This window comes from Lepidothrix coronata, unplaced genomic scaffold, assembly GCF_001604755.1.
Source record: "Lepidothrix coronata isolate B3197 unplaced genomic scaffold, Lepidothrix_coronata-1.0 Scaffold62, whole genome shotgun sequence".
Lineage (NCBI taxonomy): Eukaryota > Metazoa > Chordata > Aves > Passeriformes > Pipridae > Lepidothrix > Lepidothrix coronata.
In genome coordinates this window covers 4,695,740-4,767,828 of record NW_016690242.1, presented here as the reverse complement: position 1 = coordinate 4,767,828, position 72,089 = coordinate 4,695,740, and the positions used below count along the sequence as shown (strand labels likewise).

Below are 72,089 nucleotides of genomic sequence, written 5' to 3'. Positions count from 1 at the left end.
AACTGCCGCAGTGACAGAGAATCCAGGTGGCATTTGCAGGTGCACAGCTGCAGTAAATGATGAAGCTGGCATCTTTGGCAGTTCTACTCAGTACTGATGGCAGTGCACGTTGGGTTCTTTTATCCAGTTTGTAATCTCCATTCCTCTTTTGTAAACACAGAAACACCCACACATTCAGTTTGTCTTCACATCTTTTCATTACATACATACTATTTATTGCAGTCATTACACAAAATATTATTCTATTTTCCCTAATTCTGGTTTTACAAAGCACCACTTTACACATGGACACACATTCACAGACTTCAGTTTAGTTTAGTTTCAAATTTTTCATTGTGGGTGCCTGTACATACCAATTTTTATTAGTATGAAGTTGCTAAAATATTGTAAGACAGAAGCCCTCAAAGCAACAAAATACTGTTGATAATTCTGAGTTTCAGACTGGAAGCCAGGAAATATTAATGACTTTTTTCTGATCTTGTCTCACTCAGCTGCAATAGATGTCATTATGGCACATAACAACAAAATATAAATTACCTTAAAAATGTAATAACAAATACTTTAGAAGCAATAAAAATAGCCCCCTCAAAACACACATGCACTCAAAGATGAGAAATTGGAATTTTAATAGATGTTTAAGTAGAACCCTCACTCACTTTTTTCTGAACATGAAAATACAACAGAGCTTTGCAAAAATATTTCAAAATTGGAAACTCTAAATTCCAAAACAGTGATGCTTAGCAGTAAACAAAATATGTCTAAATGGATTTTTAAAAATATTATGATATCCATTTTAAAAAAAAATATGACTTGTTAGTAGAGCCTTGATTAAGATGCCTTGTCATAGGAAATGTTTCTCACTTGTTCACTTGTAAACATTTCTCAGAAAAACAGACATTTTGGTAGATCTTTGATATAGTAAAATATGTTTGAAATACTTTGCATCATATTGAAATCTAGTTTTGCACTGCGGATCAGATAATTGGTATAAAGCACAATTTGTCTTTTAAATACTTTGTTAGGACATTGATAGACAATTGCCCTCCTGCTTCTCCCAAAACCTACCTGTCTGGCACAATATTCCACTGGCCACAGAACTTTTCAGTCATGAAGAAAGATCCTGTTAAGCTGAACTCATGCTTGCTTCCTTTGGTTTACAGGCATTTCTATTTCATACCTGATCTCCAGCAGTGCTTTTAGAAGGGCCTCTTCCATGTGACAGTGTGAATATGAGAACTGGCAAAATGAATTTTATGAATAGCTCAGCACGTGTTTTTGGAGGAATTTTTTTGCTCCCTAGTTGGAACTGTCTCTAGGGACAGTCTTTCTTCTACAGAAGACTGAATTTTCCACTGCAAGCCCACTGACCTGGATCTGAGCACCAAGGATTAACAAAAAGGAACTGTGCACCATGTGTAAAGGAGTTTTCTTCATTACTTTTTCACCCAAGACTAGTAAAGTAAAGGAAAGGAGCAAATAGTGATTCTCTGTATGATCTTACTAGTACTAAAGATAAAGCAATTAAAACTACTACACACGTGGTCTTTTCATCTCATAGAGCTCTCTTTGGTATTCTGCAGAAAGACCAACCAAATCACTGTCTCTTTACAAAAACTGTTCCATATCAAAACCACTGTAATTGCAAAATTAATTTTAAATCTACTTTGTTTTCAAAATTCTTTTCAGTGAAACCAGTTGTTTAAATTACCTAGCTACTTGAACAACCTGCAATTAACTTCATGTGTCATGTCAAATTATGAAATATTATAAGAACCTGCTAAGAGATTAAACATTTAGAGGAGGAAAGGTAAAGAACTCATAACAGTCTGAAGGAAGGAAATGAGTTTTCTCTCAGGTATCATTGAAATACAGCTTCCAAAGCTGTCGGAATTGGTCAGGGCATAGTCACACATATCCGGCAACCCAGCACGGAATTTCCTGCCATTCCTTGCAGCAAAGTGAGTAACACAGAAAATTTGCAAGTCTGTATGTACACATGTATGAAACTTGAGAAAAAAGGTATGAAAAAGAGAAACGGTAAATCTGATTAAATATTTCTTTGATTTATCCCAGTGGCAAATTCTGCTGCTTCTGGATATTGGACACATAAAGAAAAGACAGGAGACAGATTTTTCATAGTGTGATCTGTAATGCATATATCATAAGGCAAGACAAAAGAAAATACCAAGTCAAAGCAATTTCCAAATTGTTGTCTTCAAGATTTTATTTACAGCTGTGTATTATTTTCTAAGAGCTATTTTCTTCTTAAGTTTCTTGTAGCATTTAAAGTATGAGACAAGTAATATGATGATACTGTATTTTTCTGTGCTCTCATTTTGCAATGAACTATATTAACTGAAATACCCAGGAGAAAGAGAAAACTTCAAAGCACGGCCCCAAATAACATAGAGAATAGGTACGGTCTCCATACCAACTGAGCCCAAGCTTTAAGTTCAAACAACCTTTTAAGACACTTCCCAAGAAATAACTTTTTTAATGAATTGAGGTCATCTCAGGGGTAACAGTGATGTAAAAGTAGGTTCCAAATCTGACTAGTTCTCTTCTCCTGCACATGTCTTTTATATCCTGCATAGCGGCTTGGGCACTAGGGATGACTCAGAAGCACCCTCGCTACCCTACCACTTCCTGCAGTGAATAACTTGCAAAGCTAACATCAAAAACAGAACTTTCAAAACCTTTTAATTAGGAGTTTATTGTTCAGTTTAATCAGCCGGGAAAATAACACAGATATTAAGAAATGCTCTCCATATGTGAAATAGAGAGGAAGTTCCCCAGTCAGAAACAAGCAGCTGACCTTCATAACAATGTTTATTTTCAAAATGTCATGAGACTAGATAATGAGAGTGAGTTGCCATAGAGTACTTCTGCATCATCAGAATTATAGATAGAGATGAAAGCCTTTCTTAAAATGAGAATGTCCCATTCATCATCACCAATTTTCATGTTTATTCACCCAAGAAAGAATGCCTAGATAGCATAATTTCCCCCTTTATTGAGAAAATTTTCATCTTAAAGTGGGATAGCTGAAGCATCTCAAAATTCTGTACAAGATGTATACACAAATTATACCTTTTGGGTAGCCTATCCATAGAAAAGGATGCTAAGAGAAACTCAGTGATAGTTGACTGTGGTATGAATAGAATGCACAGAACTTCAAGTGTCACACTCCTGGCTTAATCCATGAGGAAGATGACTGTAGTTTTTCATAGTAATAATTTCAGGGGTTCTACTTCTTTATCCATTGGGATGCCAATTCTTGAATGGATATGTCATAGTGTTCAAAAGCAGACGTCTCCCAGAAGGAGGATTCTCTAAACAGAGTCTCTTAGTCATAGCATATGAAAGAGTTCCCCAAAATAGTCAAATTTATCATAAAGTCCTCCCACTAAAATTTGGCATGTGATCTCTGAGAGGGATAGATGTGGATGTGAACATAACAATGCACTTTTTTCCTGTCCTTAAATGGCCACCAGCAGTCAGTCTGTCTGCAGCCTTATTTAACTAATAGCTTTCATAGAATATTTCCCTTAAACCCTTCAGCTCTCCTCACCAGAAGAGAGGTAACCATGTCATTCTTTAACACTTTTGACAAGTGACTCATCAGACCATCTAGGGCTTTCAAGTGTACAGGTCCATTTCTGCCATGAGTTCTTACCACTTCTGCTCATCTGGTCTTGAAGAGCTGGATCCACAAGGATCGTTCCAGCATGTGCCAGCTAGAAATAGTTCACACAATTATGTACTCTTGTCCTTCCTTCTCTCCACCCTCACCACTTTCTTCTGAGTTGAGTGACACAAGGGGAAGTCACTGCTGTATCCAAACTGACTTGAACCACCTAATCTTCATGGTGATTCCTCTCCCTAATGCCTAACAAGTTGGTTAGTTAGCTTAACTAACTGGAGAGAAATATTTGTGCACAGCCTTTTCACAGGACAAATGTTAGGTTCACTGGCAGCGAAAAATGTTATGAAGGTGCAAAATGGTACAGTTATTCATCTGGCATGTGAATGCCACTTTTCCCCCTTCAAAATCTGGCATATCTAAGCCTTCAGTCATTTCTAAAATAGATGTCCGTCCAAAATCAGGTGGACAGCTTCTGCAGTTTTAACTTGGATGTTTAAACTTTTCAGAAGGATCATTTTCAGAATCTTTCTAAAACTGTGTAATGCCACATATAACTCAGTTTGAACAAGCTGAATTTCTTTTGTTTTAAATTTCAGGTGTCCTTCAGCTTCTTCACACTTTGCACTCCATACTTCAAGGATTTTCTTTATTGTGACTATTAGCTGGTCTAATTCTTGTAAAGGACATGCAAATTCTTTTGATATTTTCCTTGTGTAACAACTGTCATTTATTGCATGTAGGTTGTTATCTCAGACTTTATGTTAGTCTTAAAAATGAGAAAATATATGAAATATAAAATTAGACTGAGTAGATGAAAAAAATGTTTTGTGAGTCATTTTTAAACCATATTATTTTCAAGAACCTACTGAATATTTAAATCCAAAGTGTTTATTTTTATTGTGGAGGTTTTTTGGTGTTTTCTTGGTTTTGATTTGGGTTTTTTTTTGTGGTTCTTTTTTTTTTCTACTTTTTAATGTATCAATAGCTCACTAATTCCATTTTCCATTACCGTTAACGATTTTCATGTTGAAACCTTTCCCAGTGAAAATTCTGTGTGGTTTTTTGCAACATGCAACAGAGGTTATGAAGCACAATAGTAGTTTTAAGTTGTCCAGTCTAAGGAATACTGAGAACACGTGACTCATTATACTTGAGGAACTGAAATCATTAGGTGGTAACAGCTTGTTGTCATACTAACTACCAACGCGGTCTGAATTAAAGGAGGTACCCTGCTGAGATCTTTACCAGGACTCATTCATTAATTCCATCTCCTTGTTCTCATCTGTTTTGCAGCTGTAGCCAGGTGAGAATTAACGGGGCAGTTTACATGAGGCAGATGGTAGGTTCCCCAGGACAACTCTATTTAAAGAATAAGGAGGAGGAATCAGTAACTGGATAATAAGCATGGGACAAATACAGGATGTAAAGATTTAAGGTATTTTCTTGTATGCTTTTGACTCACAGTTGCTCCTGGTTGGAAAAAAAGAAAATAAAAGAAAAAAAAAATAGACTGACTTCTTGTAGTATAGAACCTTCCTGGTCAGTTTAATTTCCCTACATGTGTTACAGCTGACAATAGCTCTTGAAGTAACATATCTACTCTGATAACACAGAATTCTTTTAAGTAAAAGGGAAGTGCTCATGAAAGGCAGAATTAGTTCATGTCTGTTACTGAGCACATTGAAGGTAATTTCTATATTAGAAGTGAAATTAAGAAAGCAGACAAATGTTTTCTGAAGTAGTAGGATCAGAGGTAACCAGAATTGTCTACCATACAACATAGGTACTTTTAAAAGTGCCCTTGCAGTCATTCCCCTGCTTCCTGGAAAATTATAGCCTATTTTAGAGACAATCCTGAATAAAGAAGTCCTGAGACAGACTCTGAAGTACAATTGCTCCCCAACTGCTTGCTGTTTGTCCAACATGAAGTGACTTTCAGCTGCACATATCTTGCGTTTGCTTTTCCGTTTTAGGGTAAAGTCACAGACAGCGAAATAACGGATCACTCGGGTCTCCACAGTCCCTGCACCTTTGAGCCACACCAGCTCCTTCCCACGTTCTATAGGCAACCCATGGGGATAATTGTCTCCTATTTTATTATTTACCATGGAAGGGCAGATCTAACCTATTCTCTATATGTGACTGCCCAATCAGTTCCTAAGAGTACTTACTACCTTATATAGACCACACAACCTCCCTGAACAGTTTTCCTCTTGTGCTTCCTGCCCTTTTTTACTCCCCCCATGCTTTGTAAGAGCTCCACATCCTTTGATATGTCTTGCTTTTTCATAAGTTCTAGTGTTTTCACTCAAATGTGTTTGTATACCAGAACACATGGGGTGTAGAACCTTTCATAATTCCTGAGCACTGCATTTTTCTTGGTAATGGATTTCATCTTCTACCTGAAAGTCTATGCTTGAAACTTATAAACATAAAATTAAACTTCCAAACAAATTTTTAAAACAATTCTTTGAATTAGCACACTGCACAGTAACTCAGAAAGCTTTAGTAAGCATTGTCTCCCCCACACAGCTTCCCAGACACTGGACTAAGATGATGTTCATCACTCTTATCCTGCACACCCTCTTCTTACTGATTCTCTAGGCTCTTTACCACAAAGTTATAAAAATTCAGAAGGGCACAAGGGAAATTATTTTTAAAATTGCTCCAGTTCTTTTAGGGAGAAAATATCAACGACACTGTGGGGGTTTTCTTTTCCCTGATATGGTCAGAAAAGTTTTGCAAAGACGTTGGCAAGTACCCATGAGACAAGTACAGTATTTTTATTTCCATTAAGCTGATATGATTTTGACATTATTCAGTTTGGTATTCCCTCAAGATACATATTTCTTGAAACAAAGTAGCTGCCATGTTTCTCATGTTGACATTAGCCAGATTTTACCTTCTCTCAGTTTTCTGGTACCTTATTTCTCAAGTAATAATATTCAACATATAAATATTATGTTCTCAGAAAGGGCTTCTTATTAGTGAAGTTATTTCTAGAACTAATGTTTGGCTTTTCAAAAGTACTTGCATGAAATTGCAGTTTCAAAGAATTGATCATAAACTATGACAAACTTTAGGAGATTTAGGAGTACACATTCTGCATTTTAATATCTATTATAGATTTTTATTGGACTTGGTTTACACATTTTGATTTCCGGGGGGGGTGGAATTAAAAAGGAAAAGTTATATCAGTTATTTAATAGTTATTCTGTCCACATGCATTTCATGAGGATGCCTATTTTCTACCATAGTCTTTTCCCTGCAATTAATTTCCCTAGTATTCCCAGGTACTCTAAAGTTACATTATAACTTAACTTTTCCTCTAAACTTACCCTTTCATACTCTGTTTATGAGATGCTTAAGTGACAACATGATCCCACAGATCAAATCCTGTCTCCTTGAAGCAAGTGAGAAATGGAAACCTGCTAGTTCGCGTGTTTGCAACTTGGTGTTCTACAGCAGCTAAAGGTTAAACGAGTTATGTGGTTTTTCTTCTTGTTTTTCTTCTATGATTTCTACAAATAACAGTCTAAGTAAAATGCTTTTCTTCTTTTGCACATTGTTCATTTACATGTTTTGTTTCACTGGATTAAAGCTGATATCACAAAGGTTATATTAATAACTGGTGTTCTTCAGCTACTTAACTAAAAGTAATAATCAAAACCTTCACTTTAGATTTAATGAAGGTGAAATTTAATTGGTGTTCTTTACCGAAATACTCAGCTTCTTCACCCAGAATATTTGATTAAATAAAATTCCTTTCAGTACAAAGAAATTGCATAAACAGTAAAAAAGTACTGAATGGATGCAACACTACAATGATGTCCTGGTGGTATTACAGAACTCATGAAGTAAGACAAGCTTCTCTTCTCTTTTAATTGGAAACTCCATCAGAACCTAAAACACCCCTGCTACCAGTACAGTAATCCCTGGTGAGATGCAGGATAACCCAAAAAAATCTGAATGCAAACATTATACTTAGGAAAGATAAATTTTGATCCAGATCTTCAACATAAAACTCTGTATCTAAACACCGTTAACAATACTAATGTATGTTTGGAGGAACAGGTTTTGATAGTTTGGTAGCATAGGATATAACTTATACTGGTTTTTTTTTGGTTTTGTTAGTGTGGGGTTTTTGTTTGTTTTGTTGGGGTTTTTTTGTTTTTTTTTAGGAAATACATAGATCTCTTTTCTAAATAAAGACTATTTGATTGAAAAACTATTCTTGACTTCTCTCTTGTTTGAAAATGGCACATCCTCTTTGGCTACCATGACATCTTTCTAATATCATAAAACTTCAATGTTTTGAAAGTAAAGGTCATCCTAGAAATTTAATATCTGACTAGAAAAGATCTCTTCATCACTTTTTTCTCCTTTGATCACTTAATTGTCTGCATTCTCATAAATATGCCTAAAGAAGAACAGGATAGATCAGTCAAGTTCAATTTAGGTCTTACGCCAAGATCTGAGTAATTAAAAAGATCTGTACTATTTATAACAACTTCTGATACTAACATTTGACAGCTTAGAATGTCTGTATCTTTTCACTTCAACTAATGAAAAAGCTCCTGTGCAGTTCTGTGTATCTGCTTGAATTAGAGGACTTCATTATTTCTACCTGCATATGCATTTATTATTGGGCTATTATACACACTGGAAGAATCACAGAATAAAGTCTGATCTAAGGAAATTAGCTAAGGAAACTGTAGCTAAGGAAATTAGGCATATGTACTCCTGTATTAAGAGAAATCTGCTTAAACACCTCTCTGGGTTCCTCTTGCTATACTATAAATAAGCTAAATAAAAGCAGAGTCTCTTAATATTCATTCCCATCTTTAGCCATGAAGTAAATGACTATTCATTCCATATTGTGTTAGCTATAAAGTGGAAAAGGTATTTTATATTAACACACTGTGTGCATACTGCTTTTGTAACTACTTTCAAGTAAGGAAAGAAAGCATGAGCCTCACCTACATCTTTTTAATGACCTTTTAATATATACTGTGAGAACATAGCCTTTATTTACAAAGATAAGCAGAATTTCCATTCTGCTAGACTTCAGAGGTTAGAATTATACCTTCTTTATTTTCTTTTATTACTGATATGGAAGATACACAACATCAAGATGCTTCAGTTCCCCTCGAGGAATTTAATTTCTACAGCTAATACTATAAAAACCCTCTTTTGAGGAAAAATTAGTAACAGCAATCTGTAATATTAATAGTCATCTTAAGCATTTCCCAAGCTGTAGCACCACATTAGCACTCTATCAGTTGTCACTCCTTTTTTCTAGTTTCCATATTGTCTCTGAATATTCTTTTGAATCTTTCACACATATAAACACCTAAATATCTCCACTTCAAACAGTCTGTAAGTTAGTTCATCTCGTTCAAAGATCAAGCAGCTCATAGGTGTTCATGTGCATTCATTTTTGCTGAATCAAAGTCATGACTTGACACAATATATAGTGGACACCTGTTAGGGACAGTTTAGCAGTGAACACAATGGTGCTATTTTAACAGTTGGGCTCAATCTTAGGGATTTTTTCCAACCTAAATGGTCCTATGATTCTCGTACTGCCACCTATTGCAACCATTTCTATCAGCTATGATAGAACAAAGTTTCTTACCATCCTGCCTATGTTTCCTTTTGAAAAGTGTAGACTATTGGTTATCAATCTCAAAATAAAAGAAAGCATACCTATTATTTTATTACTGTATTGAATATATTTTTTCACACCTGAAGGATGGTTACTGTGCCTGAAAGTTTTGTATGTTTTTCCAGGTACAACATTTGCTTAAATGGAAGCATTCACTTCTTTCTACAAAAGTTATCATGTTTTTTATTCTGCTAATCAAAAATGCATGCTGCTAGAAGGTGGTAATGTGGAGAATTCTTAATGTTGAGCTGACCAGGAAAAAAAAATTCCTACTATAATTGCATATAAGTTTTTTACATATATTTCTTGAATTGACTATTTATTTGGCAATTATATGCACTGATAGTATATAGCTTATATCCCTTTGAACCTAGTTCTTCATATGTCACTTTGAAATTGAATGGGAAATTGAGGACAGCTGTACGAACTTCTGTGATTCAGTTGCAGATAGAAAAGTTCAAAACAAGACTCATAAACATTAAATCTCAGCACTGAATAGGCTGGTAAAAGCAAACAAAAGAGAACTCACCTGTCTGTGATGCTTCAGGAACCACAAACCAAATCCAATTTGTTTTGCTCAGGTGGGTAGTTTCTCCCTTGAGTGCTGGGTCTGTCTACGACAAGTAGCTTTGCAATTCAAAGAAAAAAATATTTTTACTAACGAAATTCCAGTGGTTGACATAGCAGTTGTGTGAGTCTGTCCATTTATTTGATGAAGTCTGCAAATCATTATACAGAAGAGAATTGTCTGAAAATAATCATCAGATTGATTCAAGCACTATCAGGAGTAAAATCTAAAGCCAAATTTTAAGATTCAACTTCATAATAAAACTGTATACCAGTTTTATTTTTCTTCTAGTACAATGAGTTTACAGGATACAACAAAAAACATTTGAACAATTTTACAATAATTCAGGTTAGAATTTCAAAGAGATTCAGAATTTCCCACAGGCAGATTCTGCAGTACATTATGGAACTGCTAGGCACTATTTTAATGTTAAACTAAAACGATTAATGTCCTGGCTGGAGACCACGGTCATTCCAGAAACTCCTCCCGGACAGTTCTGACCATAGAATTGACTAAACTGTACAAGGATAATGCACCTGTAAATAGTAGAAGCTGCTCCAACAGATGAAAAATTGATCATGTAGGACCATCCTTAACACAGAACTAAGATAGTTAAGAGGCATTTTGTATATACTTTAGGATGATCAATAGCAACAGATGGTGCATGTGCTGAAGTGATCAAATAGGACCACAGGCCAGCTGGGCATAAGAATTCAGCAAAAAATGCTCCATGGAGCTTCAGTGAATCCCACAGGAGTCACTGTCACACCCAAGACACTGATTGTCACCAGGACAGCAGCTAACCATCCTGTTCAAAAGAGTCACTTCTCCATGTGAGCTTTATCCTATGCAAGAGACACCAATATCTTCATATTTTAGAAAATACTCTCTGCCAAATGTAATTCAAACATTTTTAATTACAATAATGAGAAGAAGTGGAGAATTAACATTCTAAGTATTCAGCAAGTAGCAGCATGTTTTATATTCTTCATAAGAGAGAGGTTTTTTTTCATTTCATATGCATTCACAGCTGCTTCAGTGAGTAATTCTGAGCAGTCATATGACTGCAGATATTAGACTTAACAAAGATTAAAAGGGGGGCTTTTTTGTGTGAAGATTTTATTTCAGGAACAGTATTTATGGCTTTTTATTTAAACTTGGAGTCAACCAAGAAATCAGAATTGAAGCAAAGCGACTAAATTTTTATGCTTTGCTGGTTTAGTCTCCTGAAGTCAAAAATGGCTCTTGAATCATACAATATTCCAAGCTTTCAGTACTGTCTTTTACATTATTGGTAAGTGGGAAAAAATTAATTTAGCTAGAAGTATTTGCCTCTAACAAAAATTTAACTTTATGGTTGTCTCTTTCAGTGTTACTATCATTCTGAACTGCTGTAATCAACTGACTAAGGAGATGTGAAAACACAACCATATGATAATTATGGATAGGGGCCTGCTCCTCTATAATTTTAGTAACAGAGAACCTTAAGCTTGAAGTGTAATGTTCATAATTCAATAGTTGCCCATGAAGAATAGCATGGGTTTAGCGTGGGTTTAGCCTGGTTTGGTCTCAAATTCCTAAAAACTTCTCCCCCACTGGATGTCCTAACCCTCACCTAACTGTCCCCTACTGATCTCTAAAAGCAGCATTTCACTGCAACAAATACAGGATGTGTTGGTTTAGATGTCTCCGCGTCTAAAAAAGTCTCTAAGGCTTTTTGAAAGGCTTTCTGTCTCATAGTCTTTCTTTTAAAAACTTTGCTAGCTTTCACCTTATACAAATTAAATGTATCCCATTTTATTTTTGCCTCCAACATGGTTAATTATGTTGCACAATTTGTTTGGTGCCTGCTTCTGGGCACACAAAGATTGTAGAATTGTAAAATGGTTTGGGTTAGAAGGGGGCCTTAAGGAGCATCTTATTCCAATCTCCCTTCCATAGGAAGAGATACCTTCCACTGGACCAGGTTGCTCAAAGTCCCACCCAACCTGGCCTTGAATACTTCTAGGAATGGGGCGTCCACCAGTTCTTTTGGTAACCCGTTCCAGTGCCTCACCACCCTCACAGTAAAAAATAGGATTATTATGTTATTATATTATATTGGCTCGGTGGAGGTGAGGGACAAGTTGAATCTCATGAAGGTGAGACACCCCAGCCCCTACAGCCTCACCAGGCAACCTGGAACAGCTGTCAGTCAAAGGTAGCCCGGCAGCATACCCCACCCCCTGGAAATCCTAACTCAGCCTCACATTGTCTGGCACACTGGGACCACTGCCCCTCACCCTGACCCAGAGCCCCAGAGTGGCCAGTGGGATGGAAGTCCCGCCTGGGAGGGGTAGCCACGGGGGGGCCAAAGGCCATAAAAACAGGAACACATACTGTCCATCTTTGCTTGAGACCTACCATCTGGCCACATGGAAGCCAGAATCTCACAGGACTCTGGTGGTAACCGTGAACTTCTCTTTTTCTCTCTCTGTCTTTACTCCTTCTTCTTGTAATCTCCTTTCTTAATATTTTGGGTAACTTGGGACTGAATGGGTTGGATTTTGCTAAGTTGTATGGGTTAACATGCGGTAAGTCAGTGATTTGAGGAATGTTTTGTTTTGGTTGTATGTTACCCTTTAAACTTTTGCAAAGACCTCCCATTTCCCAAGTTTACCAGTAAAGTACCTCCTGAGAAAATGTGTGTAGCTCTTCTCCTTTGCGCTGTTTCTTAAGGTGTTAAAAGAACCAAAGGCTCTTCTAAAATGTCTGGAGGGTGGATGTTGTCGGAGCCTTGTATATTGTTTAAAGGAAAACTCCCTTGGTGAGCTTGTAGCTTGAGACTTGGGGTCTTACAAACATCTAATCTAAACCTACTCTCTTTTGGTTTATAGCCATTATCCTTTGTCCTATCACTAAATGTCCTTGTGAAAGGTTCCTCTCCAGCTTTCTTGTAGGTATCCTTCAGGTACTGTAAAGCTGCTCTAATGTCTCCCCAGAGACTTTTCTTTTCCAGGCTGAATAATACCATTTTTCTCAGCCTTTCCTTATAGGAAAGGTGCTCCATCCCTCTATTAATCCTTGTGGGCCTCCTCTGGACTCACTCCAACAGGTCAATATCCTTTCTGTGCTGGGGACCACAGAGCTGGATGCAGCAGTTCATGTGGAGTCTCACTAGAGCAGAAGGGGAGAATCACCTCCCTCGACTTGCTGGCCATGCTTATTTTGATGCAGCCCAGGATGTGGTTAGCTTTCTGGACTGCAACTGCACATTGCAACCCATGTCCAGCCTCTCATCCACCAGCCCACTCAAGTCCTTCTTTGCAGAGATGCTCTCAAATCCATTCAATCCCCAGCCTGTATGCTACCGGGAGTTGTCCCGACCCAGGTCCAGCAGCGTGCACTTGGCATTGTTGAACCTCATGAGATTCCCATGGGCCCAGTTCTCAAGCTTGTCCAAGTCCTACTGGATGGTATCCCATCCTTCAGATATGTCAACTGCAACCACTCAGTTTGATGTCATCAGCAAATTTGATGAGAGTGAGCTTGATCCCTTTGTCTATGTCATGGATGATGACCTTAAATGGTCACAACACTCTGAGGTATACTACATCACAGATGTCACATCACGGAACACAACACAGCTGCTTTTGCTCATTTTGGGTTCAAAACAGCAAAACTCAACTAGTTCTTTCCAATCTTAGTCATGGTCCTAGAAATGGTGCTTTTGTGCATGTGAGATGAGCACCTTGTTATTACTGAATGGCAAGTGCAAAGTTTCCGGGAGAATTTGGATATTGACTAATCAGAGTTACTTCACTAGCATTAGTTTCAAAACAGGTAAATATTTTTGGTTTGAAAGCTGCTGACGAACTTTATTTGATACAAACCCAATCGTTCCTACAATTCCTTTCAGCAAGTTAAAAGCATAAATATGTGCATTTTCTTTACTATTCAAATTCATGTTTAACTTTGTTACATAGACCTCTCCCATATTATTTGTTGGTCAATAATACTATCACATGAATAAGAATATTATGGGTTTTATAACAATTTTGTATTCATTCATTCACCTGTTACAATATGTCATAGATCTTGAAAAATCATTCCACATAAAATCAAAAAAGCTTTCATCTGCTTTTCTTCCAATACTGTTTTACACTAGGAATATTATCATTTTTCTATGAAATTTCCTTGCAAATAGACAAAATTTTTTACAGTTTAATCTGGAAAGATTACTCAGAACAAAAAAAGTCTTGTAATTGGTTATTAACAAATACTTTTTGTTTACCAACAAGGGCAATACCCATTGTCTTCATCAGCCGTTGTTCGTGGACACCTCCCGGGAGAAGGACTTTCATGGGCTTTCTTAGAGTAGTTAAGGAACTAAGAATACAGACAGTGTGTATAGTTTGGTTTTCATTCTGACAACAGAAACATGAACACTAAACAAACAAGCAACAAAACCTTTTTAGATCTTCTAATTGTGACACTGACCTTAAATACCCTATCCAATCTGCTGATTATCTTATATCACTAGTCACATGATTATTAGTGCTGATTTCTATTTCAGAATAGCTAGGAGATTTTAACACTACCATATTACTTTCTCCACAGTGAATAGTAATGTACATAGTTATTAGGCTGAGAGATTACAATACAACCATAAACAATCTTGCCTGTGTGAATGTTTGCAGTGTGTGAATAATATATGTTCTGAATCAAAGTGAATGTGTTTTTTTTACTTCAAAATAACATTTGCAAACACTTTCAGCAATATTTATTCATCTTTGCCTATAACAATTGGTTGACTTGTTAATATGCAACTACTGTAAATACTAAATTTGTCTCAACTTCTTTAGTAGTTTAAATGTATAAGGTGATGAGTTAAGTTACATGGTTAACCTGATGATCTGGTCTTGTTTTTAATTTCTTTCTACTTTTCCTCTTGAAGATGCTCTTGTTGAGAATGAAAATCACAGAATCGTAGGATTTCTGTTGGAAAAGACCTCCAGGATCATCGAGCCAACCTTTGACCAAACATCTCCATGCCAACTAAACCAAAGCACTAAGTGTCGCAACAATTTATTTCTGTAACACTTCCAGGAATGGTGACTCCACCATCTCCCTGGGCAAGATGTTCCAAAACTGGTACCTACTTGTCTTGGTCTTTGCTGCTGTGTTTTATACTCGCTGTCTCTCTAAAGGAAAAGAAAAAAAGACAAATAAAATGGTATTTCATAGAAGTAATCAATTTGGCATTTTTCTTTTTGGTACATTCTGTTCATATATCGCTGGTACTTTCGAGTTTGAATTCTTCTTGGGGGGGACTTTATGCTATTATTTGTTGGCAAAGTGCCAGGAACGCTGCTTTTCAAAGAGATATTAACTTCTTTTTTATAAAAAAAAAGTTGCTTAAGTGCAATCCGGTCTTCTTCCCTGGTAGCTGCAGCTGGCAAAGAAAATCTCCTCCTATCCTCCTCTGTTCCTTCCCACACAAACAGGTAACTATGTATGACTGTTACTGAGATAGTACAGACTACATGGGCTACATAAAAGAATTCTCATGCTCTCTCTTACTGTTAATTATGTTTTTTCTTAAAATCTCCTTTGATAATAAATGATTTAACCCCCAAGCTACCTGGTGCCTCATGAATTGTGTTCACGCCTCACTTTTTGATTATGGTAATGCCACTGATAGCATCAGCACAATAATTAATAGCAGGTTTTGTCAATTTTCTGCTTGACAAAATCCTCCCCAAGCTTTACCTACATCTTACCACATCACACAGGATTACATTGCTATCCTTCTTCTTTTAACCTTTTTTCACTTTTCTTGTTTGTATGTGCATATCTTGAACTTGATTTTCCATAATGCTTATGTTCTTCATCTCCAAGTGAAATAAAAAGGGTTTTCGGGGCTCCAAATTTTCTCTTTTCTCATTCTCAGTGTTTAGTAATGCCTTACCAGCAAATTCTTCCCAAAAGAAAATAATGATACCCCGAAACAATTAGGTTTTTAGCTGCATCTTGAAACAGACAGTTCGCAATAGGTTAAATGAAGCTATTGACAATTTCAATTTACAGCTGGGAGTAGAGAAAGCATTAATTGAGAAAAACAGGAAATATCCACAGCAAGACCCCCATTATCTAACAAATTATTTGCTTTCAAAATACATTAAAATCATGCAGATCTTTGCAGGACTGTCTGTAGCACTACACTTACCTGCCTCCTGGCAACACAGTTAAAAAGACAGTGTGTCTCATTCCACTTCTGATTTTATAATGAGATATGAGCCTACATTAAAGAGTAACGTGTTTGTTTTCTGACTGAAATTCCCCAGGTATTCTAGGATGCCAGGCAGCCTTTCTATCTGTCTGCACTACTGTTAACGTGTTTCATAAATCTAACTCAAATGCAGCTGAACCTTTTCTGTTGCAGAGCATCAGGTTTGGAAGCTAGGCGGACATCACATGCATGAAGTGGTTAATTATGTTGTGGCTTTCAAAGGCAATCTTAGTCTAAATCATTTGCTGCTCTGTGAGAGGAGGGTCACCTATGCACCATAACTACAAAGAGAAGAAGGCATTTCTGCTGTCTGTTCTGTCTCCATTTTGAGTGCAGGCTGCCTGCTGATTATTCTGCATTCACTTCTCTAAAAAGCTTATTAATGTGGTCTAGAGGGAGACTGTCAGAAATGGCAGACTGAATCAAGGGATTTTCCTTCAACATCCAAATGACATGCTGCAGCAAGAGAATTAAACAGATGACTAAACAGTGCCCTTTTGTCTGCAGATGAAGATGGGATTGCCAACTTGTAAACCAGCGACTGACATTTGGGTGGATTAAATCGTCCTGGTTTTGTACTGCTAGTTTCTAATCACTCGTGCTTTCTTGATCTCGAGTGCCTCAGCTGAAAGCCTTCTCAGTTCTCTGAGACTTGTTTGCTGAAACCCTCAGCAGAGTTTTTGCTGTAAACATTTATCCATAGAGAAGTACTGCTCTGACACTGACTGAGGAGAAGAGTTGGCTTCTAGGTATTTAATTAAAACATTAAGCAGAAAAAGCGTTAGTGTCAACAGTCACAAGTGCTTTACTATAGCTGTGGGTTGTTATAATTGAGTTTTCCTGCAAATACTTTTCCTATCCTCCTTCCTCCTGTAAGAGCTGGAATAGCTTGAGGTTTTCTTTGCCTCATGCTGTTAGTTGTGGCTTTGAGACTGTACCCCATGCTGTCATTCTCTGGATTCTTTCAATCTGGTTGTTAGCTTTAATTTCTAAAATCAAGATTGGATGGCAACAAGGGGCTTTAATGAAAAGTGGAAAAAAAGTCATTTTTTAAACAGCATTAAGAATTCTTATGTGCAGAAGCATATAATATGGTAAAGCTGATTTTGTTCGAAAGCTCCTTACCTTGTAATGTATTTTAAAAGGGAGAATGCACTATTCAGGAACCAAAGGTACCATGACACCTATAGAAGTTCTATGCAGTTTTCTATTTGCCACCATTGTGATGTTTTTAATTAAAAAAAACCAAAACAAAACAAAACATAGACTGCACTATCCCAAGAACAATGACATTAGAATTTGCATTTAGAAGGTAGGGGAGGTCACACATTTATTTATTGTCAATCAGTTCAGTAAAATACTACTCACAATAGTACTGCTTTATTTTAAATAAAATAAACCTGTATCTCCTAGCTTGAAAGTAATAAAAAAGTACAAAATAATATCACTTCAGAACTCTTTATTGAATGACATCTCTAAAGAACATGCTTTTCTTTTTACACTCTGGGAAATATTACTTCTACTACCTCAAATTGTCCATGCATATTACATCTTCAACATAATGAGTCAAATAAGTTTTTGTTCCCTGAAGAAGGCAGGAAAGTAAAGATTTCTTTACATGTAACATGTAACATTTTAAGTCATAGAAACTACCTCTCAAAGGAAAAAAACCCTGTATGCTACCATTTCCACACTGCCTCTGGCACTCTGGACATAGACGTAAAGGAGCTGGTAGTTGCCTAGATGACAAAATTTGTAAAACCACATTCAGATCTCTTTACATCAGAATTTATTATAGATTCATATTTTTAACCTCAATTCTCTGCTTTTGACAAGCAGAAGTTAAAGGGAGAAGTTCTAGTAGGATATACTTTAATATAGTCAGCTGCCTGTTCACAGGCACCTTAACTTGAAAATAATGTATTAATATAGTATTTCCCCCTACTTTGCATACCCTGCTTAGAAAGGAAATTCAGGTTTAGGCTAACACAAACCCCTAGTGCAAAGAGGTGCTGGAGCTCTCAGTTTCTCACACCTTGGCCTCACCTTCCTCTCTGTCAACATGCCACAGACAGCTGCACTCCAGGAACTCAGGCACTGTACTTGGTACAAGATCCTCCTTTTTGCTGCTAGGTATTTCCCCATTTCTGCTCTTGACATAGGGACACAAAAGATTAGTACTTCATTTCAAAATACTTAAAAAATGCCCCGGAGCACAGACCTGTTAAGCAGCACATAGCTATTTTACAGACATGACATGAATGACCATGACAAAACTGGAGCCCAAACTCAATTCCATGTGACCCTAAGCACTTTGCCTTTTTTCTGAAGTGGTAGGGATAGGCAAACACCAGAAGACCAGCAACCATGCTACTCCCTCATAAGTTAGGAGGCTTTCCCTATTCTGTTGTACGGTCACAATATCTACCATTCAAAATCAATAGAAATGAACCTTTTTTTGTTGCTACTTTATTCATAATAGGAACAACCACACTTTCCCAGCATCCCAAGTCTTTAGTAGTCTGATTTGCATACCTGCGCAAACAACGTTGCAGATACTTTTTGAACCTGCTAAATAAGCTTTTGAAGTATTATTAGAAGATGAAACAGTCACAAGAAAAGCTTAAACAACAAGAGCTAGTATTAGTCTTTCATTCTGTAAAAAAAAGAAAAAGAAAACTTGATGCCAATACCAGAATAGCTTGACTGAAAAATATCTGAAACCTTTGAAAAGATTTCTTAGAAGGTGAAAATGAAATCTCAATAGAACAAATTTAATTGCAAAAGGTGTATTAATTCCGTTTAATTCTAAGTTTTTCCTCTATCTGCACACATACAGAGTTTATGCATATATTGTATTTTCGGCAAAACACATATCCTTTCGTGTATTGTCATGACTTAACTTATTAAGACTGGAATAGCTGAATAAACATTTATTTTTCACTCCCTCCACTTTCCAAGAAGCATTGGATTTTTCTTTTGGCAAAGACTTAAGAGGAAAAGAACAGCACATTTTAGCTGAGGACTGCATTTTGATACATTTATCTTTGTTTTTTACTCACTATAGTTTTTAGTAAAAGGAAAAGGATTTCACCTAAATGTTATCTACACTTGAATATTTCTCCTCAAAAAATGTGAAGAGAAAATTCTGAGCAATCCTAATTCTTACTAAAATTTTTTCTGCAATTTATATTTTATTTAAGTGTTGAAATAATTAGGAGTGAAAATACATTGAGCATTCTTACTATAATTTTTAAAGAAATTATAACAAGTTAGAAGAACTTTTAGAACGTGAATTGTTTTTCCATGAAAAGTTGTGAACTTACACACTAGTGACTAGCTTAATTAGGAAAGATATTTTAATTAAGAAAGAAATTCTTCTGATATCATGTTCTCACTGCTTTCATTACAAGGTACTGCCTAAACTGTGGTAAAGCTATTAGAAGTCTGTTAATATAAAAGGATGATATCTCTTTAAAAATTGCATTAGCAAGCTGGGAATATCATCAGTATACAGCTGTAACCCTAAGAGTGTAAACTTGAAAGAACTGTTTATTTTCTGCCTTGCAGCTGTGTGTAAAACCCACTGAGAGAAACTTGTTACCAATTACTGGTTTAGAGGCTTCAAGTAAAGACAGCAGGTACCAAGAGAGTAAAACAGTCTAGCTCACAAATAACTATACAACAGTGAAATTCCTTAAGAACAGCTGTTAAAGGAAAGGAAATATAACTGCTGAGAAGAAAAAAAAAAAGAATTTGTAAGTCAGGAAGTGAATAAAGCAAAGCAAGATGCAAGATGTAAAAAAAAAATCATTATCTGAGAGAAGGAAGGTTTTGCATCATCTTCCAGTGATAAAGGTGAGATCAATCGTTGCAATTCAGGAAACCAATATATTTCAAACAGTGTCTGAGTACTTGTAATACGCAATTGGAAAGTCACTTCTATACAACATCAGGTACATTGAAGAATATATTGCAAAAGGAAATATATAAAGGAAATATAAGTGTAAGAGAAACCATTAACATGAATGGTTGCAAACAAGAAATCTGTCTTTGAATTGGAAGAAAATCAGTTCAATCAGTGAAAAGAATTTGGTGGCATTAACTGGGAAAAAAAAAAAAAAAAAGGAGAAATTTGGCACGTACCAAGAAAATGAGCTCATAAATAAGAAATAACTGACAATCCTGAGATGAAAAATGTAAGTTACCAAGGTAAGAAAACCTTAACTCAAAAAAGTTATGTATGGGTTGTCTAATGTACTCTGGAAGAAGGGCTTGAATACTGGGGACTTCTCTCACCCCTTTTCATACTGTAGCTCCTGAGTAATTAGCACCTCAGTTAGCATATTTCCCTCTCAATCTCTTCCTAAGGAGCTCATGACCTCGTTGGACATGAAAGAAGAAGGACTCTTCCCACACCTAAGCCCATCTCTCCCATCCAAAGAAAAGGCATCCTGAGAAAAGGAGAGTGATGGCACAGGACTAGATGCTGCATAGTCAGGCAGGAGGGAATTTTGTCACAGAGCAACTGTACTGTCCAAAGACTTTACCACTCTCAGCTATGCTGAACTTGTGTGAGTGCTTCTCATTTGTTTCCCTGCAAAATAAACCAGGTTAACTGGAATAACCATAGGAGAATTTATGTGCTGAATTTTCTGCTAAAGCTAGTCAGGAAAAATTCACAAAATCCATTACCTTGGTTAGCTCTGTAAATAGCACTACATGCAGCAAGAGTAGCTTCTATAACCATTTGTGCTAGATTCATAGATTAACCTTAGACTTCCTTCTTAATAATTTGGTTTACTCCTTCTTTTGTTCTCCCCATCTTGCTTATGGATGACTGCCAGTTTAATATAATCCTTGTATTCAGAGTAAGCACAAGATCAATACTGCACTCAGAACTGGTACAAAAGGGAACATGGTGGACATTTTCATGTTTCTTTTACGTCCTCATGTTGGTAGGATGAAGTCCAGCTCATTGTACTTTATGCTTGTACGGCATTTTTCAATAGAAGAGCTCAAAGTGCTGAACGAATATAAACCCTGTAATACCCAGTGGAAAAAAAAAACGGTTTTGTTTTATCCCTGCCTCGTCCAAAATTAGAAAAGGAAAGAAATTTAAAGATAAAGTCAAACTCAGACAGATACTAAGGAGAAAGCAAGAACAATGAGAACCAAAAAAGACCTTAAGCTGCTATAAATTAGGTACTAGAATGTCCATTCTTCAGTTTCGAACCTCTGAATTCCTTAAAGTAGAATCTACAAAGGGCAGTTATACATTTTATTCTCCACTACATTGTATAAGAAAATTGCTTGCATGAAAAGAGTGGTCTTCAAAACCCTTATATTGAGCCGTAAGCTTCCTAAAGGAAACAATAATGCCTATGCACCTATGCTATTCACTGGGGTTAGTATATAGCGAAAAGTCTCAGAAGTGTGATCATCACAGCACACAAAAAGGCGACAACTATGATGGGTATGTTAGAAACACAGCACAGAATGGGATTAAGTCAGAATCAGGTCAGATTCTTCAAAAGAGGCAGGCACACGTGGGGCATTATATTAAAGCATAATGGTACAGTAAGAGTTCCGGACAAGGTAAAAGGCTTCAAACCACAAAATGTTTCTAAAATTCTGTATCCACTGAAGTGAGCAGCTAGGTGTTCTCAGTAAAAACTGGCTCAAGCAAACATTACAAAAACCTAAACATATCCTTTGGCATTGGAAGGCTTGCATGAAGTGCATGAAAAAAATGTGACAGTCTACAAAACATTTGTGTTCCTAGTACTGCAGCACAGTGTTAAATTTCTCTGTTAGAGTCTTTCTTTGTTTTTTATAACTTGTACATAAAAATTAAAAGTTATTTTTATGTGTAATTCATTGATAGCAAAAATCAGGCAATTACTGATTAGAGAATGAAAGTTGTCATTGCTTGTGCTATTTAAATGTAGGTCACTGGTTACAGTATATCATAAATACACATACACTCTCTTAACCGGGAGCTAGTATTAATCTGACAGGAGGATATTACACCTGATTATGCATTGTAAGGTTGTGGGAGTAATTTAATTATTTCCAATTTTAAAGCAGTTTTGTTAAGATGGCTGTTGCTTACTCTAAATGCTGTTTGTTTTTCTTTAAAGTGGCAATTGTGACTGCATTCATTTTAAATGCACTCTAAAAGGATAGTCTAGTGAAAATTCCTTGTTTACTTGAGAGAGACTGCTTAAATGTTTAATGACATTAGCTTATTGCAAACGGTATTCATTTCCTGTATATGCAAATTTTCTTAATGTGAAACCTCCATAACAGGTAGAATGTAGAAAGTTAATGAAGCCATGTAATTACAATCACTATAGTGACTGCAGTCCCTGGAGAACAATAATGTGATAACATACATGGGGTTTGACTTTCTTTGGAAACAACAGCTTATAATTTGAAAATAGATAGTAAAATATTTTCATTATCTTCTGCTGTCTCCTAAGGCAAATGGCAGGTACAAATAGATTATGCTTTTATTAACTTCAGAAATGGGAGATAATGCAATTAGACAACATTTAATTGTTTTCCATTTTCCACGGCTGGCACTGGACTTGGTTTAAACCCTTCTTTCCAACAGAGGGTAAAGCCAGGGTCAATGTGATTTCAGCCTGGAAACTTTTTTTTTTCAAACACCAGAAAGGTACACATTGAAGATAACCAAGTATATGTCATTGGTCACTTTAAAGTACATAATAGAGAAATCAAAAGCTAATTAGAAGCTTTGAATGTCATTTAAAGAAAAGATTTCAAGGGACCTATTTTGAATTTCAAAGATTTTAGTGCAATTTTTTAAATAGTTTTGCAAATAATAGAAAAAAATTAGAAGTATTTAATGCCTGTTCTTATAGGATTGTGGGGTTTTTTATTATTACTGTGAGCACTGTGAAAAGCAGAGGATACAAAGAAGCCCCCTCCTCCAGCGGCATGCTGTTGTGGTGCAGCAGGACAAACCCCTGCAGCATCAGGAAATCATCTCTCTGGCAGCTCTGGGCAAATAAGAGCTGTCTCATAAGAAGACTTTCTATACTCTCACCTCCTACCCAAGAGAAGCACCTAACAACCTGAGATCTCTGTAGGGTAAGCAAAAACAAATAAATGACATGAAGTCTCTGCTGACAATATGAAAATTTCCCTTAAAGGTGCCTGTTTCTTTCCACTTAGTGGACCTTTAACTTAGGCACCTCAGATAGATGGCCAAGCTTTCTTGGTATTCTTTTTTTTTTTTCAACTAATTCACCTCAATGCTTCTAAAAAACCACAACATTTTTGTGTCTGCATTAATTTTCTGCTCTCAAACATGCTTGTCTACTTCACGGAAATTTTATATTTTGCTATTACAGAAGATGCACTTTTAAAGGGAGGGAATACTTTTCTTCACCGCAGAATGAAAACCTCTTCTTTAAATGATGAAATGTTTCCTTTAGCAAAATTTCATACTGTTAAAATATTACTACAGGTTCTACCACAATATTCCCATTGCCCACAATGTCATTTTGTGACAAGGAGCACAGAAGTGGTCATGACAAATTTATGAGCTGACATGTACCCTTCCTCCTTTACTCCATGTATAACTCACCTGCTGTTTACAGTTCTAGAAAAAAATATTTCTTTTATTCTGTTGGTAATATGCTGCCTCCTTGTTTTCTTCTGACATAAACTTTCAAAACAGTAGTGCCAAGCAAGCAGGAATAGGCTGACTCAGAGCAGAGCAAGCAGCTATAAATTATGTAGGTCACTATCAGCTGGGGCTCTCATGCAGCGTTGTAGCAGTTTATAGCAGCAGTTCACACCATATAACCAGAAGCAGGAGCAGGAACTACAGGTCGACTTAACATAGTCAGCTCATCTTAATGATGAGGCTAAAATACTGAATTACAGCTAACGCCAGACATTTTCCATGAGTGTTAAATCTGAGTTGTTAAATTGGTTGCTGCTCATTGTATCCTGACTGAAAGTGAGCTGTGCACTACGGCACGTTCTGGGTGCAAGTTTCCCAACCCTGCACATCTAAGACTGATTGGAAGTTTGTCACTGCTCCAATCCAGTTGACAAACACAGGTTTCTTCCCCAAAAACAGTCTTGAAAGAGGCACTTGCACATAGCCAGGTCTTTTTTCATTAATGGGGACAGGGCACATACAAGTTGCATATGAGGAGCCTGGAAGTGTTGCTGGTTCAAGAACAATGGAAATCGGACAGTTAATTTCTTGAAGCTTCTATATCAAACTCAGACACATTAAATAATTCCATTGATTGAATTATATTTGCATAAAATTTTAACTCAATTGTTGTGAAGTACAAATAAGTCAGTAAAACTCCCTGTCTGTTCTTGAACACTTCACACTCAGGGAAATAACTATATTTCCAAGATAAATTAATTGTTGTGAATTCTTCATCCACCTTAATTTATCACCCACCTCATTGTGAGGATTAATTAGCATCAGCAAAGTAATTATAAAGATGAAAAATGCTGTAAGTATTTAGACAATATACATATCTGTTCTGAATAGAATATGAATCACATCAAAACACTTCTCATTCCATCTCACAAATACTCTGGTTTCATGTGTATTCCAGCACTTTGGAAATCATGGCTAGGTTTTTTTCCACTACAGCTGTTCACAATAGATTTTTGATAGTTAAAGCAGAGATTGCTGATGGTACTGTTGTGTCAGGATTTCAGTGGGCTTTGGATTACTAAACTTCTTTTGGAAGTCAAGCTTAGAATTGCAAGCATTAGCAGGCATCGTACAGCGTCTGACTTTGATGCACAGATATAGCCAATGACAGTAAGGAAGCAAAGGCTCCAATGTGCAGAACCAAATTATACTTTTTTTGATGAAGAACTTTAGAGAGAAATGTCAATTTTAAGGGACATGCCCATAATCTTTTTCTTAAAAACAATTATAGGCAGCAATTTGCATCAGACTCATGCTACTAATATTCTGAAATAAATTAATGTGGAAAATAGAAGGATGCATTCTGAACAGAGGTGTGATGTGTTAAATATTCTTTTGAGAGAACTTCTCACAATGAAATATTTTCATTTTGCATTTAGCATTTAGAGGAGATGTTGCGCTGCTTTGGTTGTTCTTTTGTTGAAGAGAGGGAAAAAAATAGACAAACTGTTTCTTCTAGCAGTTACACTGAAAACCTGAAATTGTTTATTTTAAGCTATTCAGGAAGTTCATTTTGCATGGAGACAGCTTCCAATTAAATTGCAGGTGTTGTTTCTAAAAAATGGGTAGTTCCATCTTTCAAAACATTTTGAAGTTGCATCTCAGAAGAAAGCACATTTACCAGACAATCCATGATTTCTAACAGGCTTGTGATAAAATTATATTTATGACTATTCCAAAGGTTATAAAACCATATCCTGAACCCAGCTCTGACAGTTGGATCCAAAGCCTCCTGAAGATATCAGAGACATTCTGATGGATTTCAGTGGGATTTGGATTTTTGCACACATATTTTTTTTGTTATTTTTCATGGATATTCCAGCAGATTAGACCTTTATATCTGTAAAATATGTTGAGATTAATTGATACATAGTAACATAAGTATCATGTCTGTATGCTAAAATGGGAAAACAAGGTCTCTAAGTTTGGATAGTTAGGAGAAGGGAATAATTTAGAAATGTGTAATTCCAAATTTGCAATGGTACAACCATGCATCTCCACAGCAAGAGATAATTCATGTTTAGCTTGACATTTGAAACATATTTTTAAATGCACATGCAGATAATACACATTATTCTAACTTCTCCAACCCTTGTAGAGCGATCCACATAGATTATTCTTTAGACAGTAGCACCAAGAAGTTAGGTAGCACAAAACTTTTATGACCTTACTTCTTGGATCCGGCTATTAATCTAAAACTTGTAAAGGGAGTCTCAGAATAGCATTGGGAAAAACAGAAAAAGAGACAAGAGCAATAACAACAAAATGTTTTTTGTCTAAATGCTAAACCATCTGTGAAAATTTTCTTCCAACTCTATGGACACTTATTGTAGCTCTTGTATTTGTTATTACATGAGGCTGATATGTCCCACACTAAGGACCTTACAAAAAAGAAATTTAACAAAATTTAACACTCATAGCAGACCACCTTTTGGTCGATACAGTCAGAAATACTTTATGCTTTATTTCAGCAGTTTATTATTTTACAATATAATCTGCAGAATCCAAGTGATTGTCTACATCATCGCTCTTCAATTTCACACTGGTAGAGAATGGAATGGAGGGTGAAGGCTGTTTGCAGTGCCTTGACACATCAGTAACACAATGGATTCTGTGAGTAATGCTCTCTTCTACTACTTCCATGGAACAGTTCCTGTTTTGTAGAGTAAGCGAGAGAAGAATGCACAGTGAAAACTAACAGCTGTTTACTAAAAGAAAGTTAACATTCAGTGACCATTCAGTGACTTTCTACATGTTATTAAGGATTCATTATCTTCACTTTTAAACCTTTTTTTTTTAACCAATTTTTTACCTATCTTTTAAGTGAATGAAGCCTGGAAACCTTCACATTGGAAAAGGATGGAGAATAATCCTGAGATTGATGCTGTCTTAAGGAGGAGAGCATTATTTTATGTTAATCTATATATGATGCATGACAATTCACACAGCAGATATTCAGATAATTTGGTAATATTGTCTTAGAACTGCAGTACAGGTAGTAAGCTCATATCTCAACACTTTTAATTTTCTGTTAAAATAGATTGTGCTGGGCTTAAATGGAGTCCAGTGTCTAGAAGTTCTTTTTGTTGTTGCCTGCTGTGTCCTTGGGTAACTCACTTAAATTTTTTTTGCTATTCAGGTGTTTATTCTGCACACTGTTCTTAGTAGTTCTTCCTCCTTCCTTCTGATGTGTTGTACCTCATGTTTGAACACGAAGTGAGAGCTTCCAGTATTGATGAAGAAAAAAATTTAACAATAATAAAAAAAATACAAGCTGTTTATGTAATGAAGGAATTCTAGGAGATTTTGGTCACGTGAAACAGTATTATCCAATAGTTTATATTACATGTGGTTGTTAGTCAGAATTTACAGTTGTGTGAGTTAGGTGAAAGTATGCTAGTCACCAGATTTTTTTTTCTTAATTGCCCCTGAAAACATTCAACTTGAGCACTTAAAGTCAATTCCAAAGCTGACAAACAAGAATTTTTATCTTTTTTTTATCTGGAACAGTAAATTTACACTAAATCTGCATAACAATAAAGTATATTTTAACATAATTATATATGTTGAGCTGGCTCTGCTTTGTAGATTTTGATCTGTGTTAATAAACTAGCTCTGACTATGCTAATAAAATGCATACAAATGTTACAGCCCTGTCTGTACAACCACCACTGTACATTAGATATACCCTGGTGTGAACAAATTAGAAAGAGCAAAGGATAACAAAATATACTATGCTGATAATCTGCTAGAAGATTACATTTATATATTAAGTATAGCATGAAACTTCAGGAATGTTTAGAGCAGCCAGTGTGAACTATCACAGCATGATTTAATAAAATTGCAACATATGAACATACAAACTACTGGAAGAGTCATTAGTTTCATTAAGAATATTACAGTGAATAAATTAACCTAAAACAATAAAACCTGAACAGCAGATATATGTAAGTCATTTACATCCTGTAGTAGACTCATTTGGTGTAAAAAAAGAATGAATGTGTTATGGTAGGGGTTTCATTAGCACTTGCATTTCAATTGACTTAGAAGCACACCATAAAACTACAAAGGCAATAAATATCATCTATAAACAAGAATACTGTAAAAGGCTTTTTCTTTTTTTTAAACAAGATGTTCTGTGCCATTACACTTTTTAATAGTCATTTTACATTTTCAGTATGAAAAAGCTAAAAAAACTTGTGGTGGTGTTGTCAACAAACCTGATGTTCATATTTTATATGACTATACTACATAACTCTCCATTAACCCTAACAGTGCATTGCCGTGTGATGAGACAAGATTAGAAAGCAAATTATACCATATTCTGTTAAAGTTATAGTAACTTTACCTCTTCTAGATAAATTTTGCCCATGTTTGCTAAGCTTTTATACAGCCTAACTGAAATAGCCCAGGGAGTAAAATTGTTTATGAACACTGTTATTCACTGACACCAAGAGACATTTTAGCATGTCTTAATTATAATTTTGGTAGTACCTGTGTAAATAAAGCATGAGAAGTCTCTTGATCTCATTCTCTACAGGACAAGAAGACTAAATGGATTTCCTGACACCTGACCACATGTCTGAACTGTTTTACACAATGTCATTTCTAGGAATAAAATTAAATATAGACTGAGCTATCAGTTTGAATGACTTGTATCTTATTTTGCATCAAAGATGATTGAGGAACCAGGATTATACTGTGCCTGGGGCTGATACTTATCACCTGTAATCTGTTGCTGTTCATGTTCATATATCTGGCATCCTATGCATCATAGTAACACATGATGAACTATTTCTAAATCAGAAATATGTGAGGTATACTATACAAAAATAAAACCCCAACTAGTTTCTGCCATCATAAAGGTATGACTGTATTTCTGCATCTCAAAAAGAGAATAATTTCTGAGACATTTTCATTAAAATGGCTAATCAGTTCAGTGACTGTAAAAATATTTATACCTTTTCATACATAAAAAAGGCATGCAAACCACCACTGTAAGTCAAAACTGGCATCATTTTAACCTAAGATGAGACTAGGAAAGAAGATAGATCTCTCTCCTATAGAGAGATTCTGTTTCCAAAGGATAAGAACCTCAGTATGATAATTCTCTTGATAAATCCACCCACTTTACAAGCTTCATAAATAAGAACATCTTGATCACTACATGAAAATAGTACATGTTTGGTTCTAATTTCCCTTTAATACAATTATATTTTTGTCATCCAAACATCCTGTGGTAAAACATCCAAAACTTAATGAAGTATTTCATGACAAGGATTATATCAAATACTCCACCCTGTCATGTCTCTTTTTCAAGTTGCTTTCTAATCTGCTTCATCATTCCCTATCCAAAGGTCATTCAGTAACTCTGAATATACAGGTTACACTTCCTTGTACGTTATATAATCCAATTATGTTGCTTTTGAGAAGGGATAGAATGAAATGGTGAGTAATATTCATGCTAGCAGTTCATCACTAATGTGCTTGGGTTTAGAGATTTCTGTTCTGGTCTCTGTAATTTTCTTTATGAATTTTCTTTATATATATTTGTCTGTTTGTAGGAACAATTCAAGTGCTCACTAAGATTTCTTTACCAACAAAGAAGATAAAGTCCACCATAATTTATGCATGTTCAGTACTGTTTCTTCAGGGTGATTGTTCTGCATTTAGTAACAATATGTAAATTTTCTTCCATATTGCCACTCAGACACGCACAAGATTTTAATTTTTGAAGTGCTAGTGTTATACACTTGAAGTAACTGCATTATCAGAATTTGTAATTTTCTTTTTTTTTTCAAATTACTTATGACTGTAGTTGATACAACTTGATCCAGAACATCTCTCTTTGGGATTCTTCTAATATCCTCCTTTCTACATAGCAAATGAAAATCCCCTTTTCTATATATTTTTTAATCCCTTGGAGCACTCCTTTTGATCCATGGCTGGTTAAGATTCATTGCTGAGAAACGTGTTCAGATTCCTGAATATGAGTAAAATCAAATATCTTGTCATATGTTTTTTGATCCTTCAATGAACTCTGGAAGATTAATAAATATGGTTTCCCTCTTAGAAAAGTCATTTGATTCTTTATCACAACATGAGGTGTCTACTGAACCTGTTATTTACTGTAGTTTCAACCAATTTACCCATTAAAAGCATCAGGCTTACTAGCCTGCAGTTCTCTAAATTTTCCTATGAAACCTTTTAGTGTGTGACTGTGTTTACAATCTTGCTTCTTTTCTAGCGTAAAGTGGATATTCAGTACATAAATTACAAACCATATTTTGGCACTTTCCATATGTTGATTTCTTCATAAATTTTGAGTAAAAATAGTTATGATATCAATACTCATTTCATCAGTTCTTTCTAAAACTTGAAATGATGGCACTAGAAGCTGAGACAGTTCGTCTGTCCTATCTCACTCAAGAGGATGGGGTCTAGATTGTCATAAGCTCCTCTAAACAGAGCACTGAGTCAAATAATTCATTCTGACTTTTTGTGGTGTCTCCATCCTCTTGAGAACTTACTTTAGATCTTGATCTGTAGGTAAGTGCTACAGATTCCCTGCCAGGCTGTCAGGATTTCTTTCTGTATTTCAGAAAGATTTAAGAAGCTGGTTTTCAAATTTGCTTGTTTGTTTGTTTTACCTTGTTATTGTTTACATCTATCTTTTCTATTTAATTTGATTTTTTTTTCTAGCCACAGCTTCTGCTTTTGTATTTTATAATCTGAATTTTTCTATAGTTTGTCATGGTTTTGGACCTGTTTTATACACCCCCCCCAACCCCCCCATATATATATATACACAAACACATACTCTTGACTGAAAGAGAGCATGTACCATGATCTTAGACAAGATTTATGCCCCCAGTGTTTATTTTATTTTTTTAGCTATTTTTTTATAAATTGTGTGACATGCTGTCACAATGTCATCTGAATTCCAAGACAAAGGCATTAAAATAGTATAAAAATCACTTCAGTCTTGTCATATTGTCTCAGTTTTAAAACGTTGAGATTTTATTGAGATTTTATTTACCACTGTAAGTAATTTCCACAATATTAAGCAACTATAAATCAGAGCATTCAAGTACAGCACAAAAAATTTTATTGGAGAGCATCATACCTTGCTTGTATTTTTGTAAACTGATGCTATTCCTAAGAGATTATCTTTAGCTCTTTATCGCAATGGCAGTCCTTTCCAAGCAAAAATTAGATATGGTTGATCACTGACTTTCAGGCAATCAGTTGCCACTTTTAGGGGATGAGGAAAAATAGACATCTTTCCTATTAGAGAAAAGAAAGACATACCATATTTGTCATACAGATACAGCTTTGAATTTCACTAGTCTGCTGAAAATTGTTCTAATTCATCAAAGTTCCTGGACTATTAAACGTAACCTAGAGTGAATTTGCAATTAGCAGTCTGACAGTGCTCTACTGCTGACACACATGTATGCTTGAAAGAAAGACATATGTACATTATATGATGTGTTTTCCATGAAAAAGAAAATGGGATATATTTGTCTGTGCTTAATCAAAACAATAAGCCTGATAAGGAAATTTGTCTTGGGGTTAGATGGGTTCTTTTGGTTTGGTTTTCTGTTTGGTTTTTTGTTTGGGCTTTGTTTGTTCATTTGTTTGTTTTGTTTGTTGTTTGCTGGGATTTGGTTTTATTGGGTTGGGGGTTTTCTGTTGTTTTTAGGGTCTGTTTTACACTGGACAGTTAGAACAGATTAGCAGGCTAGAAACATTTAGAGAGAACTTTGGGTAGGTCTCTGTTTCATACAAAGCTCATGCAGATATGCTCACATATCAGTACATGTGCTGTTACATCTCCAGACGTCCAGACGTCTGTCTATTTTGATCCCTTTCAAGCAGAGGTTAAAGAAATTAATTCAAAAAGATAAATTTATTATAAAAAGATTAAATTCTAGAACTTGGGTTTTATAGCTACAAATTATTTAAAAATTTTAAGCATATTGGGCAAATCTCCATCCACTATAGCATATAATATACACATACATAGAGTGAAAGAATGATAACCACATCCCTTGTACCAATGGCTTTGAGAAGGATCTAATGATCTGATGTCAGTCCCAGATACATCCTTTCTCAGTGTGACTGAAAATTCTTCAATTAAAAAGAAAGTACATAAAATAGATTAAATGTTTTGGTTAAGATACATATAATCAGATTACAGATCATTCATCCTGAAACTAAGAACTAGCCAAGGAGTAATGGAAAAGTCTTTTTGCTTTGTCATAGATGATAACGGTAAGAATTGCAACCAGTAAATCCATGGATGTGAAGGATATGAATTTCACTTCATACATCCCACCAATTATCATATACTTAGGAATATTGTCTAGGTTTACCTCCGCTAGAATTAAAAACTGTGACATAATGAAACGAGACATCAAGTTTTCAGAAAGTGAAAAGAGGCTATAAAGCTCTAACCCAGCTTCAAATCAGTTAATGAGACCTCTTCTAGATATATAAATGGGCTCATTTAAAGTACAGTTTGAAAATAAATTGAAGCATTTAGAAATTTTTTCTTTGCATTCATGATTTCTCCTCCTCATACAAAATAGAAGATACCATTTAGTGTAATAACACTTAAAATCCCAAGACTCTCCTTTATTTTAATTGCTTGGGCAGTCTGAATTTCCAGAATGAAAATATGGAATGATCATTTAGTCTGGGACTTGTCATCTGGGATTACTCTTTAGTGTCTTATGACTTCTGCAGAGGAGGGTGAATACAAAGACAGATCCACAGTCTAGAGAGACTCCAATTCTTCCATAGTTTGTCACTATGACATATGAATCTAATTTATCAGATATTTTTTACATTGTTTTACCCTGTTTACACCATGACTTCCTTTCTGTTGACCTGGATAGCCGAAGCCTATATATTTCTGATGGGATTTTGGTAAATAATTTTTCCATCTGGTTTTTAAATTTCTTTTTGTGTGTTCAAGACGTAATTTCAAAAGCTTTTGCAGGTTCTGTATCTAGTAGTCAGGGGTTTATGATTATCATCAAACAATTTCATAACTAAGATGCGGAATACATGCCATGAGTTTTGAATCAAGTAACAGAGATGCAACAAGAGGTAAAAAACTTCAGCTGAAAATCTTTAACATGAGAGTCTTGATGGAGTTTGTACTAGAGTTTCATATGCTTTTTTAATGATATTAGAACTTTTTTATTAACAAGGCGAATAATACATTTTATTTCAAAATCTAAGCTTTATTTAACCACTGTTTGTTGGCTTTTTTTTCATTAGAAGCTAAAAAGTTTGGACAAAGTTCATAAAAAAATATGTCATTTTCAAAGAGACTTAGTTTCTCCCTGAAATAAATTCTTATTCATTTACAGACTCACTATCTGTGTTATGTATTATGCTGCAATTTTTACTGTTTCACTTTCCATGATTTGATTGATTCAAAATGCAAATTAAAAGCAGCAAAAAGATTATATACTTGCAAAAAATCCCCCACAACTTTAATAACTTTTGGTTGAACTGAAAAATTCCGAAACATTCTGAAAAATTTTTACCTTGATTTTGATTTGCATTGCCTTTTTTAGACAATAAATTTGCTTTTTCAAAGTTTTATCTAATCTTGTCAGCAGGATTCCTATTTATAGTGAATATTAATGCAATGTTATCTCATGACAGAGATTATGTTATAAATATTTATATATTTTTTTATAGCCTACTATAATTTACTGACCAAAACTCATGGAAGAACACAGTTCTCTAGCTCACTGATACAGAATATGTTAAGCCAAAACCCATTGAAAGGCTCCCATTAACTTCAGGGGAGCCCTTTAACAGATTCAGTGCATATTTTTTACCTCCATGTCTGCTGCCAGCAAATATGCACTAAGCATGAAAAAGACATCTAAAAAGCAGCCAGATATACTGCCTGGATCAAAGGAGCATGTTTCACTCTGCAGCTAGTTCCACAGCACCCTTCTGTTTTCCCACGGGCTGCTGGGCTTGGTATCAATTCTTTGTGCCTTGTACTAATCATTCCTCTTTTGTGCCTTTGCCTATTGAGTAGAAGCTTTTTATTGTGTCCAGAGCAGATTTCTGAAGTCACCTCCCAGGACTGAAAGCAGCACACATACTGGATAAATACCTGGTGCTTTTAGTCTTCTGATAGGCTGTTATCTGAAGCCCAGGAGGCCTGATAGGGTAGGAATAACATGATCATGGAGCTGGGAAATATGCCTTGACCAGGGACCCTCCTAGGTGACACAGCAGTTGGTGCAGCCTCAGGAACTTTCTTCCCTTGTCTGATCCTATAACCCCTGCCAGTCAGTGGGAACTGATGAAGCACTTACCTATTATAAGAGTCTTAGAGTCAATGCATGAGATTTAACCAGCCTGCATCCAAACAAATTAGATAGAAGGGGATATTTTAAAATGCTTTTTATTGTTTTAACTTTAGAGACTGAGAAAAAAGACCTTTTTTAAGATTCTGTCATTCCCCTGCTTACAGAAATACTGCAAACCTTCTGCTGCTGCCATAGTTTCAATGGCTTGCTGCAATTTGCCATTTGTGACAACGTTCAATAAATAGAAATTGTAAAGTGCATCAAAATTATATTTAAGAATCCTCTTCATCTGCAGAAGACCTGGTTATTAGCTATATTGCGCATTTAGCTCTAAGGGTTCTGATTATAATCAATAACTAATCAGAAAGTAACTTACACAAATGAAATCCTGAATAATATAAAACTGAGTCATAACTTCCCCAAGTACATAAATACTAACCCTTTTATTGAAAAAATATGCAGTTAGCACTTTTTCTCTTTTTATTGTGGCATCTTTTTCAGAAACAAATTTAAAAAGTGAATTTGCAGCAGCAGCCTCTGCTTTCAAGGGCTCTGTATCTACAGTAGTGCACCCACTTTAATCAGAAAAGTTGGACAAGTGCCCTCTCAAAGGCATGGTGCTGGAGAGAACATGCAGGTGGATATGATTGGAATGGAAGATCCAGGGGTAGAACACCTCTCTGAAATGGACAAAAATGATTCAGAAATCCATCTGCAGAACATGCAAGCTAACACTTGGCTCGGCTAGGAAGCATAACTCAAATGCTGTGGGAAAAAGTGTGGTGAATAGAGTTATTTATGGATGTCCAGGGATGAAAGCTTTGCCTATAAAGAAAACCCACAGACACTCAGTGAGGTAAGCACCAATAGTGTAATAAGATTTAATGTGACCATCAAAAGGGAAATAAAACGGAAAACTTTTTGATCACACTTTCTATAGCGAGGGCAAACTGCAGGAATGACCTTTACTGCTAATGCCAAAACATTGAGCCAAATTCACTCCCGGTGTGACAGTGCTGAATTCCAGTAAATTACGCCAGGGATGACCTTGGTCCATTCTGTTTACATATTTTAGCTATAAGTACCCAACAGCAGCCAGAGCATATTGTTTGAAGCAAAAACTTTTAACAGTCCAGAAAAATCACAAAACCCCACAAAAAAACTAAACAAACAACAACAACAACAAAAAAAACCACAACCAAAAAAAACCCACAAAAAACCAGCCAATTTTACTGAAAATTCAATTCAACTTGGGCTTAACTGCAATGCCAACAACAAACTGGAGGTAATTCCTGCTCAAGAAATGGCTTCACTATCCACCCAAAACACAATAGCACACATCAAACATTTCACTACCAGAGAACAAAGCAAAACAGAACATTTTTCATTTCTTATGAGTATCCTGAAGGTAAAACTGTAGTACCTAACAGCTTCTAAAACGTTCTTGCTTTATGTTTTTAACTGTTCCATGGACAGCTTTTATGCCATCTCTTATTTGGCTTTTATCACTGGCCCTCATGGCAGGAGAGATGAAAATCTACAATAATTCCCCAAAACATCAAGAATTCATAGCAGGCTTAGCTCATGTAATTCTAACTAACAGTAAAGTGCTGCTAGCAGTGCACCTGTAATAACTACTTAGACCTTTTCCCCTACATTGACCCAAAAAAAATCTCAGGGCACCTACAAGAGGAAGTATCATCACTGATGGACTTCAGCACCTGCAAAAACAGTTTTTTAACAAAAATGTTAAAATTGTTTAACAGGTCCTGGGGTCCATCAGTGCCGGTACGTTTTAAACATACCTCCTAAGGGCACAGGAGCAATAGTTCCCAAATGCTGGAAGTCGAGCAGGAGAGGCAGAAGGTTGGCTTGGATGAACAGGAATCTTCTTGTGGAAATAAGGCAAAAAAGGAAGTGTAGGCCCAGTGGAAGCAGTCAAGTGACATGGGGTGAATAGAGATGTTGCTTGACACTGTAGGCAGAAAATTTGTGTGACCAAAGCTCGAGTGGAAACTGGCCAGAAACACGGGGGACAATAAAAAGAGTTTTTCAAATATATTAATGGCAATAGGTAGTATAGAAATATCATTGGGCCATTAGAGGATGAGGATGGTCACCTCACAATCAAGGACAGACAAGACAGAGGTGTTTAACACTTTCTTTGCCTCTCTCTCCAACACTGATTATAGACTAAGGGGGTCTCGGTGCCCTGAGCTGGAGGCCCATGATTACCAGAATGATCAACTCCAAGTTGACCCTGAAATTGTGGGGGATATGCTGCTCAAGCTGGATCCTATGAGACCTGATGGGATTCATCCCAGAATCCTCAAAGATCTAGCTGATGTCATCACAGAATCTCTCTTGATGATTTTTGAGTGGTCTTGGGAATCCGGAGAGTCCCAGCTGACTGGAAGCTGGCAAACGTTGTCCCAGTTTTCAAAAGGGGAAGAAGGAGGACCCTGGAAACTGCAAGCCTGTTAGTGTCACTTCAGTGCCTGGTAAAGTTATGGAGACGATTATTCTGGAAGGTATTGAAAAACGCCTGAAAGACAATGCAGTTGTTGGTCACAGCCAGCACAGCTTCATAAGAGGAAGTTCTGTTTATGAAACCTGATGTCCTGTAAAAATTGATCAAATACTTGATCAAGGGAAGCCAGTTGATGTAACTCTTTGGATTTCAATAATCGAAATATCGAAAGTAAAGCTTTCGATACTGTCTCTCACAGGATCCTTCTGGAGAAAATGTCCAACACATAGATGGAAAAACACATCATGTGGTGGGTGAGCAATTGGCTCACAGGTCAAGCACAGAGGGTAATAGTGAATGGGGTAACGTTAGACCGGTGACCTGTCACTAGTGGGGTTTCACAGGGCTCCATCTTGGGCCCTGTGCTCTTCAACATCTTCATAAATGACTTGGATGCAGGACTGGAGGAGATACTAAGCAAGTTTGAAGATGACATGAAACTGGGAAGAGCTGTTGATTTCCTCAAAGGCCAGGAGGCCCTGTAGAGAGACCTTGACAAATTAGAGGATTGAGCAATCATCAAACATATGAAATTCAACAAGGCAAAGTGCCAGATTCTGCACCTGGGATGGGGCAACCCCAGCTGTACAGACAGACTGGGAAATGAGATGCTGGAAAGCAGTGCCTGGGGGAAAGGTACCTGGGGGTCCTGGTCAATGGCAAGTTGAATATGAGTCAGCAGTGCCCTGGCAGCCAGGAGAGCCAACCATGTCCTGGGGGGCATCAGACAAAGCATCACGAGCTGATCAAGGGAGGGGATTGTCCTGCTCTGCTCTACACTGGGGTAGCTTCACCTTGAATATTGTGTGCAGTTTTGGGCACCACAAAGACATTAAACTGTTAGAGAGTGTCCAAAGAAGGGCGATGAAGATAGTGAAGGACCTTGAGAAGAAGCTGTTATGAGGAGCAGCTTAGGTCACTTGGTCTGTTCAGCCTGGAGGAGAGGAGACCGAGGGGAGACCTCATTGCAGTTACAACTTCCTCGTGAGGGAAAGAGGAGGGGCAGGCACTGATTTCTGTGGGGAGCAGAAACATCATCATCATGGCTGGATTTCGCGAGCGAAGATTTGGGAAGGGCTCTACCCTCGCTTGTTGCAAGCACGTTGGTGGCTGAAAAGGCCAATACGAGACAGTTATGTCCGGTTGCAGAAGGCACAGCTGAAAAACTCCTTAGGAGGTATATTCTGCAAGGCACGATTCTTTCTGCGTTGCCTTTTCTCCTCAAGGGTGATTCTGCGTGCTTTCTCAAAAGCATCAGCAGTGTTATAGATGGTGTGTCTCCAGGCCTCCCGATTGGAGGCCAGAGTAGACCAGTTATGGTGATCAATATGGACAAGGCTGAGATGTTGTTTTAGGGAGTCCTTGTATCTCTTCTTCAGGGCTCCTCTCATGCGGCAGCCAGTGGCAAGTTCACCATAGAGCAGGATCTTCGGGAGGCGGTGGTCCTTCATCCTTGAGACGTGCCCTGCCCAACGCAGCTGTGTTCTTAGTAAAATGGCCTCAATACTTGTGACTGCTGCTTGTTCAAGAACAGATGTATTGGTCACATAATCTGACCAGTGGATGTCTAGGATTGTGGACCAGAAACAGAACACAAGGGAAAGACCTGAAGTTGTGTCAGGGGAGGTTTACATTGGGTATTAGAAAAAGTTTCTTCCCCCTTAGGGTATTTGGGCACTGGAACAGGCTCCCCAAGGAAGTGGTCACAGCACCAAGCCTGCCAGAGTTAAGGAGCGTTTGGACAACACTCTAAGGCACATGGCGTGACTCTTGGAGATGATCCTGTGCAGGGCTTGATGGTCTTTGTGGGTCTCTTCTCACTCAACATGTTCTGTGATTCTGTGATACTGTAGTTCACATAAATATATACTATAGTGCTTTATAGGGTTATTCCCAGGATGAATGACTTCACCAAAGACAGATAATTGCTTCAGTACTGTGCTTGCGACAGTACCAGAATGACTTGCAACAATACAGAATCAGAGGAACTGATTCTGCTTTATTGTCTTCAAAACTAAAAGCCTGGGCCACTGAATGGCCTATGGTCTCTGGCTCCCCCAGAGTTAAAATAATCTCCCAGTGTTGTACAGATTTTCCACTGTACTCACAGTATGCGCTCAGAAAGACCTGTAAAGACCTCAATATCAGGACAAGGATCTGGGTAGCAATTCGAACCATAGCTTTCTGTCACTCAGTGACTACAAATCAGAAGGCAGGTTGCCTAGAAGCCCAAACCATCTCTACTTCAAACTGCCCAGACTTCTCAATCCTTCCTTTATCAGGTTTCACGTTCTCATTCTGTAGGCACTCAGACACCAATGGCAGCTGTCTTTCTTCAGTGCTGTGCTTTTCATCTGCCTCACATCAATCTCAGCCTGTGATCCTACTTCTCTTTGCACATTATGATGTGAAATCTTGTCACCTACTAAAAACCACACAAATTAAAAGAATCCTTAAGAAATATGTGAGTAATTTTTTCAGGCAGACGTATGTAATAAGACAGAATGGAAAACTGATATTTCTGAAAGTGGTTTTCTGGATACTGAGTTTACTGATATGTAAAACACAGAAATCCATGGAAGGACAACACAAACTCTGCTCCCTACTGTTTCATCTCATTTCACAAGACATGTCTATCAAAAACCTCAGTGATTTATTAGAGTTTCTAGTGAGAATGTAGCAAAGACATGTTAGAGTTCATTACAATGGCAATTTCTGTGATAAAAGCAAACATCCACTAATAAAACCGGTCAAAAATACTTATAAAGGAAATATCAAAATATCTTCTGTTATATGGTAAAAAATAAACAGAAATTGTAAAGGAAAAGTAGACTTTTCATCTTGTGAGCACCAAAAAGTTCATAACAAAGCTAATCCAGAATTATGACATCATAAACCAAAACTAACTCTGGATCATCTTCTTTGGGTTTATTTCTGTTTAAAATTTTTTTAATTCTTTAGGAAGGAAAGGTGTCTCTTTAAACAAGAATAGAGTGTAAAAACTTACCAAGTAGAATAGCAAAACCAGACTGAGAATATATGAAATGTCCCATTAACTTCCATAAGGAGTTAACACTGTAACCTGGAAGTGATGATATAAATACCAATGATATCAATTGTTCCATTTTAACTGCATTGTTTCACACTAATCTCACTGGTAATGTTATTATATCATAAAGATAGATTCTCTGCCACTTCTCTTTGTTCTCAAATACCCTAGTTTTTGCATAACAGGAACTGTCTGTTAGAACCTGGAGTCAGCTCTGGCCTTCACAATGTTGAGGCTAAGATTATCTCTGAAATGTGAAAAATTGAGAATGTAATCACAGAGTAAAGTTGATTTGTTGCTATAAAATAAATGCAGCAGGGTTATTCTATTATATATTTTCATATTTATTTCTGCAGCGCAATCAAATAAAGAAGTTATAAACAAATGTAAGGTGCTGGACAATTTTAACACAAAATCCAGGAGTCATGTAGGAGGCCATAAGGTTTTCTTCATAATCTGTTCCCAGGATAGTTTCTGAAATATTTCTGACCATAATTTGAATTAAAACTTTTCTTGACTTGAAAAACACATTGTTATACCTGAGTTTTTCAGTGGGGCAATTTCAGGCAATTGCATAGGAACAGAAAGTTATCTATAAGAATTAAGAGATCTCCCACAAAAGACATATAACAAATGATGATTCTGTGAAGGCTTTCTCACATAAATGACTAAGAATATCCAGTCCATTTTGTGAATTGGTAACGGCGAAAAAGTCACCTTCAGAGGAGTGCTTAGCATGGAATTAGACAGACACGGGATAAGAAAATAGAAAGGATGTTAACCAATTACTTAAGCACAGCCTGTACAAATGAAATCAATGAACGTTTACCTACCTCAGAAATTAGATTTACCAGGACAAAAGAGAAGAAATTAGAAAGTATCTTGATAACAGAGTTAATGATTATTGAAAGGTTTGAAACTTGCACAATGCTAGCCCTCTAAGATCAGAGTGTATACATTCAAGTCCAAGATCATTAAAAGAAGTTAGAAAACAAATTAATTTAGTGGATATTTTTATGAGTTTATTAAGCCCAAGAGAAAACATTAAAGTTTGAAACATGTCCAGCATCATTACTTACAGAAGAGCAGCAATACATTAGGAATTTTCACATTCCTTAGCCCTACCCACATTTGTTGTAACAGATCACATAAAATAGATTTAATTTATGTTATTTAATTTCATATGAAAACCTAAGTATTCAGTATGACTAGGAACAGGAGACCACACTTTCCTCAGGATAGAAGTCCTTGTTGATATGCAACAAATCATTCTTATTACTGGTAAACCAGACTCAGCTTTTCACTGGCTTCCATGCATTCTTCAAGTAAAGGCTTGGGAGAAAAGGAGAGCTGCTGACTTCTGCTGGGGTAAAACTGGTTCTGGTTTTAGTAGTTGAGTAGTTGAGTTAACATTCTTGCACCAACTCTATTCACAATCTTTTTCAGCGTGATGCTCCAAAGGGCCATGGCAGACCTCAATGATCAGGACGGTATCTACATTCGATATCGTACTGATGGAAGCCTATTCAACCTAAGGCGACTGAAGGCCCACACTAAGACTTTTATGCTGATGATGCCCCCCTTGTTGCCCACACAGAAGCAGCTCTGCAGTGTTTAACATCCTTCTTTGCAGATGCTGCTGAGCTCTTTGGGCTGGAAGTCAGCTTAAAGAAGACAGAAGTTCTCTATCAACCCGCACCTCAGGAAGTCTTCCATCATCCCCATATCACCAGAGCTCAAATCAGTTCAGCAGTTTAATTATGTAGGTAGCCTCATCTCCTCGGATGGTAAGATTGACGGAGAGATAGACAACAGGTTAGCAAAGGCATATAGTGCTTTTGGAAAACTCCATAAAAGAGTATGGCGTAATAAACACTTGAAGAAAAGTACCAAGATCAGTGTTTACAGAGCCATAGTGCTGTCTACTCTCTCATAGGGATCTGAATCATGGGTCATCTACCGCCACCACCTGTGACTCTTAGAACGTTTCCATCAACGCTGTCTCCGTACAATCCTAAACATCCACTGGTCAGATTATGTAACCAATACATCTGTTCTAGAGCAAGCAGCAGTCACAAGTATTGAGGCCATGTTACTGAGAACACAACTGCGTTGGGCAGGACACGTCTCAAGGATGAAGGACCACCGCCTCCCGAAGATCTTACTCTATGGTGAACTTCCCACTGGCTGCCGCAAGAGAGGAGCCCCGAAGAAAAGATACAAGAACTCCCTGAAGCAACATCTCAGCCTTGTCCATATTGACCACCATAACTGGTCTACTCTGGCCTCCAATCGGGAGGCCTGGAGACGCGTCATCTATAACGCTGCTGCTTCCTTTGAGAAAGCACGCAGAATCACTCTTGAGGAGAAAAGACAATGCAGAAAGAATTGTGCCTTGCAGAATATACCTCCTAAGGAGTCTTTCTGCTGCACCTTTTGCAATCGGACGTATCTATCTCATATTGGCCTTATTAGTCATCAGCGTGTTTGTAATAAATGTGGATAGAGTCTTTCCCAAATCTTCATTCACGAAGCCCAGCCATGATGAGTTGAGTTAACATGACTTATATTACTACAAACTAGTGATCAAGTAACCAAAGAATTAGATTCCACTGTGTTAGCAGAATAAGAAACACAGAAAGGCACAAATTCATTGCCTTATGTTTTCTTTCCACACTTCTTTCCTTCTTCACATCTGTGGCATGGTTGGGATGAAGACAAAGTAGAGCAGAACACTGTCTTGTGGGAGCTTTAGGTCAAAAGAGAATTTACCTGTACAGGGGCAGTTCTTAATTTCTCATTTACTAGTAGAATCTGTTTCTTTCAAATTATCAGATATCATTTAGTCCACAGAAGTTTGAGGTGAAACAACATCAGAGTTTTCACCAGGAAAGATGCAAATTATAGGATGTTTAATACTAACTTGGTGCTGGCATTTCCTTTTGTTTAATTTTTTTATTCAAATTTTCAGAATAAAACTTGTGTGAGACTACAAAAATTTTGTCCTATCAATAAGGGCTAGTCAGTGGCATTTTCAGCATCTCTACATTAAAAACTACAGAAATCCGAACTAGATTTTCACAGGTTTACTCAGACATCCAGGAGCAAAGTAATTACAATAGCATGAAGTTCAGTTGAAGTGAAATCTAATCTACTGAAAAACTGCTTTAGAAGAAGGATAATTTAGCCTCTGTGGTGTTCCCTGCTACCATGCCCAGACAGCTCCCAGTGCCATGCTAATTAACTTAAAAATGGCTCACTAGAGGTATCTCTGCACTGTATTCTTCAGGAGCAGTATACTAGTAGCAATATGCAAAAAACACTTTTGAATAAAAATGGATATATACAGTGACTTGAGATAGTCTTGTACTTATGCTAAACAAGCATCCTCAAAAAGGACAAATCATACATCTTTCCTGACGTGAATTCTAATTAGACATTAAAGCAGGTTGAAGGAAAGACTCTAGATGGAACCTTGCCATATTTAAAATTTGTGTGTATGCCAAAAGATTAATTTAAGATATGTAACTATATGTAGACAGAAACACAATCTTTTTCCTATACATTTTTTCCTTCAATAAAAGTCTGGATTGTGAGAGTGAAGAGAAACTTCAGACAAATTTTCTATTGCAATCTTAGCTTTATATGCAGATTATTTGCTCTAGCAAAATACAGACTCTGTTACCACAGATTAGAATTTGAAACCAGGAATGACAGAAAATGTACTAGAAATCTATGGAAGACTGGGTCTACAACTGATGAGACAGAGTAGAGATCAAAACCGAAAGCCATTTTCTACTCCAATGCCCAAAATACAAAAAGCAGAAGAAAGACACTTCCACAAAATATCATCCGTAATAAGAGCTCTCATACAAAGAAGAAAACAGGTGTAGAAGAATTAGGCTAAGTTTTAGAAAAATTATAGTTGGCAGAAAAATAAATGAAAGACATTTCAAGCAGCTCTGGGTTTGGAAATAAAAAGTAATTCCAAATGTACACGACAAAAAGTTGTACATATTTTCTTGAAATTCATCTTATTCAGATGTTGATTTGTTCACTTGTTTACTGGTTGTTCTGTTTAGCCGTGTCAAATATCCAGGCATGAAAGTATGATGAATTATAATAATGGTGATGAGACTGCAAATAAATTACCTTAAATACATTAAAATGAATCCTTAATTAAAGCTAAATACCTAAGCATATGTAATGCTAAGGGGTTAATATCTACACATGTACTTGAGTGATTTCCTGACAATTGTTTTTTTTTTTCAGTAGATGTAGGTGTTATAGTTCAGTTTCACCTTTGTGATTCATCATAAGTGATTATCAGTTGTTCATTGAAGTTTTCAGCTTCTTGACCTTTGTTCCTGAACTTGGCTGCTAAATTTCACATATATGTATTAATACAGAAAATAATTTTAGAAACTTTTATTTACAAATAGTTAATATCTGTTCTAGAAAGATGTCTACTTTCTCACAGTGATGTTACAATATTAATATTATACTAATTTTTTGTATAGAATATTTACATTTTAGGGTACTCGTGTGAAAAATGTTTGATTGAAGTAGATTAAGGAGACAAGAACATATCTTACTCTCTGTATATGTATTGTAACTGAACTATTTTATGCCAAAAGAAAGTAATTTAACGTATTCTGGCGTATATGAACACACAGGAAATTAAATATAAAGTGTCTAGTGATTTTAGAAAAGACAATATTAATTGAAAGAAGGGACAGGAGACTGTGTAAAAGGGTCTAAAGGAACAAAGGTAGGTTATTTTTTATTCTGTGTAAGGTCTAGTGTAGTTGATTGTTCAAGATAGTCTGCCCGTAAAAAAGAACAATATCTAATGAGGATGGATGTATCACCTAAGCATGTAAGAAATGGCTGCAGCAAGAAGAGAATTGTGATGCATGTGGAGGGTTCTTTTTTCTTCAGGTCCCTCTTATATGATTGGCTTTGAAAACAGAGAAAATTTCCTCTACATTTGTTGAAATGACATTACGGAAAAAAAATGTTAATCATATTTAAATACTTATATTTTATAGCTTCTTTGTTTTTCTTTTTTTTGTTTCTTTTTATTTGAATGGCACTCCCTTAATACTGGCAGAAAAGAAATCATTTGGAAGAGAGTGAATTTGGTTAGTTATAATGAAGACAAGCTAAGAAAGATAAGAAAACTTTTATAGAGTGACAGAGATTCACTTACTATGTAGGCAATATTATTAGTCACACTGCTAGTCAAAGTGTGTGTGTTGTTATAAGTAAGAGATGAGGAAAAGTAATATATATAAGAAAATCATGTGTTTTTTCCTTTGGAGAAATCAAGATATACTGGTTTAATATTGAAAGAATTTTCTCTTGTTTCTATACACTCAACAACATAAAAGAATAGAGAATTTGTCACTAGTTACAGGTGTTTAGTTTGATGTTCACTAAAAAAATAAACATTTTGAACAGGCTAGCATTTTTATCTGGGAACAGCAAACTTGAAAAGGAGTGGGAGGTTAAGCAGTCTAAAGTGTTTCAGGACAGTAGAAGGGTTGTTATCAGAGGATTTGTTTTTTCTGTCTTAATGATGTAAAGAAACCTTCTTATCTTAAAGCATAGAATATCCTGACTTGGTAAGGACCCACAAGGATCATTGAGTCCAACGCTTAGCCCTGCATAGGACATCCCAAGAATCACACCGTGTACCTGAGAGCATTGTCCAAATGCTTCTTGAACTCAGACAGACTCGGTGCTGTGAACACTTCCTTGGAGAGCCTGTTCCAGTGCCCAAACATGCTCTAGGTGAAAAAACTTTTCCTAATGTCTAGCCTAAATCTCCCTCAACTCAGCTTCATGCTGTTTTCTTGAGTCCTGTCACTGGTCTCAAGAGTGAAGGGATCAGTACTTGCCCCTTCACTTTCCCTCGTGAGAATGTTGAAGACTGCAATGAGGTCTCCCCTCAGTCACCTCTTCTTCAGGATGAAAAAACCAAGAGATCTCAGCAGCTTCTCATAAGGCTTCCCCTTTTTGTTAGAAATAATACAAGAAAAGAGTAAATATAGGAAATAAGAGTTGTTTAAATTGCTATACTCTTAAATAACAAGAAGTAAGAGCTATATAGAGTGTGATACACTAGAAGAATAAGATTATTTTACGCAGCCTAGAATGTGGAAAGTATTTCTCTACTGAAAATATGCAGCCAAACTGCTCCCTTTTACTCTGTGTCTAATGTCTAAACAACATTATTTATATAAAAATTGTTCTTGATATAGTCTTAATCAAAATTACCAATATGGTTAATACTGTTGATTAAAAAGAAAAAAGTAATGTGGTGGTGAAGGGAGTAATACAACTTCATAAACCTCAGGGGTCATCAGTTTAGTGCTGATTAAAAAAATACTACCTGACCACTGGATTTTGTCCTTCAACATTGTCAGAGAAGCTAAGAGAAGTTATAGTTGTTCAATCTACAACCTACAGAAATCTTTTTTTCATTAGAATACTATTCAGTGCATTTATTATCAAGAACTCTACCTGTTTTGAAGTACTGTAAAAAACCAAAATATGTTACTATATTTAGAAGAAAAAAAAAGGAGGATTTTCATGCAAAAAAAAAAAATAAAAGAGGAGGTTCAAATGAACATCTACTCATGTTCTGAAGACTTTAATCTGGAGTTTCATGAAAAAGTTCTTCCAGTAACCTTATCTACTGCTTCCATGAGCCTGTCCTAAATACATTAGTGCATTTTTATTCCAAAGAATTTTCAAGAAACAGGAATAGATCATCGTCTTTACTAAAGGCTAAAGTACATATAATCCCTTTGGGAAAGTCAGAGATACAAGAGAAGTGCTAATTTCCATACATGCTTTGTAAGAGATTGAGGTTTTCATCATCTGTTGTGTGTTGGCATTATGTTGTTTATTTCCCAGTGATAGAAAGAACTGTGAACATGGTGCAAAATAAGGAACTGTTGTTAGACTGTGTCTATTCACATGGAATGCTCATTAATCTTATACTGCTCAAACAGGACATATCTTTTTGTACTTTTAAATTTTGTGCCATGCTTAGGCATCAGAGCTATGTTGATTTGTAACAGACTAACAGACTAAAATTCACAATTGTTCTTAATCATATTAATTTCTGTTACCACCAAGGCCACTGTATTAATTTCTGATTAATAGAATTAGTAGAATTAGATTAATAGAATTAATTTCTGATGCCATCCCATATTCAAGATTAATTTACTGCATGTACACTTAATAGTTTAAAATAACATGTATTATAAGGTTTTGGCACTTTAAGAGATGAAAACAGCTGCAAAAAGAAATTAAAAAGTCAAAAGTTTTAGTCAGTTTCCCATCAATTTTTTAGTTCTATGTCCTTTTTCTCATTTCATTTATCCTTGTTCAACTTCTCAAAATTGATCAACACTTTTCTCAACTATTCCACCCTCCGCTACATCACTCTCCTTTAGAACATGACTTGAGCTTTAGATGAGGACAAAAAGATGAAAGATTGAAATCTTCCCAGGATCAAAGCCTGGGATATTTGGAATCATAAGAGTTTTCCATATATGATGCAGTGACTTATTGACTCTGCTTCTTTCACCATAGAATTAAATACCTTCCTTTCCTTCTGACTCAATACCTCTCTGGATCTAGCTGGAACAGCCCTGAAATAACTTTTCTTCTTGTGTCTTAGTCAAAACCCTGACACATCAGCCCAACAGAATGTGTCTGGAGAAAAACTGCTTATTCTCAAATCCCAGTGTACCTGATGAAAAGAGGTTTCTCCAGGGTGGATCGCTCCACCTTGGGCTCCAAGGAAGTCACAGGAATCATGATCTTCAAAATGATTCTGGATTATGGAATATTTTGAGTCCACTCCTTCAATTAATCAGGTGAGAGAAAGGCAAAAAAGAAGGGAGAAAAAAAAATGCGGACATTAGTTTCCACTAATTACAATATGTAAGACATATTTCTTTATTTATTTTCTGATAAGATCCTGTTACTCTTGTGTTTTGGACAGCTACCATTCATTCTACATATTCGTTAAAGTATTTAGCACAATGAAGCTTCATTTAGTCCAAACCATCATTACTGTAAACAAAATTAATGAAAACAGTAAGTGAATATTGCTCAAGAACTTTAAACGTGTTTTTTTTGGTTGGGCTCATTCTCATGACTCCATTCTTTATGGCCGTTATCTGCAAGTAATTCTTCTCACAAAGGAAAGGCCTACAGTTGAAAATTATTCAGATGCCAATTGTGAAAAATTAATTCATAGCCTATAATTATGATGATAATGACACCATGAGTAATCATAAATCACCATTATGACTGCATGATCACTGATTATTGTAGCACCAGGCTTTCACTTAGTACTCAGTAATATTTTAGGAGCTACGTGGTAAACTGAAAACATTGGCAAAGTAAACTTTACTGCAATGAGGCTGCTAATTTACAATGTAATGTTTCTTGAAATATTATGTTTTCTTGTTTATCTGTTTTTCCTTTAAAAGTGTAGTCGCATAGGCTGCTTGTGAATAACTCACACTGAATTATTCAAATATGATAGCATCATACATCCTAAGACGGAACTAATTACAAGGATGGGCTGGAGTCTTCAATAATCTGGAATATTGTTTTTTAATCTAATTCTGCTTCTGAAATAATTACTCAGAATCAATCACTGTCAGGATTATAGCAATAATCAAATTGGAGTTAGAAGCTGTTGATAATATCTCAGAGTCCAATTTCTCCCCACAATAAGAAGATCAAATCAATCCAGCAACTGAGAATTACATTAGGACTATTCTAAATATAGTTTGCATGCATCATTTTACATTTTTTGATCTTGGGTTTATTTTCACTTTATTTGGAATAAATATATCCATGCCAAACTTTAGACAGTATTTTAAAAATAAACCAAATTATTCTCAATTTATCTGAATAGTGACTTTCACTGCAAGAACTACAGCATTCTTTCCACTTCCAGTGCTGATTTATAATTCAAAAGGAGGACAACAAAATAGGTCCCAAATGTTTGTTTCTCCTTGACTCCTGAAAGAACACCAAGAAAGAAATCTGTCTGTTAAACCAGTGACTTGCTAAGTATGTAAATATATTTGATAATCTACTGTTACTAAGCTTATAACAACTATGTATTTAGTTATCTTTATTTTAAAAATTGCAATGAATATTCTGTCTTAAAAGGATATAAAAACATTTATTTGGCTTTGAATTTAAACGAAAGGGAAGATTTGGACTGCATTTTCCAAGGAGAATAACAATTAAAGTATGCATTTGGAAGTAGTCCAACTTCAGAAGAAAAATAATTAAACTTAGTAAACAGAATTGTATTAATAGCACCACCTTACTGAAATCAGGCTAGAAGATTGGTGTCATATTTTTTCTCTATTGGTTTGCTGGATTCAGAAGTTAATTCTTCAAGCTCTTTATGTACTCTTCCAATGACTTTGTATCTTCCACTGCCTTGTTCTTCTGCAAGAAATGAGTTAGCAATTCAGTGCTGCATTATATAGTATCTTGATAAGACAAAGTTATGGAGTCAATTGCAAATCTGCCTGAATTGTGTCAGCTTATTTTTTTGACCAGGGATATTACTGGCAATTTTGCTGACCTCTGTCTAAGTGAAGCATTTATTGTATGCTGTCTCCTCAACAAATATTCTCTTTCCACATAGAAAAAAGGAGATAAAAAAGAGCTGGGAAGGAAAAGGGAAAACAAACAAAGAAGTGTTCCAAGAAATAGAACAGAAGTAAAATATGTAGGAGCAGAGCAGAAGCTGATATACGTGAAGCGCAAAGCTTAATTCTAGGAAAATGGAAAAAGATATGTATCTGTCATGTATATAGGCACAAAAAATACCCTGTTATGCCAGTTTTCACAACTCTCAATGCAGTTGCTAGTAGGTATAGTAGCCCTATTATGTGCTTTAAAATCTTGTCAGGCATCTGACTCCCTTTTATGAAAGTAAACACTTCGAAAGTGCTGTCTAATGTCTTAATATAATTTTGAAATTTTTATATTCAAGAAGTCACAGAAAATTGCAAAATTATTCAGACCATATGTCAGCCCTATATTCTATAAAATTCTATTGATTGCTTTCCATCCAATTAGTATATTTTTCATCTGGATTTTAACACATTTATGTAAATAATTTTGTCAACCTAACTAAAAATATACACTAAAATCACTTAATCAAAAGAAAGCATCCTGTTTCTGTCAAACAAAACTTAGAAACTTAGAATTTCCCTTTACATTTAATTGTCCAGAAAAATTGTTGTATTTCTAATAATACCTACAATTCACTTTCTCCAGACATGCTAGCAAAAAAAAAGGCATATTTAAATTAGTCTATAAATATTACTATTATTATTAGGCTAACTTTAATTTATATATACAAGATGGTGGAGTAATATATGTAATACTGTATGACATTCTTACATTTTTAAGGAACATTAAATTGGAAATAAATTTCATTATATTTACCTAATTTTGATGCTACGTTATACGGGCAGAGGCACATAAAGGGAGAAACAGGGTTTCAATATAAAAAGAATTGGACTTTTAATATCTACCTAGTTATAAACCCTGACCTATTTGAAAGTCTGAGATGATGGAAAGTAAGATAGAAGTTACACTTTAGGCTTTCCAGCTTGTCTTTTGACATTCATTAATTATTAAGTCATATCACATTTATGAGAGAAATTTTATGTCCCATATAAAACCATTACACATCTTTTCTCAAGGTAAATAGACTTTCACAGAGAGAAGGCTGAATGAATACACAAATGGCAGATGAATTCTTAGGGTTCTTTGAAAAAGTGTGTTTCTAAAAACAACAAACGTAAAATCTCCAAAATTACTGGGAAAATAGCATGAGGCTGAAGACTAGTTTTTACATAATGGACATTACTCAAACTGCCTGAGAGAAGTGTCTTTGACTCATAATTTCTTTGGTGGCTAGTGCAAGCCAAATGCAAAAAAATTCCCCACTGAAATCAATGAAAATTTTGTTGCAGACCTCACGAGGGCAACAAGAAGCTCTGATGTTTGTCTTGTTTTTATTTCATTTGTCTCCTCTGCTTTGTATGTGAGCAAGGATTACTGGTAAAAATCCCAAAGTATATAAAATTTACTTCTCAGGTGTGTGATAACCAGGACTTTTTCTCTAGATGCCCCTCTCATTCTGGCTGGCATGACCTGCACTCAGCAAGAACACAAGCAGAACCACGGGACTCAGGCACTTGTCCTGCTGCATCATGGCAGCAGTGATTCTGATATTCCTTTCATCCTGTAGTACTAACACCCTGTTACACTACTGTACCCACCCAAGGTGTAGGCCATCTGAAGTCACTGAGGTAAAGGACTTTTTGATGACACCATAACAATGAATTGTGATGCCTGGTTCCACGTGCCTTTTACAAGGGTAAACTGATGCCTTAACTCATCACCATGTCATCTTGATCTGCCTAACTTGCCCCTTTAAACAGCACCAGAGAGTCTTCAGCAGGACATATGCAACTTAGTCATGTGTCTACACCTTTCGTGGCTGTAGACCAGGGTCTGAGCCCCGACCCAGTCAGCATTTTTTACATGGAACAGAACCACATTCCCTGAAAGTACAGCCCCCTAGGTAGCTGGAAACCACCTCCAGCTGACTGCAGTCTCCCTGAGCTGATGTAAAGCAGCACACTACCAGGAGGCTCTGTACTTTCTTATATTGCTTCTTCACTGCCCTCTTACAAAGTAGAAAATTGAAGGAGAGCAAAGAATGATCAGAGCCTGTTTTAACCCTGTTTCCTGTCCCAGGAGGTTCACTGAAGCACACCTGGGAAGGCAGAGAGGCAACAGTACTGCTTGGCTCAGTGGGTCTAATTGTCTGCTCTGGGAAGTTAGGCTAAAACAGTAAGAAGAAAGTTATTCAATTCCCACTTTAAGTGTCATCATCTTGTGTCTTAATTCTCAGAAAATAAGTATTGTTACTGAGCCAAGCCAGGAATTCATCACGTATTTAAAGCAACAGCATCCAAAATGCCAATTCATAAGGCAAATTATGTTTCTATGGTTTTTGTTTTCTTTAATCACAGCACTTCAGCCATTTTTTCTGTCTCAGGTGACATTGGAAAGGTTTTATATCAGTCCAAGAGAGATAAACATCTCTCTGATGACACTATAGGTTTGAAACATAGCTTTACCCTCTTTAGTCAGAGCGAACTTGGAGCTATATCCAAACTAGGAACATTTTGAAGATAACAAATCATAGCCCAAGGCCCAGTTTCTGCAATGGGTAGGACCTAATCAGGCAGCTGCTTCTGCTGACATCACACGTTGCCCATAATGTGTAGGGTTACACATGGCTAGATACAAATTACAAAGACAGGAGGGAAAAAACTGCCTCCACAGTCACCATTCCCTTAGAGCTTTTGTTTACTCCTTGAGTAGTACAGCAGGTCAAGCAGAATTTCCTATAAACAATTTGGTCCTGTTGTCTCCTCAAATTGGGATAATATAAAATAAAACAAAAGGCAAATTCCTCCCCTCATAAATATTTCAATATATGTTCACTTCAAACAAATACTGTTTCAGTAAGGCATCAACATTCTCTTCGTGTTCAACTTATCGCTTTCTGTTGTATTGTAGCTGACATTAGAAAAGAATTCACAGTAGAAGTGTCATAATAAACCAATATGATTGCTCTAGCCACATAAAACCAAAAGATTTTAATTATTTTCTGGAAAAAGGACCAGTGGAATTGATGTAGATATGTCAATTTTATTGAATGCATGAATCTTTTCCCATTGTGAAATTGTTCCAGAAAAGGACTTACTTTCTAAAAATTGTTAAAAAACAGATTGTCTGGAAACAAATTACTGCTAGCTGTGTAGCTAGTACTAATTCAGGGCAAGGGGTGCACTTCAAAACCTTGTGATATGGTCTTAACTTTTTGCAGGTTAAAATGGGAATAATCCTTAGAACTGACAATTTTAATATATGCAACCAAGCAGCTCTGTCCTTTATATTTGCATTTGTGTTTCTGCATTGATAACAGTAAACACAGGTAACTCTCTGAACACTGGGAGTACTGGATGGTTGGAAAGCATAAAAGAACTTTGCAACAGGTCAACGCTTCATATGCAGCACATGCACAAGGTGTTGAACTCATAAGGCAGTATTCAGAAGAATGAATAAGTTTACACAGACCAGATGTGTTTTCACACTCACATCTCAGTGAAAAAGACCCTCTGAGACAATTATTAGCTTGGATCACTGCTTGTGGACCCAGGCTGGCTGACATGTCTGTTTCAACATAAGGGTGTCTCTGCTCCTCACTCATCAGAATTCTTTTTTTAGGATCTGCATGGTCATGGTGTAGATACATTCTCTTTCAATTAGTTTTTCTTTGATTTTGGGTACCTGAATGGTTGCTACCCGGGAACTCAAAAGCCACTCAAACTTGACAATCTGTACATCTGTGATTGACAATTTCTTACTTTAATCTTCTGTGTGTATGAACGGAACCAACTTTTAAAAGACACAGTAGGCTCTGAATGCAGTAGACCATCTGTGTAAACCACAAGAGCTGCCAACAGCAGAGTACCCCTCCTGCGCTCTGCTTTTTAAATAGGCTCCTTGGGGAATAGCACCTGAGATTTACAATGTCTCAAAGCAGTCTAAGAATCGAAGAAATGGGATGCCCAATAGTGTGATGGCAAATCCCTTAGGCTTTGGTGTTAGGTAGGATGGAGACGATGATGATGGTGACAGTATACTAATGAGGACAATGATGCTGTAGGCTGGGTAAGTTAGCTAGAATTCCTTAATTAAAGGTGTCTAAAGCATATAACTAACTTGTCTTGCCTAATTTATTTTCTGATGATTCATATTTGGCTATTTACTTTATCCTTCTAAGACTTTTTGTCCCTAACGTTACCTAGACTCTTGAAAATCCATGCTAACTGTAATCATATCTTGAAATAATTTATGTCCGTGTTTTCTACAACCTTGACCTTTCCTCACAACAAAAATCTACATAATATTCGGAAGCTAATCTACACTATTATTCAACGTTTAGTCAATTTCCAAAGTGTAAAACTCTTCTTTTTAAAAAATATTCTTCAGAGCTCATGAATCTGAGAGTCTGAGAAAATGTGACGCATTTGTAGCATACCAATTTTTCTGTTTTTCATGGACAGTATGTAAAACTGAGGGAAATCCAGCAGTTCTGACAGAATTTTACTGAGACAACAGAAAACTCAAATTTAAATTAGCAGCTGTTATTCTAAGTGTATCAAAACCAAAAAAATATTTGTATGGACCCCTGCAAAGCAAAACTGTCAAGCTTCACATTATTTCAAGGCAATACAGTTTGCTGTAATGAAAAACACAGTTAATACTTTCATATTTCCAAGACCCATCTTACCATATGTTCAAAGATATATTCATTCTCTCCTAATAGTTTTACACTTTCAAAGGACATGGAAGCATATTTTCCTCTAAGTAATGGCAAAATTATACTGTTTCTATCAGATGAAAGAAAGCATATCTGAGGGGCGGAAGAACAAAACACAAAAGCCTAACAAAGAAGCCCATGTGAACCTGTTTGTGTTTCCATATATTTTTTGTCACTGATACTTCAGATCTCAGTGTCACTGTAGTACCATTTGCAAAACTCTCATTTATATATGAAAATAAAGCAAGATTCCTGTTAGCAAACACTGTACTGAGTCTCAAAAAACACAATGCATCCAGATATTCAGACACAAGCATATCTTAATGGTATTGTTAATTAGAATTGTATTTTTTCTTATATCTACTATTCAGAGATGACGATGGAACAACTTTTTAAGACAGCTTAGAAGAAGGAACAAGAAAGGGTTACATGTGATTTTACCCAAGTTTTGTTAGGGTCTTTTTTATTAAAACAACTAGTATGTTGCATGGAATAAACGCATTTTCAATGAAGCAAGACTAATGAAAAAAAGCAAAACAAAAAAAAACTTTGCATTTTACATCAAAATCATTCCTATCATTTTGTAAATACCTTCCATGAACTCATCAGCTTCAGCAAGTTTGGAAGTAATTTAAATTTCTCCATTGCTAAGTCTTTCCAAATCTTCCTTTGTTGATTAGGAAGCTATTTCTGATTTTAGTTTAAATTTATACCCTTGTATTCATTTAATTTTCTGAAAGTACTATCCTTTGGTATTTATGACTTTACATTTATTTTCTGAATGTATTTATGAAAAATAATAATACTCTTCTCAACTTCATATTTTGCTAGCCTGAATAAACCAATTCCCTTTAATCTCTTTATAGAAGATAAGTCTTCCATTTCCTCTGGTTATACAAGGAGTCCTCCTTTGCTTCTGTTTCAGTCTCAGTGGATTTTGTTAGTTTGTTTTAAACACAGATTGCTTAACAGAATATTACTGTATTCCAAACGTGCCCCTACTAAAAGCCTTATAAAGCAGCTACACAGTGCCTGGAATATTTCTTCTGGAAATATCCACACTATGTATTGCAAAAATGCCACCTTTTTCCATAGTTTCAGTTTAACTGTAATTTTGCTTATTTAGATTTGTTCTTTCATCGCATTAACCTGACCAAATATTTTTGCTTAAAACAAATGTTATGGTATCCATTTCAACATACACAATCTTGTACTGATCTGTCTTATTGCTATCCATCCTTTGAATATGTACCATATGATAGCCTTGTCCTTCCCCACTGTGGTAGTGAGGCTTGGATTGGTACAGACTCTACTACATCGTCAAGCTCATAGCTCATTAAGGAAAATATTGAACAAAGGTTATGAAAAAAACCCAGCACCCAAAGAAAATAAGAAGTGATTGATCCCCTTCCTCTATAATTAGTACCAACGAATTATCCTTTTTCTCTTATCCAGCTTTTTATTCACCACACAATAAACTGTGCACCCAACTGTCTTCACTTCAATAATTACTTGTGGGAATTAAAGTGAAAGTATTTCCTTAAACATAGTTGTACAAAGCTAATGAATTTACCGTTTCAAAGGAATGAGTTATCTCAATAGGCATTTGTTAGAAATTACCCTTGATAAAACCACTATAAATTTTAGTTTATGTTCTGTTTATATCTCCCTCCTTTACATAACAGTCTCAGATGCACATCTGCTATGAACAGGAACTTCCTGGAGTACCCCCCCACCACACATCCTTTTTCAAAAGTAGCTTTATTTGTAGATTTCAATGTCCTAAGTTCAAGTTCCCTCCTAAAAAACAAACCAAAATCATTACTACTGGATTTAAAAATTCATTTTCCAATTGTTTTAGTATTTTTAAAAGGTTAGATTTTAACAGATTAGTAGTCCAAATATTTTTTTAATAGAATCACACAATCGCAGAACCATTTAGGTTGGAAAAGACCTTCAAGTTCATTGAGTCCAACATTTGAATGATCACCACCTTGTCAACTAGGCCAGAGAACTGATAGTGCCACATACAGTCATTTCTTGAAAACTTCCAGGGATGGTAACTCCACCATCTCCCTGGGCAGTCTGTTCCAATGCTAAACAGTCCTTTCCGTGAAGAAAATATCCAACCTGAACCCCCCCCAGCACAGCTTAAGGCTATGTCCTGTCATCCCGTCACTAGCTACGGGGGAGAAGAGGCTGTCCCTCACCTGGCTACAACCTCCTTTCAAGTGGTTGTAGAGAGCAACAAGGTCACCCTTAAGCCTCCTTTTCTCCAGGCTTAACATCCCCAGCTTCCTCAGCCACTCCTCATGTGACTTACTCTCTATAGAGACTCTCTAGTTGTGTGTTTTCATCACAGATTTGGCAGCTTTCATTAGTCAATGTGCTGTTTCATGAGTACATACATACATACATTACACACATACACTATTGTCTGGATTAGAACTGTAATTAAAACTATTTATTTACTCTCTGGTTCACAGAATTTCTTTAGCTTTGTATTCATCCTTGGTACTGGAATGTGTTGCATAGGCCTCGCTTTTTATCTCTTTATGTGACAGAAAGCTGTATTATTATTATTATTTCTATTTTTATTTACAAAGTGAAGAACTTCTCAATTTTTAGCTATTTTCACTCCATTCTTTATTTCCCCTAATTTCAAGAATTAGCTCTTTTGTTCATCGTTCTTTTTCCTTCAATAGGAAGGCTATACCTTTCTTCTGAATACCTGTGTGAGTTCTTTATTCTTTATTCATTATTTATCCTTTGACAGTTTATTTTTTTTTATCTGAAATATAAACTCTGTAAAATTTGCATTTACTTAACATAAAGTAAATAAATTCTGGACATCTTCCATGTTCAAATTCTTTGTGTCTTCTCAATAAATCACATCAATAAGTTTCTTCCATTTCTTACACTTTGCTCTTCCCCTCCCAGATCTACTTTCCTATAAGTAACATTTTCGGAAGTTCTGAAGCAGCTCTAGGATTGTTCGCTCCCAGATTTTTTTCCATGATCTATTCTCCGTAGAGATGCATGCTCCCATTTATTCTAAAGAACTAATTAATAAATTAATTCAAATATTGATCCTCAGTAGTTTTACAGAAGAATTTTCTACCTCTCTCTGCCACATAAGCCTATGACAGGAAGAAAGAACTGAAAACGACGAGACTGTAGGGGAAAAAAAAAAGTGTAAAAGATTTAGAAATGTGAACAGGACACAATGGAAAAAGAGAAAAAGAAAAGAATTAGGGGTAATACAATTAGATGGAGACAAAATAACATGAACGATAAATTTTCCAAGCAGAAAGAAATCTAGACAGTCAAGACAGGAGAGATAGTGGAAAGCAATTTAGACAGCAGTATGAAACACAGGAGCAAAAACAAGCCAATGCAATTTCAGTCTCTGCGCATTGATAACAACACAGTGCAGCACTCTATCATCTGGAAAAAGGAAAAGTAACTTAAGAATTTAAGAATGTTTGTATCGTGCATCTTATACAGGGAAAAGTTATTGTGTCTTATACTACAACCATCATAGCACTAGCACATCTTTCCAAACTACATCAGGACTCAGACTACATTCAGTTGTCCAAATGCTGACTTTGCTGAAATATTATTTTTACATGCACAATGTGGACTCCATGCTGGCTGCAGTATTCACAAGGGGGGAAACTAAAAAGATGTGTTGTGTCTAGGTTCAGTCCTTCATAAACTTTCTGTTTGCATTAGAAAGAATGCAAAGAAACTAGAACAGGTCATGAGCGCTTTTCGTCCTTGTCTCAAATTCAGCCCAGGAAGGCATCATCTACATCACACCTACAGAGAATGTTGATAGTTTAGTATTATATGATTCCATTCCTGCCATACAAAAATCAGTCTAATATTAGTATTTTTGGGCCAGTCCTCCTTCCTATTTTCTAGGATTCCAGTGTTACTACCTACACTACCTTTTGAAAAACAGGATTTCTCCAATACTTCACCACTACTCAGCCCTCCCCATCACAAGTTGTTACCTTGACTGATCATGTTTTAAAAAGTAAACATAGTTTCTGTAGAGTTTAAAAGCATTTTTTGTTATCATGGAGCAGAAAACTAGTCTTTGTGGTATGCATATGGCAATGAGGTTTAACACTTCACTAAAGGAGCTGACAGCACTGAATACAGAATTACTCTCTAAGTAAACAATGTAATGTTGTGAAACCCCAAAATCCTCCTCGCAGCCTCTCAACTCTTTTCCAGCTTCCTCTGCATGACTATTCATCCCTCACTGATTGCAGAATCTCTCAGCAGTTTGTTAGCTGTGCCACCTAAGACAGTAAATGGCAAACACAGTCACTTTGCAGCAGAAGCACTAATAGCATTTATCAGATATCTGTAAATCCCTTTGTAAATACCTTCAACTGGTTTTCTCTCTGCGTTTCCTGTGTCAAGGAGACCTATGTTTGGAAGGCTATTTCAGCAGGGAAATTCCTAGAGCTCTGATCCAAGTTACATATGCAGTTTAAGCATACCCCAGAGTAACAAACAGCGAGATACCAAACTGCTCCAACCACTGCAGTCCTGAATCCCTCTCGGTAAGATTTCACTTCATACTATGCTAGACATGAAATCTTTTATGAAACAGACATGAAAATTGCAATTTGACTGATAAACTTTTATGATAGACATAACATGCAGAATCTAGGAAAAAAATATATCTAGCATCAAAATACAGTTAGGAGAAATGCTTTGAGTTTCATCATTTAATGTGGTCAACTGGCCTTTCTTGAGATATGAAAAAAGTATTTTAAGTTTGGTTTGAATCCAAGGTGAGAATGTGAATGGAGCTTTTATCTTAGATAATAGGTACCATAGCACATGTCTATTTGTTGGTCCTTATTTGCAAATCCTAAAATAATCCCATATATTATTACTTTTGGAATGGAAGACATTGTATTAGTCATCTGCCTTTGAATTAGACACTCTATTTTTCTCTTCCTCTATATCCCTCCCCTATCCTTTGTCTCATCAACACATTTTAGTAATTTTGAAACATGTATATCATTTCAATAACTAACTTCCTCCAACTATACCCTACATTCTCGATTTCCAGATTGGTTCTAAGTGGGATATTCTGTAAATTCTAATGACTGAAATCGTATTCATATCTACACAGAAACTCCACTTCTACATTTATATGAAAGTCAATTTTAGATGCACCTATTTTAAGGACTAATTTTCAACTGCTGTACTAGAACATATAGATGTTGGAATTCACATATTACTGAAGGATTTGATAGAGAGATACAAAGGTTTAGCAACTTAAATCATCATCTGACCTATACCTGGGGTTTGATTCATCAACTATCTCTATAATCTCTAAAGCAAACATGGATTACAGAAGGCTTGAATGAAAATTGATATTATAGTGTATATTGTCAGTGGAACTATTTCACCAGTTCATTGGATTTTCAAGTCTGACAGCATTAAGGACATCACTTGTTTGTCTTGATTTAAACTCAACAAAATTTTACCTTAGAAATTAATATTTATAGATATTTGTTTCAATAACGTTATAAACTAAGGTCTGCTTATTGTCCTGTGCTTTGAATAAACTTCACTTATTATAGAAAAAACAGCTTTCATTAAAGTGGTTGCTTTCCATTAATCTCTAGAAAATGTAGTGTTTATCCCGCTTGAAAAAGGAAGAGCTACCAGACAACACATCCTTTCTTTTCCTACATAAGGCCATGAGAATTTGGGTAGGGATTATATTTAACCTTCTGTATCTACAAGATGGAAACAATAAAAATTTTCCTGTCTGATCGTGCAATTTGAAAAACTGAATCAATTAAGACTTCAGCCTTAATATAAAGCATAGCTTTGACTGGCAAATGAACATGTAAGTATTTTAAGGTACATTTCCTGTAGTGAGTGATGAAAAAGTAATAATACTCCCCTCCTAATGTTAAAGAGGCACGGTCAGAGCCTTGTTCTGTTTTTACTGCCAAATCTGAATGTTAGATGAATACCTAATCTTTCAGAGTGGCCTGCAAATATTAGACTTTTCCCTGTCTTTCCCACTGCTGTATAACTTTGTGTGTCTTCACATAACATCACTGAAGCTCTGCAAGTTGAAATGTATTGGTCTGGGTGTTTCCTTATGTACAAAGAATGGTTCAAGCCAACAAAAAGAAGCTTAGTGAGACAAAACTCTACTACTGATTTTAGGATAGATTCTGCTACTAAAAAGGTGATATCATTGATTCAGGTTAGTAGAAATACCAGAAATAATGTGTGTAGGAGAGTTATAAATCTGATTCTTTGGTTCCTAGACTGTTCAGCACAAATGTTCTGGAGAGAACATACCAATTCACATTGAGTACATTCCACTGTTAGTAGTGTAATAAATGAGTAAAAAGAACAGAAGTCATTGCTTTTTAAATACATTTTATAGTAAAAATTTTGAAATCATTAAATTCCCCTCTGTGATTTTTAATTTTTTTTTTCTAAAGTCTCAAAAGCCCTATTTGGAGATTAAAAACAAACAAACAAACAAAAAAAAAACAAACAAAAAAACTCTAACAATATCAATTTCAAATCTATTTTTCTTTTATGTACCCCCTCTTGAATCAGAAATATTATATCTGATAATATATATAATAATTTATAGTATCTGATAAGAGATTGTATCTTTCTAAGCCATCCACGATTAAAACTCCATCATATTACCATCCATTTAAGATATATTTACTGTTTTCAGGATCTGTGTATTTTTAATATTCATGTAGTGAAGCAACATATTGCCTTAATTAATATAAGTCACATTAATTTATCAATCTCTGTTTGAAATTTGTCAAATAGTGATTAAGGTGTAATAGAAAGATGCAATCATAGCTACCAGGAATTCAGCAGTTGTCTCACAGTGAGAAACTCTTGACCTTACAACTCATTTACTCTTCGGCTTGGCCTGGTAATCTCCAGAAGGAAATGATGTGGAACACATGAGAATTCAGGTCAGAACCCTGTTAGAAACAGTGTGAAAGAGCAAAAGATTATTAGAACTCTCAATAAATTATGACTGAAAATTATTTCAAGGGAAAAGTATGCTAGGATGCAAAAGGAGCAAGCAGAAAAATCATTAAATAATATGCCTTTATTTTACTGAAACCATATCAAGCCTGTTGTATATTGACACTATACAAAACGCCTGCCTATGTAAAGAATAAATTTCTCTGTTATAATGTAAATATTTCTGTTTTCAAAAGCTTCTTGTTATTTGTGATAACAGATGTCAAGAAAGAGATACACAGTTCTATTATGTGTATGTAGTTTTTTTCTATTTGCTCCACTTCTTACACTGATAAAATCTTGTAGAAATTATATACAAAAATATTTGGACAATAAACTGTCTGAGCTGTTTAACTACAAACAACCAAATTCACCCCCAAAATGCCATAAAACTCCCCTCATTCTCACATTCAGATACTGTGCTCACTCACAGTCTTCTTTGCTGTATAAGAGTACCAATACCTGCAGGGCAGAACAATGTGTCCAAAAATGTTTTTTCAGTCTAAAATCATAACTGGCAAGATCTGGACAAACTATGCTCTTTGGCAGGTTGCAGTTGGGTGGTTTTGCTTTCTCTGTGGTTGCTGCTGTTCCCTACCCAGGACTGTTTAAATGTGGTTTAGCATCATATTTTTATTATTATCCCACTGCTTAACTTTTGCCTTGAATTCAGACTAAACTCTCCCAGTTTAGTGTGTGTTATCCCACACAGTCCTATCACATCTATCTTACTGTTACTCCAAATCTCTAACCTTGATGGTTAGTCCCTTGCCTCCCCTCCAGGTTTCCCACAACCTCTCTACCAGACGAAGAAGGCCTATTCTACCTACATTGACTGTAAATCAGTAATGTAGCTATGGCTCACCAGCCTCTTCCTCTAGTTACTGGCTGGTGATGAACCACTTTCTTCAATAGCAAGATCTCAATCTTTCCTGAAGGATGGAAGGTCCAGTAAAAAATTCAACTGGTGATTATGCTTTGGATTTTTTCATTGCATAACTCAGCCTAACAATCTGCCTTATGAAAAGAGGCTTTTCAGTGGCCATTTGGCTTCATCATGCTCTTCAAGACTAGAAATGTGGCTGTCCTATTCAACACCAACAGAGAAGGTAATCTCCATATAAAGTCGTTTCTGCTTTCAAGACACTTCCTGACAAGAGATGAAGGGCTGTAAAATACTGTGCACTATTATTCACTCAAGTAAATGCAAATGTAAGAGAACTGATCTTAAGCGCTCATGCCAACACCTGAAAAAATCAGAAAAAGAGTTCCATAAAATGGAGCAAAAAAAAATAATTTTAAGAATATGTGGAAAAATACTTCAAAGTGATCACCAAAGTAGGGTTTGTCAGAAAACTATGTTCTCTCAGATAGCAGTGGATATGCTGTGATTTCTCTATTGCTACCAAGTACTTAAAGAGTGAACAAGGAGAGAAATTCTCAGTTAGAGCAAGGTCTTTGTAATACGTACATTCAAAAACAAATTTTAGGATCAGTTAGTGGTTCCTATTCTTACATGTCTAGTGACACACACCATCTTGGGGTGCTAGTGAAATGCTCACATCGATGTTTATTGCACTTGGTTCCTTAAAAATAATCTCATGACATCACAACTGCCACTCAGAGATTCTTTCCCAAATTACTTGCCATTGTACAGGAAACCACCAGATGGCGACTAGAAATGCAGCTCTTCATCATTTCCTGAGACTGAATAATGTTCTGTCTTCAGACCTGGCTTCCTGGTGGCCTTAAAGGGCAGCCAACTTAGAGCCGATGAAAGGAAAGCATTTATCACCTTCTGCGGTTTACATCTGCCTGCTAGCCAAAATCTTAAAATGGCTTCAAGCAACTTAAGCATGCATAGATCTGTTCATAATGTCATAGTCTGCGATGAAATTTATTCTAGAAGTTCTCCTTTGCCTCCAGCTTAACATGTACAGTCTCTGAATGTTGCAGAGATAAATCTGCTATTTCACTCAAGAAATTCCAGGTCACCTACAAGCTCAGTGTCTGGGAGCAAGTCATATCATAACAGGGAACTGGAGCTCAATTGATCTGAAAGATAAACTACATTAGCAGCAGAAGAAAATCAAAGTAATAAAGGGAAAAAGATTGAGCACGGAAGTGAGAAAGTTTTTCTACTGTTATAATAATGCACATATTTATTACTCTGTCTCAGTCTTGCTTTAGTCACAAAACAATGGCTGTGTATCAAATGGATGAGAGTCTTCTTGTTGCCAATGTGTCAGCTTAACTTGGTTTATTATTTTCTTTGTTACATCTGCTTCATTAATTTGCTTTAAATGACCTGAGAAACTACTGGGAAAATATTTTACTGCTAAATAATTTATGTGGACAGTAATTATATGTGGATATTAGTCTTCAGTTGCCTTCCATTGTACATGTTACAGTCCCCTCTTCCAGAAAACAAAGCTAATTACAAAACATCCACAGTTCTTGAATTCTCTAGTTTGACTAACTACACAGGTTTCATGGCTAGTGGCACTTACATTTCTATGTGTTGCATTAAGTTCCCTGGGTTTTGCTTGAAAGAACACGTTTGCCATACTTACATTGTGTACATTGAGTATTTGAACATGCAAACGACTGGTTAGAAGACTTTAAATTAGACTTTATGCTCAGCCTCTTGTTTATATGAGGGAAAGAAAACAGATGTATGGACTAGCGTATTTTGATATATTCAGGAGCTAATCTTTCTTCTTTCATTTTTAAATAAAGTATTTTGGGTGTTTTAGGGGGAATGGGTTTTTTTTTTGATTATTAAGGAACTTAATCAAATCTTCCATATCTGCAACAATCTTTTGTCAGTGAATATCCAAGCAGGTAAAATGTGCCTTCCAGTGTGGGGACATCTCAAAATCACTAAAGGGAGGCAACATTTTGACCTCCTTAGTGTGCAGCATACTGAGGCTGCAAATTTCTTCTGCTGGGTAGTTGCGTCCCTAAAACACAAAGTCCGGATACACTTAAATCTTCTTTATATGTTTCTTAATATTTCTATCCCTCTATAAATTCATTCATTTTGACTGGAAAATGAGCAGAAAAAACATTGAAGGAAATATAAATAACACAAGCTCCAATAACAACTTCCACTCACTATGAGCTTAAGCAAAACTCCCACTGACTTCAGGAGGAGTTTTGATTGGGTAAGTATTAATTGTACCAGTGTCAGTAAACTCACAAATATAATCATATTAAGAAGAAATACAAAACAGCCAACAAAATGACTGTTGGGATGCTCAGTTCCAAATATATCTTTTCCAAAATATCTGTGAATCTTTTTAAGCCATCCCTTAAAAATTTTGATATACATCAGACTTACAAGGTAATTCCTAGTTCAAGGTGAAATAAAAGCTGTACTGACATGTACATCACAGAATCATAAAATACCAAACTGGAAGGGACCTCAAGGATAATCTGGTGCAACCTTTCTTGGCAAAAGCATAGTCTAGACAACATAACCCAGTACCCTATCAGCTGGATCTTCAAGTGTCCAGTGTTGTGGAAACCATCACTTCCCTGTGGAGATTATTCCAATGGCTGACTGTTCTCATAATGAAAAAACTTTCTTCTTGCATCCCTAGGAGTACCTTGTACCCATTACCTCTTCTTTTTCCCGTGTGATTGCTTGTAAAAATGGAGTCTCCACCTTCTTTATAGCCACCCTTTAAAAACTGGAATATGTAGATAAGGTTTCCCCTAAACCTTTTTTTCTAAAGGCTGAACAAATGAAACTCTCCCAGCCTTTCATCATACATCAGGCTTCCTGGTCCTTTGATCATCTTTGTGGATCTCTTCTGGACCCTCTCCAGCATACTCATATCTTTTTGATGTAACAGGGGCCAAAGCTGTACATAGTGTTCCAGGTGTGGCCTAACAAGCCTAAGTAGAGTGGGACAATGACTTTTTTAACTCTGTTGCTGAAGTCCTTATTGAAGCAGCCCAGCATCTTGTTGGCTTTCTTTGCTGCATCAGGACACCGTTCACACCAGTGACTCATCTGTGAGCTTCTGAGTCTGCTCAAAACCAAGAGAAGTGTAGATGGAAAAGTGGATGAATACCCATTGAGAACTACAAGGACACAACCAGGCTGTGAAGAGACACAGAAAAGTAAAAGATCAGTTAGAATTGAAATTGGCCAGAGATGTCAAAAACTACAAAAAAGAATTCCTCAGGTGTGTAAATAACAAGCAGAGGCATAAACAGAGTGTCTTGCTCCGTTTACTTCCCTTATCGTTAAGGGGGATGAACTGCTTTGTGCTTTCAGGAGAACATTCTTGAAAAACTCCCAGCACTCGCTAGCTCCTTTATCCTCCATGGATGCTTCCCATGGAATCATTCCCAACTGAGCTCTGAGTGAGTTGAAGTTTGCTCTTCTAAAATGTAAAATTTTTTTCTTAGTACTAACCTTCAGTGTGCTCAGTAGGATCCCAAAATCCACACTAATGTGCAGCCAAGGCTATCAGGAACTGAGATATTTCAAAGCAGATTTTCTTGGTTTGTGAGAGGCAAGCCCAGCAGTACCTCATTCCTGATTGGCATATTTAACATTTTTATGAGGAAGCAATCCTCTATGCATTCCAGAATATTGATGAATGAGTTCTGGGGTGCTGTATTTTTCTTCCAACAAACATCTTGCTTAGTTGAAATCACTCATAAGAACCAGGTTCCACTGACTCCAAGCTTACTTAAGTTACCCAAATATGGTTTTATTGGCCTTATCATCTTGTTTTGGAGATGGGTAGCAGATGTCTACTGCAAGATCCCACTTGGAGACAATCCCTCTGATTCAGAGACATTTGATAGGACTCCCACAATTGCCATATTTGACTTCTACACATTCAGGGTTCTCCTTAACATGGATCATGACTCCTCATCCTCTTCATTCCAGCCTGTCTTCATGAAGCAGCTTATATCCATCCACCATGATCCTCCAGTCATGTTTCAGTTATTTGAATGATATCATACATTTGTGACTAGGCAAGGAGCTCCAGTTCCTCCTGCTTGTTCCCAGGCTGTGTGCATTGGTATACATACACTCGAGGTGACTGGTCTTCTGTTGTTCATCTTGGGAGGCAACTAAGGGACATTTGTCACTGCTCTGGCTGGCCTGGATTATTCCCAGGTTGGTTGCAATGGCATGAGCATTGCCACTTTGTACTCTGCCCCTCAAGTCCTTCCATTTAAAGCCCACCTCATCAAGTAGGCCATACTACTGCCAAAGATGCCCTTGCCTCTTCTAGATAAATGTATCCCAACCCTCCCTTGTATGTTTTAGTCATCAAAAATGTCCTCTTGTCATAAAATCCAATACCCTCAAGACAGCGTCAGCCAGAAGTTGATTTGCATAATATATCTATTTCTGGCTGCACCTTTTTCTCTAATTGGTAAAATGGAAGAAAAGACAACTCGGGCACCAATACTTTGCTTGCATACCCAGAGCTTTGTATCCTTCCTTGATTCTGTCTGGGTTCTGGCTGTCATTTCATTTGTTCCCATATGAAAGGGTAGCAATGGATAGTAGGTCTCTGCCCTTGACAAGCAGTGGTACCCTCTTGGCAGCATCTCAGACCTTAGCTCCCAGAAGGCAGCACACCTCTCATGACTCCCTGTCAGCCTACAGGTGAGCACCTGAGTGCCCCTTAATGGAGTCACCCACTACAGGCACTCATTGTTTCTTTTTTGCAGTGTATATGTCTGAAATACCTGTAAGGTAAGAAACATTATTGTCCCCATTTCTGAGCAGAGAATTGAAGCACTAGGAGATTAAGTAAGTTGCCCAAAGTGATACAGGCAGTAAGGAATAAATCCTAGTCTTCTAACACCAACTCAGTGCTTTAGTAATCCTCTCAGTTACAGTTGCTATAAGAAAATAAGTCTGATCCCTTGTAAATATTGCCTAGACCTCTAGATGTGTAATCCTGCTTGAATGTATAATGTCTGTTTCATTGGCTGGAGAACTGAAAGTCAGCTAACCATATGAAGACATCATTATAACACCATAACACCGCCCATGATCACTGACATTCTGCTGTTGCTGCTCTGGATGGTCATAGTAAAGTCAGGTCAGAATCTGTAGGGATATAAAGTTATAGATTATTCTATCAAAATGTTAAATAATGGTTTTGAAATTCAGTGCATATATAAAAGATTATATCTGTACATATACCAAACACAGTACTCAGTTTTCTTTTAATATCAAGAAATAGCTGCTTATTACACTTTAAAATACTCTCTTCATGAGCTTAAGGTGAAGGCCACCACATTGATCTGAAGTTCTAGCATATCATGGATAACACAGCAAAAAGCAAAAAAAATATTCAATTTTGCATAACTAAAATGTGCCTACTAGCATTACCAGTTTCAGGGGACTGGTAGTTATTGCCAATGTGAACTTCTGGTATTCAAGTTTGAGGTATATAAATGACTAAGCAGAGAATGCCTGAAATTTGCTCAGGTTATGACAGCTGAGACCACAAAAATATTAATGAAAGTAAAATCAACAGAAGCAGAATTTTTAAAGCATACCCAGAAAAAGAAAAATCAACTAGGTAAGATTCAGCTGATACTAATGGGTATGTTGACACATTTTGAGAGCAGTGGCAAAAGGGCAAAATGTCACAAATTTGAAAAGACTTTGAAGTCTTTTTGAGTTTGATGTTTATAAATGGTATTCAATGGTAATGTTAGTTATTTGATCTCTAAGCTTTGGTAAATGATTCAAATTTAACCAACTAGAATAAACCTCCAGTGGTTCAGAAAGGTTAACTTTACAGTATACTGTGACAGGATATTTCACCACATATTAATGATCTCTCACTGTTTGCTTTCTCTTTTACCAAGTATTGTCATTTTAATTCCCAAAAGCTTCTGCTGTTTCTTTATTGTTCTTTTACTCTCTGATTTACTCTGGAACTCTTCTCCACTCTTATGCAGGGTTATTATAGCCACTGTTTTGTCTCCTAGCACAGAAATGGGGAACATCATGTCAAAATATCTTTTCACATCTTTCCTCCACTATTTATTAATTCAGACAAGATATTGGAAAGTCACACAGCACAAAAGCTCTTCTCATGATCAGTATGGGTAGCAAGGATCTACACATTTTTTGTTTTATACTGCTTTTTCTGCCCTTAGACTTAATCTCAGCATCCATTTTGTCCCAGAACTCACCACCACAGCTGAAAGCTGAGCCCTGTATGTGTACTTCCTACCAATGCCCCCCTCTCATATCTTCTCAGCAAAGACAGATAGCTGAAGATGTCTGCCCCAGCTTCTCCAGGCTGCCCAGTACCACCACCACCGCCGCCTCGTTAAAAGCAGAAAGCAATAAACCTCAAAGATTCAGCTGCAGTTTTGTCTGCTCCAGAGAGGTCTATCAGCTCACCTAGATTGTCTTCCCAAAATCAAAAGTGTTTTGAGACAAACGGTGGCCCCACATCTTTATATAGTGCCAGCATCAGCCTATAACTGTACAAGTATTTCCAGTAGGACTTTTGAATATTAAGCTTTTCCCCAAAAGGGAAAATATCAACAGACTTTGAAAAATTTGGGACAGGAAATCATTACTTGACAATCATGTAGGTTGCCATTATGCTTCTAATCATAAACTTGTCATCTTATATTCTGCCAAGAATTAATTATCTTGAATTTAGTTTAAAGGAAGAATACAATTGTTTTGCCACTAAAAATAGAAAAGAGACAAGGAATTATGAATTTAGAATATATTACATGTCTGTGAGAAGTGACTGGAAAACAAAAAATAATTCTGCCCTGTCTGCCTCCTTATACCCCCTCTGAGGAGAAACAAGACCAAGAAAATAACAGAAGAACAACTCAATTTTTTCTGTGTAAAGAGGGGATTGTTATCATTAGTGATATCTTGAAAGCAACAGATTGAAATTTTTTCAACAGCCATTATTCTGGGAGAAAATGTTATTTCTCCTAACTAAAACTTTTTAAATTAACACAGCAGGAATTAATTTGCTTTGGAAAGGGTCTTTAGGTACTTTAGAATTTTTATCACAACATAGCTCAGTAGTTGTGCAGTTACCTGCATACACATATCCTTTAGTTTAAGATCCTCCTTTGACCAATGCAGACAAGGACATTATTATATCCAGACTGAGTATCCTGGCTATGGAAATAAGATCTATCATATCCTTTCTTTATCGCTGTGACATTCTATATAAATAACCCATTGGGTCAGCCACTTAAAGACTGACCCAATGCTCACCGTATACCCTTGAGAAACAAGAAACAGAGACCCAAGCACCCACCCTGATAAACATTTAATCATTTATCTGACATAATCATCTCCAATAAGACCACTTGTAAAAGGACACTACATTCTGCCAGCTACTCTGCATATCTAGTCAGTAGGAAAGCCCTTGCTAATCTTGTTCCATCTATAATTACATGCTAAAGGAAAAAAAAACATGATAATAGAGAGCTTTTTGTTCTAGCACACTACTTAGATCACTATAAAGGCTAGAAGAGTTCATATGGGAAATGAGGGGGAAGGTTTGAGCTAGAATTATTTATTGATGACAGTGATATATTTATTTTGCCAATTTTTAAATCAAGATGTGGTCCAGGTTAAAGCAGTTATTGTTCAGGGAAATCTCATGGCCCAGCCTGTCAGGAGGGCTTATTAGGTGATTACAGTAAAAAAAAAAGTAAAATGAAAAGGCAAGTCAGCAGCAAGGGATAATGAAGTAGCTGTGAGTGACCGACTGAGCTGGTTACATTGTTATGTTATTTGTTCTGAATAAGACAACTAGGAAACACTCAGACAGCAGCCAAAGTTCCTTCAGATATGAAGATAAATATCTAGCCTGAACAAACATATGAAATTATGGACAGAAAAGGATCTTTCGGGCTTCTCCAGAAATCCAAAAAGAGCAAACAGATCTGTTCTTTTCTTCCAAGGCTGTTTCTTATTTAGGCAGATGGAGCTGCCATGATAAAGTACTGCTCCTCTGTGAAGTTTTTCATAACCTGAATATTCTTCTTGTATTGGATTTCCTTTAAGTCACCAGTATTTTGACCAGATTTCATAGTAGTGAAGTACAGCAGAGAGCAGGAAGTTCTTACTCTAGGTGTCTACCATGCAGCCTGGCTACAGCAGACTTCACTCAGAACTCCATTATAGTCTTAAGGAGATAATCATTACAGTTAATGAAGTTTAAAGAACAATGCATCCGATCAAATTTAGGACAAGATGAACTGCTATCTAAATGCCATTGACTATATTGACTATATCTCCATTGACTCTAGTGGGACTTACACGATTAATTCAAATATGGGCAGATACATTACATATAACCAAGGCAAGATAGATCTTAACTAGGACCTTTCCATTATATGGGTAATGAAAATCCTCATGGCTACATTAGGCAGCATCCATGATATGCCTGCACAAGATCTTTTGTTTAAATCTCTTTGTTTCATCTGAAATTGAACTGAAGACTGCTCTCAGCCTTTATCATGGCTAAGAAATTGAGAGCAAGCAGACCTTGCTAGTAGTACCATTCCTTGTGTGACATGGTGTAAAAGAACTGCTGTACCTTAGCAATGCTATACTGGCTGGCCATCTTGGTTTGAGCAGACTACTGACTTTGATGTGTGCATGAATATGCATATATATGCATCCCTAGAAATCAAACTGTACCTTTGTCTGCTTATAACAATACACCAGATTCCATAACACAAAGCATAGCTGTACTTCAGAGTTGAAATTTTCCAACATCTGACTGTTTTAGCTCACATTGATTGGAAATGAGCATGTTGGATCTACAGTATTCCACTATTACTTGTCTTGGATTTTAAAATGTGTTTAGCTATGTGTGATGTAATGCAATTATTTTAACATAAATCTGAATCCCAATACATAAGTACAAGAATCTAAATATAGGGAAAAAAAAAGAAAAAAAGTACTATAAATGTTTTAGAAAGAGGTATGTCACAATATTTTAAAGAATGCTAGAAGGTGAAATGTTTCTTGTAATATCTGTTCTCATAAAGTATATGCAAATGTTCACTATAATGAATAAAAGATTATTAAACCATTCTGTACCCTGAATCCATGTTTGGCTCGACCTTATCTCATTAAGAACTTGGTGTTGAAATAATATCTGCCAGATGGCATTATAATTCTGGGTCCAAAGAGCATGGGCTTATTCCTTCAGGTGAAATGTTTTCAGCCAGGATACATCAGTAGTGGTCTCCTGCTACTTTTAAAGTTTGTTTAGCAGAGACCAATAGCTTGTCTAAAAATGCAGATATACAGTAATTCCAACACTTTAACTGATAGGAATACAATTTCTAATGACCAGCTGGGACATTCCATTTTATTCCTTGTTATTGATTCTGGCAGGAAACATAATCAGTGAGTTTTTCTCAAAAGTTCACTAATAAAATAATTGGTTTTTAGAGAATTATAGGGTTCATGGATCTTTTAGATTGGGTATTACAATTAAATTGTTTTATTTTCATTGCTGACAATATGTCTGTAAATTCCTGTTTTTCAAAAATTCTATTCCTCTCTGGGCATAGATTATTTACTGACAAAAGTAAACAAGAGGAAATTGTTTCTCCAAAAGCACAGGACAATCTTCAGTTCTTGTGCGAGACAGCAGCGAAGAGATTCTTTGTACTTTTACAGATGAATAGATGAAACTTCAGTGTGCAGACCATAAGCTATGTCATTTTGGAAAGAAATTCCTGTCATTCTAAG

At 36.2% G+C, this 72,089-nt stretch overlaps 1 long non-coding RNA gene across 2 annotated transcripts; it reads right to left on the bottom strand.

Annotated features, from left to right (window-relative positions):
* Positions 1-31,055: 31,055 nt before the first annotated feature.
* LOC108498671 lies at positions 31,056-51,102 on the bottom strand. Of its 2 annotated transcripts, none has more exons than XR_001875260.1 (4): positions 50,846-51,102; positions 49,171-49,299; positions 47,570-47,682; positions 31,056-31,160 (listed from the first exon to the last, which is right to left on the bottom strand). It is a non-coding gene; the product is annotated as an uncharacterized LOC108498671 (long non-coding RNA). The 2 variants fall into 2 exon arrangements; XR_001875261.1 differs by having other exon boundaries at positions 51,025-51,083.
* Positions 51,103-72,089: the final 20,987 nt, after the last annotated feature.